Source organism: Suncus etruscus, chromosome 1, assembly GCF_024139225.1.
Source record: "Suncus etruscus isolate mSunEtr1 chromosome 1, mSunEtr1.pri.cur, whole genome shotgun sequence".
Lineage (NCBI taxonomy): Eukaryota > Metazoa > Chordata > Mammalia > Eulipotyphla > Soricidae > Suncus > Suncus etruscus.
This window is the reverse complement of record NC_064848.1, coordinates 59269244-59341332: the sequence shown is the minus strand read 5'-3', so window position 1 is coordinate 59341332 and position 72089 is coordinate 59269244. Positions and strand designations below refer to the sequence as shown.

Below are 72089 nucleotides of genomic sequence, written 5' to 3'. Positions count from 1 at the left end.
CTCTGTGTATATGTATCACTTTAGCCACTCATCTGTTGTTGGGCGCCTGGGTTGCTTCCAGATTCTGGCTATTATAAATAGCACTGCAATAAACTCAGGCATGCAAAGGGGATTTTGTATTGTGTTTTTGTGTTCCTAGGTTATATCCCTAGGATATATATCTGAATCCAGCTGGATCACATGGGAGCTCAATTTCGTGTTTGTTTGTTTGTTTGTTTTAGGAATCTCCATATTGTTTTCCAGAAAACCTGGACTAGACGGCATTCCCACCAGCAGTGAATAAGAGTTCCTTTCTTCCCACATCTTCACCAGCACTGATTGTTCTTGTTCTTTGTGATGTGTGCCAGTCTCTGTGGCATGAGATACTTCATTGCTTTTGATTTGCATCTCCCTGATGATTAGTGATGTGGAACATTTTTTCATGTGCCTTTTGGCCATCTGTATTTCTTTCTTTTCTTTTTTCTTTCTTTTCTTTTCTTTTTTTTTTTTTTTTTTTTTTTTTGTTATTTGTGGGGTTTTTTTGGTCACACCCGGTGGTGCTCAGGGGTTACTCCTGGCTTTGTGTTCAAAAGTCGCTCCTGGAAGGCTCGGGGGGACCATATGGGATGCTGAGATTTGAACCGGAGTCTGTTCTGTGTTGGCCACTTGCAAGGTAAATGCCTTACAGCTGTGCTATTGCTCTGCCCCCCTCCCATCTGTATTTCTTCTTTGAGAAAATATTCATTTCTCCCCATTTTTGGATGGGGTTAGATTTCTTTTCTTGTTAAGTTCTGTCACTACCTTGTATTGCTTTGATATTAGCCCCTTATTTGATGGGTATTGAGTGAATAATTTCTCCCATTCTGTGGGTGGCCATTGTATTCTAATCACTATTTCCTTTGAGGTGCAGAAGCTTCTCAGTTTAATGTAGCCCCGTTTGTTTATCTCTGCTTCCACTTGTTTGGACAGTGGTGTTTTCTCAATGAAGATGCTGTTAGTCTCAATGTCCTGAAGTATTTTACCTACGTTTTCTTCTATATATATCTTATGGTTTTGGGTTTGATTTCAAGGTCTTTAAATCATTTTAATTTGATCTTTACATGGTAGTCTTTCAGTTTAATGTAGTTTCATTTGTTTATTTTAGCTTTTATTTGCTTGAACAGTGGTGCTTTATTCTTAAAGATGTCTTTAGTTTCAATGTCATGAAGTGTTCTACCTGTTTTTCTTCTATGTACTTTATGATTTCAGGTCTGATTTCAAAGTCTTTAATCCACTTTGATTTAACCTTTGTGCAGTGTTAAAGAGAGGTCTGAGTTCACTTTTTTTTTTTTTTTTGCATATAGCTGATCAGTTTTCCCTACATCACTTCTTGAAAAGGCTTTCTTTGCTCCATTTTGTATTTCTTGCCTCTTTATCAAAGATTATTGTTTGTTTGTTTATTTATTTATTTATTTATTTTTTGGTCACACCTGGCAGCACTCAGGGGTGACTCCTGGCTCTATGCTCAGAAATCGCTTCCAGGGCCCGAAGAGATAGCACAGCGGTGTTTGCCTTGCAAGCAGCCGATCCGGGACCTAAGGTGCTTGGTTCGAATCCCCTATTCCCATATCGTCCCCCTCCCCCATGCCTGCCAGGAGCTATTTCTGAGCAGACAGCCAGGAGTAACCCCTGAGCACTGCTGGGTGTGGCCCAAAAACCAAAAAAAAAAAGAAGAAGAAAAGAAATCGCTTCCAGTAGGCTCAGAGGACCATATGGGATACCGGGATTCAAATCACCGTCCTCTTGCATGCAAGGCAAATGCCTTACCTCCATGCTATCTTTCTGGCCCTATCAAAGATTACTTGATCGAGACTGACCTGGGCTCAGTCTCAGAATACTCAAGTCTATTCCATTGATCTAAAGGTCCATCTTTATTCCAATACTACACTTTTTATGTTGTTTGTTTTTGGGTCACACCGGCACCGCTCAGGGGTTACTCCTGGCTTTGCTCTCAGAAATCGCTCCTGGCTTGGGGACCATATGGGACTCTGGGGGATTGAACCGTGATCTGTCCTAAGTTAGTGCGTGTAAGGTAAATGCCCTACTGCTGTGCCACTGCTCTGGCCCCAACTCTTTACTTAAGATTACTTTTCTTCTTTGTATCTTTGTAAAGATCCAGGCAAATAAACTTAATGCAGTCTTGCTCTGGTTGTATAAATTGTTGAGTGGATTGTTATAATTTAGTTATTTTCCAGTTTTAATTTCCATAAACCACTGAGGCACATTCCCAATGTCATTATTGGTGAAAACAACAACTACTGAAATAGTTTTTGTTTGTTTTGGGTTTTTTGGGGGGGCCACACCCGGTTACTCCCAGAGGTTACTCCTGGCTATGTGCTCAGAAATTGCTCTTAACTTGGGGGACCATATGGGATGCCGGGGGATCGAACTGCAGTCCATCCTAGGCTAGCACATGCAAGGCAGATGCCTTTATGCCCTGCACCATCGCTCTGGCCCCCAACTATTGAAATCTTACTGTGTGACAGACAGTAGATTGAAGACTTTTTGGACATTCACACTAAATCATAATGGAAGTCCTACAAAGAGAATATCTTTTTATCCACAGTCTAAAGGGTAAAAACTTGAGGCTCAAGGAGTAATTGTCAAGCTTTGACAAACTACTATGAACAGAATCCAAATTCTTTTTTTTAATTTTTTTTAATTTTTGATTTTGGGTCACATCTGGTTGTGCTCAGGTATTACTCCTGGCTCTGCACTCAGAAATCATTCCTGGAAGGCTCAGGAGACCATATGGAATGTCAGGGATCAAATCTGGGTCCTTCTGGGATTGGCTATGTGCTAGGCAAACGCCCTGCTGCTGTGCTATCGCTTCGGCCCAAAACCTAAAATCTAAAGATCAGTCTGTGTGACTCAATTACACATGCAAACACACTTATGGGTCTTCAGCAAGGATCTGCCAATTTTAAAGCTAAGTAACTTAAGTATCTGTTGTCTCTTGGTCTCTTAGTGCCTGGTTTGTGCACCAGTTCTTTGCCTATGTGCCAAGAATAGAAAGTATTTGTTGTGTATGTAAATATTTTGGGGGATTACTATGTTACTCACCCTAAGCTGATTGGTGATTGTGCCCTACCCTAGGATGTGACCTGGCATTCTGCCCCCACCCTAGGGTAGGACCTGATTCTGCTTCCACCATTGGTTGGTATCTGATCCCACCACTGGGTGGTACCTGACTCTGGAGTATAAAAACAGGGTTCTGTGGAAGGCCGGGGCTTTTGCTGGCTGGAACTGAAGCTGAGTCTTTGGACTTCAGTTTTGTCCTCCGAATAAAGCTAATATTTCCACGAGCCTGACTGTCTGCGAGCTGTTTACCCGCCGTTTCACCTCAGAACCGTGGGCTAGACAGGGTGGCAGACGCGTGCTCCGAGCTGGAAGAAAAAGGCCTCATTCTCCATCCCACCATCAGTCAACCTCTTCAGGGGCTGACTTGCTACAGTATTCAAGGCAGTGTGACATTTAGAAATACTAACCCCTGATAGTGTGCAAAATTGTTTCTAGAATAAGCTGAGGATATAAAGAACTTAAAGGCAAATGGGTCTTCTGAGCACACAGCATTTTCTAACTAGAGCCTAAATATGTGTTATAAGCAGAGATGGACACTTGCACTTTTTCTCCTTAATTTATCTGTCTTTTTTTTTTTTTTTTTTTTTTTACTAAGGCATATGCATTTATTTGAAAACTCTTTGCTGTTTTTTGTTAATCAGAGGACTATTGAATGGAAATTTCTCTCTTGGCCATTTGGCTCTTCTGGATCTATAACGGTTTTTTTTCTTGTTACCAGAAAATCTTTCAATTTAGACACAGGACTTGGAAGTTGGTGTGTTTTTGTTATTTGATTTCTTAGAGCTTAGAATTAAATGTGAATCACAGTACTTAGAGAAAAAGACTGCAAGACCTCCCTTGGGAGCCCAGCAGAATATCTGAATCCCAGTTCTTCACACATTCTTAGTTCATTAGGTTAAAAGCTACTGCTTCACAAGCCAGTTATTACATTGGACTATGGGGGGGGGGGCAATGGTCACTGTTGAGGAGCTCTTACTGCTATGTGACTGTTTTGGAAGTGAGTCCAGTGAAGCACTTTGGGGGAAAAATGTTTTTTTTTTTTTAACATAATTGCTTTATTTAAGCACCATGGATACAAAATTGTTCATAGTTGGGTTTCAATCATAGAATGTACACCACTTTTCACCAGCTCACTTTTCTGCCACCAGTGTCCCTCATATCCCTCCCATCCCAGCCCCCACCTTTCTGGGGCAGGCATTTTTCTTTGCTCTCTCTCTCTCTCTCTCTCTCTCTCTCTCTCTCTCTCTCTCTCTCTCTCTCACTCCTTTTTGACACTGTGGCTATCATTATTGCTATTGAAGGGATATGCATGTTATAATATCCCTTTGTTCTTGTCTACAGTGATCACTTCCAACTCTAATTGCACTTACTGCTCTTTGTGGCAAGCTTCCTACCATAGACTGGTCTTCCTGATCCTCATCTTTATTGTCACTGGATATTACCATACTGTTTTATCTTATATTCCAAAAATGAGTAAGATTATTCTATGTCTATCCCATTCTCTTCTGCTTCATTTTACTCAGCATAATACTCTCCATTTCCATTCATATGTATAAGTAAGCTTATGACTTCATTTTCTTAATGGCTGCATAGTATTCCATTGTATAGATGTACCACAGTTCCTTTAGCCACTCATCTGTTTTTGAATACCTGGGTTGTTTCCAAATTCTGGATATTGTAAATAATACTGCAACAAACATAGGAGTGTTGAGGAAATTTTGTATTGTGTTTTTGTGGTCCTAGGGTATATCCCTAGGAGTGGTACTGCTGGATCATATGGGAGTTTAATTTCCAGAGTTTGTTTGTTTGTTTGTTTTTAGGAATATCTGTAGGGAATCTGTGCTGTTAAATCCTTTGTTAGGTGTTTGTGAATCCACAAATAGTCCCCAGAATGAGAAATTACTTCCCATTCCCTTGTCCCCTTTCGGGGGGAGAGATCTTGGTAATATTTATCCGCAGCAAATAATAATCCACACAGACAAGAAGGTTAGGGTGTAAAAGATCGGGCAAAGAGAGAGTCCTCTGCAGCCTGCAACCAGCTCTCTCAAGAAGACCCCATCAAGCTATTTATTGCCAACTCCACAGCACCCCCACCTGGAAGGTCTAGGTGGGGCAATAGTCACAGAACAATCCTATGGAAACTTTTTCATATACTACAGTCCCCCCTTTTTTTGTAAAGAAACAATAATAATGTACAGAAGTAAGTAATATTTTTTACCATTGTAAAAAGAACAACTAAGCAATGGTAAAAGAGTGGCTGTTTGCATAAGTGCATCACTAGAAAAAGTATAGAAAAAATTTTAACCTAACACAGGGTGTTCAAAACCAGAAACAGATGTAAAAGAATCAACTACAAGCTCCAGAGCAGAAAAAATCTACAACGTCCAAGATGAACAATCTCGAGTAAGTTTTTTCCTTGGAAAAGCAGAAGTCGAATTTGAAATTCCAAGATTCAGGACCTAATAGGCCATGCGGAGCTCCCGGGGCAATCACAAAGCCCAAAAGTAATTTGGAGACAGAGATCCTTAGATGAGATGCTCACAAGGCAGGCGAGATGAAACACATTTTCCATTCCAGTCCAGATTGAGCAGAAGAAAGCCCATCTTTGGAGGCAGTGAATTAGGCCCCTATTTTGAAGGAAGAGGCACACACACCCCTGCACAATGGGAGCCATAGTAAAGAAGAGTATTTGAACTCAATCCAAGAGGAGTTCTAGTTCAGTCGGAAGTTTGAGAAAATTTGGGCCTGGAGAGATAACACAGCGGTGTTTGCCTTGCAAGCAGCTGATCCAGGACCAAAGGTGGTTGGTTCGAATCCCGGTGTCCCACATGGTCCCCGTGCCTGCCAGGAGCTACACACCGCCGGGTGTGGCCCAAAAACCAAAAACCGAAAAAAAAAGTTCATAAGAGGTCCGAGATTGAAGAACCACGTACGACTGATTATTTAGATGGGAGCTTAAGTTAAAAACCAAAACAAAATGCTTAAGGCAGAGAACCTCCCTGTGTAAATGAATAAATTGAGGGTCCATCCAAAATGGATAAAACCTCCTTTTGCACCTGCTATTTTTCCCAATGATGCGACCACGCAAAAGGCCAAAATACCAGACAGAATTACAATCTAGTAATTTATTTATGACAGTATCTAACCCCTAACCCAAAGTAACAAAAGTAAAACCTTAATGAAATACCACATCAGTTTCTAGAATTAAAAACTAAAATGTGGGCCCGGATAGATAGCACAGTGGCGTTTGCCTTGCAAGCAGCCCATCCAGGACCAAAGGTGGTTGGTTCGAATCCCGGTGTCCCATATGGTCCCCTGTGCCTGCCAGGAGCTATTTATGAGTAGATAGCCAGGAGTAACCCCTGAGCACCACAGGGTGTAACCCAAAAAACAAACAAACAAAAAAAAAAACCCTAAAATGTAAAAACATTAATTACAGATCTCAGGCTTGTCATTGTGGGTAACAGAGATGATTTGCACATATGAAGGGATTCCTGAAAATAGAATGTTAGGGACTAAGGGAGAAAGAGGGAAGGATAAGGAAGAATAAATTGGGGAAGATAAAGTCAGGAAAAGAGAACTATATACAAAACATGTAAGACATACGGACACACAAGACATACATATATTTTTAAGACATAGTCGAGTAAATCTGAAAGGGAATTTCATGTACAATATGACCAAGGAAACCAATAATACAAGTATAGACCAGTAGTTCTATCATAATCATAGATAATGAGCACTGTAAAGAGAGTCCACCTAAAAGGTATTGCTATGTCAAAATTATGAATTCGTCTCCATCTTGAAGCCTAAATTGAGGAAAATAAAACAATGATGTTAGAGTGAAAGAGTGAAAGTTGTCAAATGAGTATATCTCAATATATTGCTATATAATACCCTTAATATGATGAGGAAACTTTCTCTTGAGTGAGCCTGAATCAATAGTGGCATTAAGACATAAATACATCATACAAGCAACCACAATGGGGATTCATCATATTCAATCCTATTCAGCGGTAATACCTGTAAAATGAATCATAAAGCATTAATGATAACTGGCAAGTGAAAGAAATTATTATTAGTCATTTATAGTAGATCTCTGAGAAGTATAAAACAGAATGTATGCTGCTATAGATTTTACCAATGCAATAGGAATTTTCTTGATCTTCTTGTCATCAAAATTGATCCAGTGTTGGGCCCGGAGAGATAGCACAGCAGTGTTTGCCTTGCAAGCAGCTGATCCAGGACCTAAGGTGGTTGGTTCAAATCCCGGTGTCCCATATGGTTCCCCTGTGCCTGCCAGGAGTTATTTCTGAGCAGACATCCAGGAGTAACCCCTGAGCACTGCCAGGTGTGGCCCAAAAATCAAAAATCAAAAAAAAAATTGATCCAGTGTTGTCTTGAGTCAATATTACAGTATTACAGTATGATGTACAGTGTCCAAAATGAAGTTTACCAAAATGGTTAGACACTGATGTATTTTTCAGTTTTGTAATTTTTTTCCTGAGTGAATTTTGCTAAGTTGAGGTCTTGTAAAGGAAAATCCACATAAGTGTGTAGTTTTTCAATTTGCTTGCCATCAAAAGCAAAACATTTCAAATGAATTATTAATACTGAAGGTAATTTCTATAAGTATGTCCTCTTTAAAAAATCCCTTTTAGTGTGCAAAGGGAAGTCAACAACTAGTTACATCAGCCTCCACTGCTGTAGCTCATGGAACTTAAAGGTCAGGTTTTGTAACCAGAATTCTGTAATTTTCTATGCTTATACCTGCTTTTTGTATCCAACCCTTTTTGTCCTAAAAAGGAAGTTTATACCAACCCTAAGCTCATGTGATAATTTGTACTACTTCAGTGGATGTTATGCCCTTATAAGGAACTTGTACTACCTTAGAATGTCTCAGCGGATGTTATTCCCTTATAGGAAATCATCTCTACCCCCACTCCCCCTCTCCCCTTCTTATGGTATATAAGGATGAACAAAGAAAGCCACGTGGTCCTTTTGCTTCTGTTCAATTCTGAACGGGCACTGGACCCTGGCTGGCTAGAATAAAGAACTCACTTGAGCTTTTGCCTGAGTGACTGTCTCTTCATTTCTCTGCATCAGAGCAGCATCTGGACTACCGAGCCTTTTCAGTGTTGCAGCTGTTACAATGAATACTATTGTTATCTCTCAAATCTTATTCTTTAAAAAATTCAACGAGGCATTCCTCTAATGTACATTTATCTGTAGGCTTGACTGTCAGGGACAACTGAACAAATGCCTCATAAACCTCAGACTTTTGGTGACATGTGAGACACTGTAGTATAGATTTGAGCTGTCCTTGAAAGAGGTCATATATAAAAGATTTGTGGGCCTTTTGGTGTTTAGGCCTAGATTGTCCATATTTTTCATTGTCTATCAGGTATATAGTTTTATCTGCCATTAAATTTTCAGTAAGCAAATCCTGATGTGGTCCCTCTATCAGAAACATCAATAATTCGTGAGGATCCTGTTGGTTGTGTCCAGCAAATTGGTCATTAAGTAAACCATTATTGCTTTGAAGTTCTCTGGATTGACATTCCTATGACATCCATTTCCTATGATTTTGATGAAGTGACCAAATTGTTCTGCTAATTTACCTTTATGCCCGCTTGGATTTTCTTTGTTAATGTCTTTTTTATAATGATCTTGATAAAAAATACTGAGTTAGGTCTGAAATATTATACAAGCATTACAATATTGAGTTCATATAGCATGAGTTACCTAAATTTTGTAATCCAGTAAAGGCAGGTTTCTGTTTCTCTATTTGCATTCTGGAATGTAAGTGTTTTTACTCTTGTCCATCTCATTCAGGGTGTGAAAGTTAATTCCTTGTTTACTTTCCCGGAGGCCTCAGCAGTGTTACAATTGTCAGTGTTTTGAGCATTTTGTATTTGATGTGGGGGCAAGCTTGTCGTTCCAACAACCTGATGCTGGTGGTTCGTGCTAATTCGATTTTTGACGAGGCATAAAGGGACCCAAAATTTCTTGGGGGGGTTGTCATTTGTACCAACATATGCATACCCCCTTCCTCTCAGAAGAAGATATCCAGCAATCCATTTTCATCCTCTTTGATCCAAACCGATGTATGTGATGCTTCTTGTCTCTGAATATGTTCTTTAAAATGTCTTTCCCCTGCAGTGTAACTTTCCCCTTGGGGTAAGTTTAGGTAATTTAGTGTGAAAAGAGTCGAAGATAACAGCTCAGTAGGTGCTAAACCTCTTTTTCTATTCTTTTGTAATTGAGTTTTTAGCGTCCTGTGGGCCCTTTCCACAATGGCCTGTCCTTGGCAATTGTAGAGGATTCCTTTCAGATGTTTTATCTGCCATTCTTTACAAAAAAAATTCAAAAGTTTTGCTGATATAGGTGGGCCCATTATCAGTTTTAATGGAATACGGAACACCCATAACTGAAAAACATTGTAAAAGAAAACTGTAAACCGCCTTAGACTTTTGGGAAGACATGGGGATTGCCCAAATAAAACGAGAATAAGTGTTCACCACCACATGAAGATAAGGTTTCTTTGGAAATAAATCTGTTTGAGTTACATTCATTTGCCACAATTCATTAGACTGTAAGCCTCTTGGGTTTGCTCCTGCTATGTGAGTCGTTTTTGCTAATGGGGCACATATACTGCACCTTTCTATAATTTCTCTAGCTTGCCTCCAGAGAATTTGGTAATTTACATGTAAGCGGCGAGCATTCATGTGTAGTGCTGTATGTTCCTCTGTAGGTGATTTGAATATAGGCATTGCCAATAAATCCGAAGTTTTATTTCCTTGAGCCATTGGCCCTGGAAGACCTGAGTGGGCTCTATATGCATGATGAAGATGAGTTCAGCTCGTTTTTGAATAAGCTGTTGTAATTTTTTTTAAGTAAATTCTGTATAATTGGGCTATGAGCATTGAGAGAGGCTATCACCGGATATAAGTTTACTACATACAAAGAATAAGAAATGACATTCATGGGGCCGGAGAGATAGCATGGAGGTAAGGCGTTTGCCTTTCATGCAGAAGGAAGGTGGTTCGAATCCCGGCATCCCATATGGTCCGCTGTGCCTGCCAGGGGCGATTTCTGAGCATAGAGCCAGGAGTAACCCCTGAGCACTGCCAGGTGTGACCCAAAAACTAAAAAAAAAAAAAAAAAAAAAAAAGAAATGACATTCATGGCTTCAGATACATTTTATAATAGGTAAATTAACGTTGCTAATTCAACTTTCTGTGCGGACTTATACTTGGTATCTATAGTTATTTTCATTTTTTTCCTCTGGTTATTCCTCGCCTTCCCCTGCTAGACCCATCGATGTAAAAAACCTTTGCATTGGGGATAGGAGAGTCCTGAACGATCGAAGAAATAACAAACTGAGTCTTTTTCAAAAAGTCCCATGAGCTCTCCCTCTTGGGAGCCGGGAGTCTAGCAGGAGGGGGTTTTGGCAGGCTCCCGCCATGCCGGAGGCCTTCCTAACCAGGCCTAGTGGGGGTGCAGGACTTGGGTAACCCCAGCACCCCTCTACCACCTTGCTCCAGATCTCCAGGGCTTCCCCGGGCCACATGCCTGGGCAAGCCGGTGAGTTGGGCCCCTTGGTGGAGCTCGAAGGTACCCTAGGCTTTCCCCCATTATCCATTCAGCTCCTTAGGGAGGGTTTGGGTGGGGCCCTGAACTTCTGGCCTTCCAGCTTCTTGAAGTCAGTGGTAATCTCCTGTCCAGTCTATATTTTCAAAAATCGCTATTGCCCCCCGCGCGCACAAGAAACATTAATAGTACTCACTATCATTGAATTATGTTTTTATATGCAGAATGTCCAGTTTGTACTCTGCCTTTTGCATACCCTTTATAAGATCATATTTCTCTATTAACTTCTTAAACTCTATCCATCCATCTACTCCTCATTTACTCCTTTCTTAACTTAAGTACTGGTAGAGTCCTAAGTCACAGACCAAAGTGGTGCCCTGGAGTTAAGCCACCCACCCACACTATTTTAACAAGGCATAAAAAGGGCAACTTATGTTCTACTTCATCATTTTATGGGAGTTTTCTTTGATCGCTATAACTTTTGCTGAATATTTTCTTATACAGTGATGATTCCCCCCCCCCCCCATGTTTTTTATCTTCTTTTGTGAACTGCTCAATATGAAATTTGGTAGTGAAAGAATCCCTCAGTTTTAATGCTTATGTTTGAACCAAGTCATGGGTATTATTGGAAATGTTCCTTACGCCCCCATATATCTGATAGCATCACGTGGCTTTATTTCTTGTTTGCTTAGCACACTATAAATGGGAAAATACTATACATACACAATAAGCTTCTTATCTAATAGAGATGGGAACACACAAATCTTGTAGTGCAATGAGACCTTACACCCTGAACATTGACATAAAGACCTGGTACAGGCCTCAGAAGAATGGGCATTCTCCATTCACCCCTGATCTAGAGAAGACATCTACAAAACATCCAAGGTTGTATATAACATCACCTGGAGGCATTCCTCTACCAGCTGCTCTGACATCGATCTACTCAAAAAAGACTTCCCTTAACACTAAGAAGACTTAACAAAAACAATGACCTGCTTACTGGGACAGGGCCTTGCTGTATTGCCCCTTAATTGTGAGGTTTGTCTATATATAACATCACCCGGAAGCAATCCTCTACCACGGAAGACCCTACCACTGCTCAGACATCGTCCTGCTGAAAAGAGACTTCCCTTAACAATGAGAAGACTTAACAACGACCTGCTTACAGGACAGGGCTTCCTGCATTGCCCTTTCATGGTGAGGTGAAACGAGAAGACACTCCACATCATGACTTCAATTTAGAATATGCAGATTCCAGAATCTTTTTTTTTTTTTTTTTTTTTTTGGTTTTTGGGCCACACCCATTTGACGCTCAGGGGTTACTCCTAGCTATGCGCTCAGAAGTCGCTCCTGGCTTGAGGGACCATATGGGACGCCGGGGGATCGAACCGCGGTCCGTCCTAGGCTAGCACAGGCAAGGCAGGCACCTTACCTCTAGTGCCACCGCTCGGCCCCGTGATTCCAGAATCTTTAATACAGAAACATGATACCAACAACAGAGACTGTGTGAAAAGTGTGTTGGCACTACAGACAATATCTTGGATCGGATGATAACTTGCCTGAAGCCTAGAGTTGGTCTTATGCCAGGAAACTTCAGGGGTAGGATCTCTTTGTATTTAGGCCAAGGTTATTCCTTTCCATGCCTCTCATATTTTGGTGGGCCTATGCAAACAACAATTGCCACTCTAACACCGTTTTTACTGTGCTCCTTTGACTCTAATCCTCAAAATGCACCCACTTAAAATTTGAGGTTAAATGCACCCACTTAAAATTTGAGGTTAACTTAAGCTAATATGCATGTACATGGAAATGTAAAAAATACTATGCCTCTAATGTTTAAGGAGTTACATAAGTTTTATGGCTTTAGATTGCCTTGTGTGCTGTTAAGAAATATTATAATGTGCTACAATCTGGGGACTTGAGGGACAAAGTAATTGTACATGGATTCTGTTTTATTTATCTTAACGTTCTTTGGCTGAAAGTTCAAAGTTAAGATATCAGCAAGGGAACTTCTGAGAATTATGTTATGGCTGATTGTCCTTCCACTGTAACTTTACCTTGTCCTCTTTCTTTGCATCTTTTGTTTTCATAATTCAAAATAAAAAAAATTAATAAAAAAAAAGTCCCATGAGAGGAAATTTCTCCCGTGAAATCTTAAAGGGCCCTTTGTAGAGATTAAGAGGCAATATTGACTCAAATTTCTTTTTTGGTATTGGCAATACTATTATATCAGGGTCAAATCCTAATAAAGATATAGATCTGAGTCTTGCTTTGATAATGAGTTCTGAAATTAATTCCAAATAAGATATCACAGACAGAGGCTGTTTGTTATATAAATACACCCATTCCAGAGGGCCTGCCTGTTGCATCAATGCTGCCTTAGGGGTTTCTTTTGTAGGGAAGATTAACAAAGAAACCTTCTCTCCTGGGATGAATCTTGAGAGAAATGATTTTTGCAACCTGTTCAAGAAGATGTCCAATTAATTTTTGGCCACTGTAGTTAAATTTCTCAGACTGTCTAAGGCAGGATCACCCTCCAAAGTTTTAAACAGATTAGACAGTTCTGCATTTGGGATTCTTAGCACAGGCCAGCGCCAATTCACATAACCTAAAAGTCTCTGAAAATCATTAAGTGTTTTGAGGTTTTCTTTTTGTTTGTTTGTTTTTGGGTCACACCCGGCCATGCTCAGGGGTTACTCCCGGCTGTCTGCTCAGAAATAGCTCCTGGCAGGCACGGGGGACCATATGGGACACCGGGATTCGAACCAACCACCTTTGGTCCTGGATCGGCTGCTTGCAAAGCAAATGCCGCTGTGCTATCTCTCCGGGCCCGAGGTTTTCTTTTTTGATGAAAATTTTTTGTGGACATATCAACATTTGGTCCAAAATAAAACCCAAGTATTGATATGATGGCATAGTCTGTATCTTTTCTAAAGCTATTTTCAGTCCTGCTGTTTGCAAACAGTCAATAACATAAGAATATACTTCCTGTAGATCTGTTTCATTGTTCATTGTGATAAGGATATCATCAGTATAATGAAAGATCATGGCTTGGGGATATCTTTCACAAGCAGGGCTCAAAATCTTATCTACAAAAAATTGACACATTTTTGGGGAATGCAGCATGTCCTGAGGGAGGACAGTCCATTGAAACCGCTGGCAGGGATGGGTATTATTGATAGAAGGAACTGAGAATGCAAAACGGTGTTTATCATCTGGGTGAATAGGAATAGGATAGAAGCAGTCTTTCAAATCAATTATAATTAGTGGCCATTCCTTTGGGATAACTACAGGTGATGGTAAGCCTGTTTGCAATTTTCCCATAGGTACCATAAATATGTCCACAGCTCTCAGATCCATCAACAGTCTCCATTTACCAGACTTCTTTTGTATGGTAAATATAGGTGAATTCCATTCAGAAAATGAAGGCTCAATATATCATAATTTTAGCTGTTCTTCCACTAATTCAGTTAGCACCTTTAATCTATCAAATTGACCTATCCAAATTGGTTCGTCAGATTTCCATTTTATTTTTATCGGTGCTGGGTTTTTTTCTGGCAGTGGCCCCTACCAAAAATTCTGAGTTTTTATTTCAGGAGAAGTGCCAGACTCTTCTGGAGCTAATGGGATGTGGAATTCTGCCTTCCACTGTTTGTGTAGGTCACGACCCCACAGGGATGGTGAGAATGGGCCCACATGAGGTCTAATTATAGTCTTTTGATTTTCTGGGCCATGAACTACCATAGTCCTTTTACTTAACAGACAGGAATTTAAGCCTCCTATTCCTTCGAGCGAGTATGAAATTTCTTGTAGAGGCCAATTTTCTGGCCATTCTTTATCAGAAATTATGGTAATTTGAGCCCCACCAGTAAAGGGTTGCCCTTGTAAGTGAAGTTTAATCATTGGGTTTTCATCTTTTTTTTTTGTTTGTTTTGTTTTTGTTTTTGTTTTTGGGCCACACCCGGGGTGCTCAGGGGTTACTCCTGGCTGTCCGCTCAGAAATAGCTCCTGGCAGGCACGGGGGACCATATGGGACACTGGGATTTGAACCAACCACCTTTGGTCCTGGATCGGCTGCTTGCAAGGCAAACACCGCTGTGCTATCTCTCCGGCCCGGGCTTTTCATCTTTAAATTTAATAACCAGAGCGATGAGTGGGTTGTGGGTGGCCCCTGGATCTGTGCTTCTGAAACCTCCACTTTTGACTTATCTGAAGTCCCAAAATTTGACATAAGGCATTATTACTATCTGGGCAATTACCTCTCCCTTTTTGAATGTCCAAGTAGCCGGTACAGTAATAACTACAATAATTTCTCCCTTTGAATTTGAATCAATGACACCTGTGGTTACTGATATACACTTTACATTGAGGGAACTTCTGCCCAGAATCAAACCCATTGTATCTGGGGGTGGCGGGCCCACAATGCCTGGGTAAATTGTAATATCCTCCGGGCAAGTTATGTCAAGCCCAGCACTTCCTGCAGTGGCATAAATTAATTCACTAATTGTGAGAAATCTTCTTGGGCTGGGCTGGGAAGAATTACAGTTTGAGGATTTTGCCCCTGATTTGTACGGGCCTGGGAATGGGCCCTGTAGGCGTTTCCCTGCATCAGAAATGTGGGTCCCGGAGGAGTTGGATTTTAAAAAAGATGGCAATTTCTTTTGATATGGCCCTGTTTTCCACAATGGTAACAGACGAATTGTCTCCTGGGTATAGTGTTAAAACCTCCACCTGTGTTATTTGGGAGATTTCCGGATCTGCAGTCTTTTGCCCAGTGGCAACCTCGTTTGCATTTTGGACAGAGACCTGGCTTTGGGGCGACGCTTTTTCCCCGGGGGTAGAAAGGCATTGTTCCCTTAGTAATTGGTTTGTACCAGATCCAGGTTTGCTGATAAATGGGGCATATCATAAACCAGGGGTCTCAAAATCGCAGCCCGTAGGCTGTTTGCGGCTCTCTGTACAACATTTTGTGGCCCGCGGCCGGCCTTCAAATATCACAGTATTTGCGATTATTCGCTTACTGAATAATCACAATGAAAATCGCATTAGTAAGAAAAAAAATCTCATTAAACATTCGCATACCCCGAGTAGTTCCATTCAGGGTATGCAAATGTTTAATGCAATTTTTTGCGATTTTTTTCCCTTACTAATGCGATTTTTTTATTGCAAATATTTGGTAAGCAAATAATCGTGAATACTTTGTGCCTAGCGCAGATGTCATTTCCACTGCTCCTGCCCGCTGTTCCTTTCATTATCAGAGGCCTAAGGGAGAGAAGTTTATTACAGAATTAGATTTTGTCATACCTTCATCAAAGCCTGACTTTGTCATGACTTCATCAAAGCCTGCAGAGAAGAGAAAGATTGATGATGAGCACAGACAATTTCAGAAAAAGTGGGAGATGCAGTATTTATTTGTTGAGCACAGGGGCATCCCCACATGTCTTATTTCCTCAGAGAAAGTTGCAGTGCACAAGGAATACAACATGAAATGCCATTATTCAACTAAATATGCTGAGGAATGTGCAAAATATCAAGGAAATGAGAGAGCCAAGCGGGTTGCCAGTCTTAAGGCATGTCTAATGAGGCAACAAGATTTCTTCAAGAAAACAACCAAAGAGAACATTGCATCAATTGAAGCTAGTTACATGGTTAGTGAGATGATTGCTAAGGCAAGAAAACCATTCACAGAAGGAGAGTTTGTTAAAAAATGCATGTTACAGGCTGCAAGTATTATCTGTCCGGAAAAAAAAGGTCAGTTTAGCAAAATCAGCCTTTCTGCCAACACTGTGGCAGAGCGCATTTCTGACATGTCAAGTGACATTTATCATCAGCTGTGTGAGAAAGCCAAATGTTTTGATGCATGCTCAGTTGCTGTTGATGAGGGCACAAATATAACAGACACTGCGCAGCTCACAATTTATGTCCATGGTGTTGATTGCAATTTTGAGTTGACAGAGGAGCTGCTCACAATAATTCCAATGCATGGCCAGACCACCACTAATGAGCTATTTCAGCATCTGTATGATGCCATTGAGAATGCAGGTTTGCCATGGAAGAGGTTTGTTGGAATAATAATCCATGGAGCGCCATCAATGATAGGGAAGAAAAATGGACTGGTGGCACTTGTTCAAAAAAAACTTGAAGAGGAGGGTGTAGAGAAGGCCATTGTTCTTCACTGCATTATCCATCAGCAGGCCCTTTGCAGTAAATGCCTGCCGTGTGACAATGTGATGTCTGTTGTTGTGAAATGTATCAACCAAATCAGATCCGGGGGCTTAAAGCACAGGTGGTTCCATGCTTTTTTTTTTTTTAGAGGAAATGGAGTCAGAATATGGAGATGTGCTCTATTTCATCAAGGTACATTGGCTCAGCAGGGGAAATGTCCTGAAAAGATTTTTTGAGTTGAGAGAAGTGAAAGCCTTCATGGAGAAGGATGGGAATGCTGTTTCTGAGTTGAGTGATCACAAATGGCTCATGGACTTAACTTTTCTTGTTGACATCACAAATAAGCTGAATGTACTAAACAAGATGTTACAAGGCCCGAGGCAGCTTATCAGTGTTGCCTATGACAACGTGAGAGCATTCTCCACAAAACTTGTGTTATGGAAATCCCAGCTCTCTCAGACAAACCTTTGCCATTTCCCAGCATGCAAGGAACTTGTGGATGCAGGCATACCATTCAGTGGTGAGAAATACGTTGATGCTATTTTTAAGATAGAGAAGGAATTTGGTCACAAACTTCAAAAAGCACAGAGCCACTTTCCAAATTTTTGTGAACCCCTTTTCCTTTGATGTGCAAGATGCCCCTCCTGTGCTACAAATGGAGCTCATTGACCTGCAACACAACTCTGATCTCAAAGCCAAATTCAGGGAGATTAGTGGAAAAGCAGACATGCATGGGCAGTTTTTGAGAGAATTGCCCTCCCCCCCCAGCTTCCCTGAGCTTTCCTGAATGTTCAAGCGCACCATGTGCCTTTTTGGGAGCACATATTTTTGTGAAAAGTTATCCTCCACATTGAACTTCAATAAGTCAAAGTAGGGCCCGGAGAGATAGCACAGTGGTGTTTGCCTTGCAAGCAGCCAATCCAGGACCAAAGGTGGTTGGTTCGAATCCTGGTGTCCCATATGGTCCCCCACGCCTGCCAGGAGCTATTTCTGAGCAGCCATCCAGGAGTAACCCCTGAGCACCACCGGGTATGTCCCAAAAACCCAAAAAAAAAAAAAAAAAAAAAAAAAAAAAAACAACCAAAAAAAAAAAAAAAAAACAACCAACAACAACAACAAAAAAAATCAAAGTACAGGTCTAGATAATGATGATCATCTTCAAGCCATACTGAGGGTCTCAACTGCAACCTCTCTAAAGCCAAATGTGGTTCAGATTTGTGAGAAGCACTGTCAAGTCTCTGGCAGCAAGGAATAGGCAAAAGATGCCATGTTCACAAGAACTGTTCATGATCTTCACTCAATGTTCTATTCATCTTCAGAAGAAATAATTAAAACTGTTAATAATGACATTTGAGGACTTTTATTTTTATTTTTTGTGAAATCCCTTATGCAGCCCTGCCTCACCCCGACTTTGCCTACTGCGACCCCCAGGTAAATTGAGTTTGAGACCCCTGTCATAAACTTTTTTTTTTTTTTTTGGTTTTTGGGCCATACCCGGCGGTGCTCAGGGGTTACTCCTGGCTGTATGCTCAGAAATAGTTCCTGGCAGGCATTGGGGGACCATATGGGACACCGGGATTCGAACCAACCACCTTTGGTCCTGAATCGGCTGCTTGCCAGGCAATCGCCACTGTGCTATCTCTCCGGGCCCTGTCATAAACATTTCTGCAGGCATATAAAAAGTTATTTTAGTCAGCTTTGTCCTGCAAAGGGGCCAATATCAATTTGCAGGCCAAATTCGCATTATGATAAGCCAAACATTTTTCTAGAAATTTTCTAACCTGCTTATCTTTGATTTGTGTTTTCAAAGCATCTTTTTTTTAATTTTTAATTTTTAATTATGAGAACAATGATGCAAAGAAGACAAGGTAAAGTTACAGTGAAAGAACAATCGCCTATAAACAGAGTTCTCAGAAGTAATCCCCTTGATGACACCTAAATATTGAACTTACAGTCAAAAAAACATTAAGAAAAGTAAGGCAGAACAATTACTTTGTCCACAAGTCCCCAGATTGTAGTACATTATAACATTTCTTAGCAGTACACAAAGCAACCTAAAGCCATGAGATTTATGTGACTCCTTAACTTTGAAGGCATAGTATTTTATATATTCATGCACATACATATTAGTTTAAGTTAACATCAAAAGTTTAAGAGGTTTTTTTTTAAGGATTAGTCAAAAGGGCACAGTAAAAACAGTGTTAGAGTGGCAAATATTGTTTGCATAGGCCCACCAAAATATGGGGGTTATAGAAAGGAATAGCCTTGGTCTAAATACAAGGAGACCACTACCCCTGAAGTTTCCTGGCATAAGACCAACTCTAGGCTCCAGGCAAACTAGTTTATTCAATCCAAGTCATTGTCTGTAGTGCCAATACAGTTTTATTTTTCACGCAGTCCTATTGTTGGCATCAGGTTTCTGTATTAAAGATCCTGGAATCTGCACATCCTACATTGAAGTCAGGCTGGTGTGGAGTACCCTCTAGTTTCACCTCACAATTAAGGGGCAATACAGCAAACCCTGTCCAGTAAGCAGGTCATTGTTCTTGGTAAGTCTTCTCAGTGTTAAGGGAAGTCTCTTTTGAGTAGATCAATGTCAGAGCAGCTGTAGGGTCTTCCCTGGTAGAGGATTGCCTCCAGGTGATCAAAGCATCTTTAAGCTTAGCTACAAACTCAACATATGGCTCATGGGGACCTTGGGTAATTCTTAAAAAGGTTCCTGCACCAGTGCTGTTTATATCAATTTTTTCCCATGAAGATACTGCAATATCTTTATCTTTAAGATTTCCTTAGGTAAAGCAGCCTTTATATATGCCTGAATATCTGCATATTGATTTTCTGCCATTAATAATTTATACGAGAGGGCCCGGAGAGACAGCGCAGTGGCGTTTGCCTTGCAAGCAGCTGATCCAGGACCAAAGGTGGTTGGTTCGAATCCCGGTGTCCCATATGGTCCCCCGTGCCTGCCAGGAGCTATTTCTGAGCAGACAGCCAGGAGTAACCCCTGAGCACCGCTAGGTGTGACCCAAAAACAAAAACAAAAACAAAATCCATATGAGAGATTGACCCCTGCCACTTGTTTTTTTGTTCCATCCAGGCTATATAATTTGGATTTCACACCCTCCACGTATAACATCTTCCATTCGGTTTGCTGTTTAGATGGCAGGCATATTTCAGCTAGTTTTTTAAATTCATGCAGGGTCCAAAGTGATTTTGACACCAAAGTCTTAGCATCTCCAGACAGTATGGAGAAACTGGCCCAAAGTCCTTACATGCTTTCTTAAACCGTTCTATGTCTTTTATTTCAAGGGGTTCATAGGTTGACACATATACTGTCTGTAATGGAGCTGAGGCCGGATTAGCAGAGTACTCTGCACCGGGCTCTGAGGCCTGACATGTGGAGCACTAGCCTGTGATTCGTCGGCTGAGTCAGCACTATTATGTGATTCCATTCTGTGTACAGAATCAGGACTCACTTGTGGACTTAGCAGCGGGGGTTGGTCATCAGTGTTAATATTTTGATTTGGGTCCTGAGTTTCTAAATTACATTTCTGAGTAGATTTTTTGCTGGGAAATATGCCTATATTTTTGATGGTGGTGCTAGATTCATCAGCCTACACTTTGGCCTGGATTTTCATCGGATAGATCTCCTTACTAACCATGCTGGTCTTAGCCTCACTTTTTCCACACTTTTTGCTTCCTAAACACCAGCCAATACCTATGTTCACCATAACAATATTAGCCAACACAAAGATTCCACAAACTATGACAAATGGAGACAACACAGGCGAGTCAAATATTTGAGTATAAATTTTTTTTTTTTTTTTGTGGTTTTTGGGTCACACCCGGCAGTGCTCAGGGGTTACTCCTGGCTCCATGCTCAGAAATTGCTCCTGGCAGGACGGGGACCATATGGGACGCTGGGATTCGAACCGATGACTTCTTGCATGAAAGGCAAACGCCTTACCTCCATGCTATCTCTCCAGCCCCGAGTATAAATTTTTGTTTGAACTATAGACCACAACCATCCAAAAGCAATGAATTTTCCTATCATCAAGCCTATTCATTTTAAATAATATGGAATAATCCACTTGACAAATGCAGAACCAAAGAATTTGTAACAAGGTGGCACAATCAATGTGGCTGACCATAGAAGCCATCCAAGGATCTCCAGAGGCAATTTCCAATAAAGCATTTCATATACAGTTATTGAGGGTCCAGGTTCACCATATTGTTTTCCAGAAAGACTGATTGGTCAGTATTCCCACCAGCACTTTACTCTCTGCATCCACATCAGCACTGCTTGTTCTTATTCTTTGTGATGTGTGCCAGCATCTATGGTTTGAGATGATACCTCATTACATCTCACTGATGATTAGTGATGTGGAGCATTTTTTTTCATATGCCTTTTGGCCATCTGTATTTCTTTTGGGGGGGGGGTTGGGTCACACCCAGTGGCACTTAGGGGTTACTCCTGACTCTGCACTCAGAAGTCGCTCCTGGCAGACTCAGGGGACCATATGGGATTCTGGGAATCGAACCAGAGTCTGTTAGGACTCTGGTGTGGAGCATTTTTTTTCATATGCCTTTTGGCCATCTGTATTTCTTTTGGGGGGGGGGTTGGGTCACACCCAGTGGCACTTAGGGGTTACTCCTGACTCTGCACTCAGAAGTCGCTCCTGGCAGACTCAGGGGACCATATGGGATTCTGGGAATCGAACCAGAGTCTGTTAGGGGTTGGTTGCATACAAGACAAATGCCCTACTGTGGTGCTATGGCTCTAGCCCCTGGCCATCTGTATTTCTTCTTTGTGTAAGTATCTGTTCATTTCTTCTCCCCATTTTTGGATGGGGTTAGATGTTTTGTATTGTTAAGTTCTGTCAGTATCTTGTATATCTTAGATATGAACCCCTTATTAGATGGGTATTGGGTGAATAGTTCTCCCATTCCATAGATAGCCTTTGTGTTTTAGTCACTATTTCCTTTAAAGTGAAGAAGCTTCTCAGTTTAATTTACCTTGCGCACAGCTGATCTGATCCAGGATGGACCATGATTTGAATCCTGGCATCCCATATGGTCCCCTGAGCCTGCCAGGAGCGATTTTTGAGTGCAGATCCAGGAGTAAGCCCTAAGTGCTACTGGATGTGACCCAAAAACAGGAAGAAAAAAAAAAAGTTAATATTCTCAGTACAAGAGCAGGGTTTATGTCTCCATTTCTTTGTATCCTCTTTTATTTCTTGAAGCAATGTTTTGTAATTTCTTTGTATAGGTCTTTCACCTCTTTAGTTACGTTGACTCCAAGGTACTTGATTTTCTGTGGCATAATTGTGAATGGGTTTTTTTAAACATCTATTTCTTCTCTCTTTTTTTTTTTTTAAACTTTATTTATTTATTTCTTGGTTGGTTTTTGGGCCACATCCAGTGGTGCTCATGAGTCACTCCTAGTTTCTGCACTCAGAAATTGCCCCTGGCAGGCTGGGGGACCACATGGGGTGCTGGGAATTAAACTGGGACCCTCCCGGGTAGGCTGCATACAGGACAAAAGCTCTACCGCTGTGCTATCTCTCTGCCCTCCCATCTATTTCTTCTTTTTTATTATTTGTATATAAAAAGCCATAGATTTTTGCATTTTAATTTTGTAGTCTGTCACTTTACACATCTATTGTTTCTATAAGTTTTTAGGGGCCCGGAGAGATAGCACAGTGGCGTTTGCCTTGCAAGCAGCTGATCCAAGACCAAAGGTGGTTGATTCAAATCCCGGTGTCCCATATGGTCCCCGTGCCTGCCAGGAGCTATTTCTGAGCAGACAGCCAGGAGTAACCCCTGAGCACCACCGGGTGTGGCCCAAAAACCAAAAACCAAAAAAAAAAAAAAAAAAGTTTTTAGATAGAGTCTTTAGGATTTTCTAAATGTGCAAATAGTGAGTTTGACTTCTTCCTTTCTTATCCCTTAATATCTTTTTTATTGCTATGGTAAGTACTTACAGTATAATGTTGAATAGAAGTGGTGAGAGGATACAAACTTGTCTTATGACAGATCATAGAGGAAAGGCTTTTAGTTTTTCCCCATTTAGTATAATATTTGCAATGGGCTTGTAGTAAATGGCCTTAACTATTTTGTGAAAAGTTTCTCCCATTTCTATCTTGTTGAGAGTTTTTATTATGAATAGATTTTGGACCTTCCTTGTCAAATGTTTTTCTGTATCTATTGATATGTGAGGTACTCCTTCCCTCAATGCCCTAAACTTTCTATTGAAATGTTAATATCTCCTGGATTGTGAGACCTGCTCACATCTGGGATGGGCAGAGGTATCTTGAATAAAGAATAATAGAGTTTGGCTGGGGGGGGGGGGAGAAGGGAAGAGAGATGAAGAAGCAGGATAGAGGAAGCTGCTTGGAATAAGCTGAACTTAGAAGCCATGTGAAGAAATACACATGACAGATAGGGCCATAGAATAAACTGAACTGTCTCCAATGAAACTTTGACTGCTTGTGATTATTTCTCCGCCATTATTCTGCAACCTTCAGAGCTGCAGACCAAGGGGCTACAGGCACTGTGCCGAGAAAGGCCTCACCCCAACCTAGGACTATATATTGCATATTAATACAACAGATACAATCATATAATTTTTATTTTTCCTTTTGTTGATATGGTGTATTATGTTGATTGACTTTTGTATGTTAAACCATCTTTGCATTTTTGCATCTTGGGAATGGTCATAGTTTATGACCTTCTTTTGGGGGGGGGGGTTGGGTCACACCAGGCAGTGCTCAGGGGTTACTCCTGGCTCCACACTCAGAAATCGCTCCTGGCAGGCTCAGGGGACCATATGGGATGTCGGGATTCAAACCACCGTCCTTCTGCATGAAAGGCAAAAGACCTACCTCCATGCTATCTCTCTGGCCCCCGGTGTATGACCTTCTTGATGAGCCATTGGATCCTATTTGGTAGAATTGTGTAGAAGTTCTATGCGTCTGTGTTCATAAAGATTATTGGCCTATAGTTCTCTCTCTCTCTCTCTCTCTCTCTCTCTCTCTCTCTCTCTCTTTCTCTCTCTCTCTCTCTCTCTCTCTCTCTCTCTGTGGTGTCTCTGTCTTCCTTTGGTATCTATAAAGTGTTTGCTTTATAGAAAATATTTGGGAATGTTTCTATTTCTTCAATTTTCTGGAAGAGCCTGAAAAAATTGGCAGTAATACTATTTAAAGATTTAAATAATTCACAATGAATTCATCTGGGCTTTTGTGTTCAGGAATTATTTTGATTACTATTTTAATTTCCTCACTAGTGATAGATCTGTTCAGATATTCCAACCTTGGGAGGTTATAGGAGTCCAAGAATTTCTCCATTTCTTTCAGGTTCTCTTGTTTTCCAGCATAAAGATTCTCAAAGAAGTCTTTTATTATCCTTTGAATTTCTGTAGTGTCTGTAGTGACCTTTCTCTTTTCATTTCTGATTCTGCTTATTAAGTTTCTCTCTCTTTTCTTTGTGAGTCTTTCTAATGGTTTATCAATCTTGCTCCTGACAGGCTCGGGGGACCATCTAGGACAGTGGTGGGCAATCTTTTTTTTCAACTGAGCCAAATCTCGCCAAAACCACAATAAAAATTTACTTTGAGAGCCACTTTTTTTTTTTTTTTTTGGTTTTTGCGTCACACCCGACAGCACTCAGGGGTTCCTCCTGGCTCCACACTCAGAAATCGCTCCTGGCAGGCTCGGGGGACCATATGGGATGCCGGGATTTGAACCGATGATCTCCTGCATGAAAGGCAAACGCCTTACCTCCATGCTATCTCTCCGGCCCCGAGAGCCACATTTTTAAAACCGAAAATACATAGGATGGTACACTGTTTTTAGTTTCAATAAGTTATTTTTAATTTTTTAATTTTTTTAATTATATGAACAATGATGCAAAGAAAGAGGACAAGGTAAAGATACAGTGAAAGGGCAATCACCTAAAAACAGAGTTCTCAGAAGAAATTCCCCTGCTGACACCTTAATTTTGATCTTACAGTCAAGGAACATTAAGAAAAATAAAACCGGACCCATGTACAATTACTTTGACCCTCAAGTCCCCAGATTGTGGTACATTATAACATTTCTTAGCAGTACACAGTTTATTGAGAATATTCTGCATGCAAGTATCCACATAGGTTGGAAGGATACAAATTACACAACTAATAAAACAAAAACATTAGAACGATATCATTTATCGGAAACGTTAAATTCCGTAAAATTTGCCTTACAATATTGTGCCGGCCAGCAGCTTCAGTTTATTCGTGGTCGTAGAAAGGGTCTGCACCTGAAAAGGAAATGGGTAGAAAAAAGGGGACCACCAAGGATTCTGATTATGGCGTCGATTTATTTTTGAAATGCCATGACTTGGGGCCGGGAAGGTGGCGCTGGAGATAAGGTGTCTGCCTTGTAAGCGCTACCAAGGAACGGACCGCGGTTCGATCCCCCGGCGTCCCATATGGTCCCCCCAAGCCAGGGGCGATTTCTGAGCACATAGCCAGGAGTAACCCCTGAGCGTCAAACGGGTGTGGCCCAAAAACCAAAAAAAAAAAAAAAAAAAAAAAGAAATGCCATGACTTATATAGTTTTTACACAAAGGGAGGAGGGCACAATGCAAACATTTGTCAAGCACACATTTGTCATCATTCAGTTCAAAAGGTTTGGCATGTGCCTGTTAATTTAATACAAGTTTCCTGAGAAATATCCTATTATCACACCAAATGCTCTATCTATAGGTCTGAGTTTCCTGAGCCAGAAGAGTGTGACCTTATGGTTCTTTTGATCTGCGTCAACTTATGGCCAGTTGGCAAGTACACAATTCAACTAAAGGACAGGCCTGTTAGAAAATGGCAGTTTGCTACAAGATGGCTGTGCTTATGCCAAGACTGTGAGGGAGAATCTGGCTCCCTACACAATGTAGAGAAAGTTACATCCTGACAATGACTGACAAAGTCACAAACACTAACGTGAACATTGACCATGGTTCTGATCAGAGCTGTGTGGAGCCGGCCTCCGGGGCTGCACACAGGGCAAGCACTGACAGAGGCTAGGAGCAGAGTCCTGACTCCTGGAGCGGCCCCCCCAGCACACAGAAGAGCCTCATTCAATAGTGGAAAGAGCTGCATGTGGCTCAAAAGTTGAGTCTACATCCACTGATGTAGGATGCCAGAAATTGAACCTAAGTCCATCTCAGGTCCACTGTGTGAAAGGCAAATGCCCTACCACTGTGTTATTGCTAATCTTGTTTTTTTTTTTTTTAAGAACCAATTATTGCTTTCATTGTTCTTTTGGATTTTGGGGTGTTTTCCAGTTCATTAATTTATGCTTTAAGCTTTATTATTTCCTTCTTCTTGCTCATTTTTAGTTAATTTTGTTGACTATTTTCCAAGTTTATTTTGTTTGTTTGTTTCTTTTCTTTTCTTTCTATTTTTCTTTGGGGGGTCACACCCAGTAGCGCTCAGGGGTTACTCCTGGCTCTACACACAGAAATCACCCCCTGGCAGGCTCAGGGGACCATATGAGACGCTGGGATTTGAACCACCGACCTTCTGCATGGAAGGCAAATGCCTTACTTACATGCTATCTCTGAAGCCCTTGTTTCTTTTCTTTTCTTTTCTTTTTTCTTTTCTTTTCTTTCTTTCTTTCTTTCTTTCTTTCTTTCTTTCTTTCTTTCTTTCTTTCTTTCTTTCTTTCTTTCTTTCTTTCTTTCTTTCTTTCTTTCTTTCTTTCTTTCTTTCTTTCTTTCTTTCTCTTTCTTCCTTCTTTCTTTCTTTCTTTCTTTCTTTCTTTCTTTCTTTCTTTCTTTCTTTCTTTCTTTCTTTCTTTCTTTCTTTCTTTCTTTCTTTCTTTCTCTCTCTCTCTTCCTTCCTTCCTTCCTTCCTTCCTTTCCTTCCTTCCTTCCTTCCTTCCTTCCTTCCTTCCTTCCTTCCTTCCTTCCTTCCTTCCTTCCTTCCTTCCTTTCTTTTTTTTTTTTGTGTGGTTTTTGGGTCACACCCGGCAGTGCTCAGGGGTTTTTCCTGGCTCCGTGCTCAGAAATTGCTCCTGGCATGCACAGGGGACCATATGGGACGCCGGGATTCGAACCGATGACCTTCTGCATGAAAGGTAAATGCCTTACCTCCAATCTATCTCTCCGGCCCCTCTTTCTTTCTTTTTCTTTCTTTCTTTCTTTCTTTCTTTCTTTCTTTCTTTCTTTCTTTCTTTCTTTCTTTCTTTCTTTCTTTCTTTCTTTCTTTCTTTCTTTCTTTCTTTCTTTCTTTCTTTCTTTCTTTCTTTCTTTCTCTCTCTCTCTCTCTCTTTCTCTCTCTCTCTCTCCCTCCCTCCCTCCCTCCCTCCCTCCCTCCCTCTCTTTCTTTCTTTCTTTCTTTCTTTCTTTCTTTCTTTCTTTCTTTCTTTCTTTCTTTCTTTCTTTCTTTCTTTCTTTCTTTCTTTCTTTCTTTCTTTCTTCTTTCTTTCTTTCTTTCTTTCTCTTTCCTCCACACTGGTGACACTCAGGGGTTACTCCTGGCTATGAGCTCAGAAATCGCTCCTGGCTTGGGGGACCATATGGGACACTGGGGGATTAAACCAAAGTATGTCCTAGGCTAGCATGAACAAGGCAGATGCCTTACCCCTTAACGCCACCGCTCCAGTTCCATTTTCCAAGTCTTTTTTTTTTTTTTTTTTTTTTGGTTTTTGGGTCACTCCCGGCAGTGCTCAGGGGTTATTCCTGGCTCCAGGCTCAGAAATTGCTCCTGGCAGGCACGGGGGACCATATGGGATGCTGGGATTCGAACCAATGACCTCCTGCATGAAAGGCGAACACCTTACCTCCATGCTATCTCTCCAGCCCCTTTTCCAAGTTTTTAAAGCTGTGCCATTAAGTTATATTTTTAGGCCCTTCCTTCCTTTCTGATGAATGCTTATAAAGTTATAAATTTCCCTCTTAATACCACTTTTGCTGTGTCCCACAAATTCTAATGATTTGTATTTTCATTCTAATTTGTTTCCAAGATAATTTTGATTTTCTCTTTGGTTTAATCTCTGACCCACTAGTTCCTCAGTAGTAAGCTGTTTAATTTCCAGCTGTTAAAATTATTTCTTCATATCTCTTTGACATTCATTTTATTTTCAGTGCATCCTGATCTGAGGAGATAGTCAATGGCCCAACATGTGATTTATCTTGGAGAATATTTTATGTACATTGGACAAAAATGTGTATTCAGCTTTCTGGGAATGAAAAAGGCTATGTATATATATTGGCTTAAGCCACTCTCTTTCATTTTTCTTTTTAAAACCAGTATAACCTTATTAAGTTTTAGCCTGGTTAATCTATCAAGAGGTGACAGGGTAGTGTTGAAGTCTCTCAATACTATTGTGTTGCTATTGATATCTTTCTTCGAGTCTATTAGTAGTTGTTTAAGTATTTTACTGGCCAAGATTTTAGTTTTAAAACATATGGTGATAATAGAAAGGTCAGGTTCAAGTGTTTTATTACAGAGGAAATCAGTGAGAAAGATTTTCAATTTCAGCAGCATTGACAATCAGAGCTTTAAAATGTCATACTTGGGGCAGGAGAGTTAGTATAGGGTTAAGGCTCTTGTCTTACCCTTCACTCATGGAAATCATAGCGCTGGAACAAATGCTCAGGTTTGATCTCATCACCCTGCCCACCTCCCAGAACTAAAAATGGCCCCAAAAAGAAGAAAAAAGAAAATGATAGAGAGAGCAAATGTTTAAGTTTTATTAAAAGGAGTCTCAAATTTACCTTTAGACATTTGTATTTGATTTAATTGTATTTCCACTAACCACAATATCTTCCTCTAAGTCCTTTTCAACTAAAGTGTTAGTGGGAAATGCCATATAGCTCATTCCCCCCCCCAAAAAAAAAAAAAAAAAGGTGTGTGTGTGTGTGCAGAACTCTCTGGATTCCAAATTTTTTATTTTGAGGAGGTAATTCATACCCGATGGTGCTCAGGGCTTACTCATAGCGGTGTGTTCACAGATCATTCCTCATGGGCTAACTAGAGAAATCATATGTGATGCCAGGAATGAACCCAGGTTGCCTAGGTGTAAGGTAAAGCATCCCCAAAGGCCCCAAACTTTTGATTTTTAGATTGAACAAACTTTCAGCTTCAGATTTTTTGCTTTTTTTACTATTCAATTAATCTGCAGCACTTGCAAGAAACACTAGCCATTGTTTATTGGTTTTGAATTCAGTCATCTACCAACCAGGAGCTGTAAAATCAATTCTATGTGTAAATTGCATTGCATCGGATCAGAGCACCCATTCTACACGGATGCTTCGAAACTGCAGAAGCTCCCCTTCTGGTCAAAACTAGGAACCGTTCCCGTATACGGGTGCTAATAAGATTCCGCTCTTCGGCGTCACACCCAGGCCCCTCCCCTCTCGCGCATGCGCCGTTTCCAGAGCCGGGCTGGTAGCCGGTGGCAGAAGTGACGCAAGACAGCCGCCGGAAGTGACGTCGGAGTGCGGCGCGTCGGGGCCTGGTCGTGGAGTGGGGCCTGCTTCGGGCGAGATTCCACTATGTCGATCGAAATCGAGTCCTCGGAGTGAGTGCTGCGGGGACGAATGTGGGCGAAGGAGCGGGTGGATCTTCCCTTCTCTTTTCAGCGGCGGGGTGACTCTCTTTGCTCCTGCAGCCTCTTGGCTTTGGCCCTGTGCGGGTCTGTGCAGCCTAGGGCTGTTGGCCCACCCTGCTGGCCTGGCCTGTGTATGGGAGCCCAGGCTATTCTGCTTTCCTGTACGCCCCGTCGTCTCCAGGGCAGCCCTTTGCAGCCCATGATATTGGGCCCTTTCACTGGGCGCCAGTCGGTGCTGAACTGTAGGGTGGCAGTTCTGGGTAGTCCAGAGGGACGCCAGGGACTGGAGACTGACTGGTTCAGAAGGTGGATGATTTATTGGGAGGAGAGAAGGGGTTTGGACTAAGGAACGAATTGAAGCTGCAGCTTATTTCTCCATGACTCCCGACTCTGCTGTCACTTGGGAAGAAACATGTCTGCGAGGGATGTTTGTATCCTGAGAGTCGGGGAGAGTTAACAGCTGCTCTGGAGGCTTGCCCTGGGAGGGAGGGTCATGTTCTCAGCGCACATTGAAGATTGCAGCGAGCTGTTCCAGGCTTGGATGGTACAGAGGAGAGCAGAGCAGACAAAATTTCTTGCCATCAGTGTGTGTGTGAGGCCAGCAGAGCAGACTAAATTTCTTGCCATCGTGTGTGTGTGTGTGTGTGTGTGTGTGTGTGTGTGTGTGTGTGTGTGTGTGTGTAGGAGGGGGACAGTAATCTGAAACTTAACGGGTGGTGGTATCATGAAGAAAAGCAAAGCCAAGGGAGGTGGGTAATGAACAATGAGTGTGGTTAAGAAAGGTACGCATCGGAGAGGGAGTAGAAGGCAAGGGCCCCATGGATAGTGGTGGAGGGTGGGTGGATAAGGTGTGCTAACTTGTAATCCCTAAAACGTAGAAGCACTAAAACTCTTGTAAAACCAATGGCATGTCAATACGTTTTACAGATACATCTTTCAGGGGCCGGAGTGGTGGCGCAAGCGGTAAGGCATCTGCCTTGCGCGCGCTAGCCTATGATGGACCAAGGTTCAATCACCCCGAGTCCCATATGGTTCCCCAAACCAGAGAGATTTCTGAGTTCATAGGCAGGAGTAACCCCTGAGCATCATCGAGTGTGCCTCCCCCCCAAAAAAAATCTTTAAAATAAAATAACACTTCAGAGTAGGAGTATAAAAGAATTTCTTGCTTCGGAGCCTAATAGCTGTTTCCAGCTTTTCCTCCAGATTTAGAATACTGCATATTTTTATTATTATTTTGGGCTTGGGGCCATACCCAGTGGATGCTCAGGGATTACTCCTGGCTCTTTTCCCAGAAATTACTCTCCGACAGATTCAGGGTATCAAACTTGAATCAGCTTCATACAAAGCAAATGATCTGCCCAGCGTTTATTGTTCCAGCCCCAATTATTAACCAGATCTTTTGTTTATGGAGATTTTTGTGTTAGGCATGTTAGAATCAGTTTAGTTGATCCTATCACCAATCCTGCTGAGTAGGTGTTTTTTTCTTTCCTGAGTGAGGGCCCTGGCATTGAGCTGTTGGCTGACTTACCCAAGGCTACAGTGAGTGATGGGACACTGATTTGAAATCATAGCCAACTCCGCCTGTGGCGACCCCAGTTCACTCTTCCTCACTAATTGCTGCCCTCCCAGTGGTGCTGACTGTGACCCAGGTAGCCTGAGAACTGACCTTTCAGGCCCAAACCACTGACTGGATATTATTGGGAGTGTCCCTAGAGAACTTCTTCAGGGGTCTCAAACTCGCAGCCCACGGGCTGTTTGCGGCCCTCCGTACAACATTTTGTGGCCCTGCCCTAGAGAAATCTTTTTTTGTTTCATTTTGTTTTAGTTGTTTGGGTCACACCCCCCAATGTTCAAGGCTTACTACTGACTTTGCACTCAAGGATCACCCCGACTTTGCCTCCTGTGGCCCCCAGGTAAATTGAGTTTGAGACCCCTGTTCTAGGTGGACCATCCATTGGTCCCCACCTAAAGTGTTTAGAGGAATTACACAGAAATAAATAAGAAACTTGGCATCATTAACTGTTCTTTAGCCTTGGAAGTAAGAGAGTTATCTTGTTCTGGTAACCAGAAAACTTTTCTCCTTTGTTCTAATTCTGCTTTTAGGAGACGGAATTAGAACTAGCTGAGTCTCTGGTTCCCTTAGATTCTGTGATTTTTTTTTTTTTTTACTTTATTTTTTGGGTTTTGGGTCATACCCAGTGGTGCTTAGTGGTTACTCCTGGTTTTGTTCTCAGAATTTACTTCAGACAGACTCAGGGGATCATATGGGGTGTTGGAAATTGAACCCAGGCAAGCCACATCCAAGGCATACACCTATCTGCTGCTGTGTTATCGATCTGGCTCCTGTGATTTTTTTTTTTTTTGAGAGTTTTACTCATGGTAAAGAAATGGAAAATAAAGGGCAGAAGCCATCTTTAGAGTTAAGGATCTACTTTGTAGTCTTTCATCTTTGTACATACCGCTTAAGAGTCACAGAGTATATAGCTCTGGAGAGCCCAGCATTGCCATGTATGACAGTGGTGCCCCCCACTCCCCACCTAAAGTGCTGCTTTAGGGATCATGGTGCTGTCTGGCACCGGAGGTCCCAAGTACCAGCCACTTCCATGGGTGTGTTCTGTCTCAGTCCTGCTGGTGAAGAATTTCTGGGAGTGGACTCCAGCCCCTCTGAGCACCACTTGGGAGGCCCCTACCCCTAGCCTAGAAAAGAAAAAGGACAATAGACTGGGGTGGGGGATCACTCAAACCCCTCTTGGGCCTCTGAAGGCACTGCTGGAGAGTCAGGATCCTTGACCTAGATGCCTTTCCTCTTTTCCAGTGTGATCCGCCTCATCATGCAGTACCTGAAGGAGAATAGTTTACATCGGGCATTAGCCACCTTGCAGGAGGAGACAACAGTCTCTCTCAACACCGTGGACAGTATCGAGAGTTTTGTGGCTGACATTAATAGTGGTCATTGGGATACCGTCTTACAAGCTATCCAGTCTCTGAAACTGCCAGACAAAACCCTCATTGACCTTTATGAGCAGGTAAGGATCGTAATGCTGTGATCTGTGGCACATTTAACTGTCAGGCCTCAAGCACTATAAAACTTGAGGAGTCCTTATTTTTTTCTCTCTCCTTGGATATGACCAAGATTTTCCCAAATTGGCATTCTGGGCGCCTAGAGCTAGCACATATCTCACAAGTCTTCAACTGGACTGCCTTTACTTCTGATCGCAATTGCCTTTCAGGGTCTCAGGCCACCACTTTTCTGACCAGTCAGCTGCAAATTAGCAGTCTCTTTCAGTCCTTTCTGAATTGAATTTGCTAGAATAGTTCACAGTGCTCAGGAAAAGACCCTACTTGGACTCTTATTGTCATGGGTCCCAGTCAAAATTAGCCAAATGAAGAGACGAATAAAGTGAGGGGCCTGGATACAGAGCTTCCTGTGCCTCTCCCCAAGAAATCATGGTTTCTCCCTGGCACATTAGCATTTTCTGATTCCCATCAGAAAGTTCCATTGAAGTCTTTATTTGGGTTTCATTTTGTGTCCAAATCTCCAAACTTCCTGGAGGCTAATGTAACTTTTTTTGTTTGTTTGTTTTTTTGGGTCACACCTGGCAGTGCTCAGGAGTTATTCCTGGCTCTACGCTCAGAAATCACTCCTGGCAGGCTTGGGGGACCATATGGGATGCCGGGATTCGAACTATCATCCTTCTGTGTCTAAGGCAAATGCCGTACCCCTGTACTATTTCTCCAGCCCCTAATGTAACTCTTAGAACTTTAGTCTTCAGGGGCCGGAGCGATAGCACAGTAGTAGGGCGATTGCCTTGTATGCAATCGACCCAGGACAGGTGGTGGTTCGATTTCCAAGTGCTTTCTGAGTGTAGATCAGTGCTTCTCAGTTATTTTCTGTCATGACCCCCTAGGAAGAAGAAAACATTTTTTGTGGGGCCCGGAGAGATAGCTCAGCGGCGTTTGCCTTGCAAGCAGCCGATCCAGGACCAAAGGTGGTTGGTTCGAATCCCGGTGTCCCATATGGTCCCCCGTGCCTGCCAGGAGCTATTTCTGAGCAGACAGCCAGGAGTAACCCCTGAGCACCGCCGGGTGTGGCCCAAAAACCAAAAAAAAAAAAAAAAAAAAAAAAGAAAACATTTTTTGTGCCCCCTCCGTGACTGTAAATAGTATCTCTATTTAAAAAAAACTTTAACCTGCAAAACAAAAATATATAAAATAATTTGAGCTGATTTTTTTTTTTGTTTGTTTATTTTGGGTCACACCCTGCAGCGCTCAGGGGTTACTCCTGGCTCTATGCTCAGAAATCGCTCCTGGCAGGCTCAGGGGACCGTATGGCCTTCTGCATTCAAGGCAAATGCTTTTACCTTCATGCTATCTCTCCAGCCCCTGAGCTGATTTTTTAATCAGAGGTGATGTCTGGATTAATGGCTCCAATGAGCACGTTTTGCAATGCATAGCTTTTTGAAGCGGGGTTTGAAGCAAGACACAGCAACACTCAGCTCCAGAGACATACAGAGACATAAACACAGGGCTTAGCTTGTTATGACAATGTTTGCTGAGGTCAAATGTGCCCCCCTTTACGGAGCCTCTTGCCCCTTCTGGGGGGGTGTGCCCCACTATTTGAGAACCACTGATGTAGAGCCAGGAATAATCCCTGAGTGCCACAGGGTGTGACCCAAAAACCAAAGTCACAGGTGAGGGACTGGAGTGGTAGGGCATTTGCTTTGCACGTGGCTGGGACACACCTGGGTTCAATCCCTGGAATCCCATATGATCCTCCGAGCCAGAAGCGATTTCTGAGCACTGAGCCAGAGTAACCCCTAACCAAGAACAAACAAACAAGCAAAGACAATAAAAACCCATCAAAGGGGGCCGGGCGGTGGCGCTGGAGGTAAGGTGCCTGCCTTGCCTGCGCTAGCCTAGGACGGACCGCGGTTCGATCCCCCGGCGTCCCATATGGTCCCCCAAGAAGCCAGGAGCAACTTCTGAGCGCATAGCCAGGAGTAACCCCTGAGCGTCACAGGGTGTGGCCCAAAAACAAAAACAAAAAACAAAACAAAAACCCATCAAAGTCATAGATGAATTCAATTCATGAGTTGGTCCTTCTGGTAACCAGTGAACTTTTTCCTTTGCACAAACAATGTGTGTGATGTCAGCACATGCTATGAATAACACACTCCTCTTACTAGAAAGATTACAAGGTTTTGGAAAGCTCCATGCCAGGAAGCCAGAACAAAAACTATATACATGATTTATTATGCAACAGAATAAAGCTACTTAGTGAAAAAAAGAATATGATGCTGGAGCTGAAGAGATAGCACAACAGCAGGGCATTTGCCTTGCATGCAGCCGATTAGGGAAGGACCCGGCTGGATTCCCGACATCCCATTTGGTCCCCCAGCCTGCCAAGGGTGATTTCTGAGACAGAGCCATGAGTAATCCCTCGAACGCTGCCAGGTGTGACCCCAAAACAAAAAACATGAGCTGTTTTAATTATAGGTCAGGAGATTGACTTGTTACTTTGTAGATTGTCAGAATTCAATAATTCTCCAAAGAAAATGTTGGTAACTGGAGAAAGGTTTCTCTGAAATTCATGGAGATCTTCCCAGCATTAGTTTTCTTCATCTATATTTTGAACAAAGAACTGGAGAGGAGATTGATAGATAAAAATGAAGGGCCGGAGAGAAAGCACAACAGTGGGGCATTTACCTTGCAAGCAGCCAATCGAGGATGGACGGTGGTTTGAATTCTAGCATCCCATATAGTCCCCTGAGCCTGCCAGGAGTGACTTCTGAGCACAGAGCCAGGAGTAACCCCTGAAAGCCATCAGGTGTGACCTAAAAAGCAACAACAACAAAAATTGAAGGAGAACTGGGGAGAAAATGGATATACACTGCAACAATTAACACACTTGCATGCTGCCTGATTTGATCGCTGGTACCTCATCTGGCCCCCTAAACATTTCCATAAATGATTCCTGAGCACAAACCCAGGAGTAAGCCTTGAGCACAAATGGTTGTGCCCCCACCAAAAAAACTCCCACAAAACCTTGTCAAACAAACAATATGAAGGGATGAAGCTCATGTGTGGCTTAGTGGTAGAGTACTTGCTATGTAAGGACCTGGGTTCAATTTCCAGCACCAACAAACAAAAAAAATGAGGAGTAGGACCGCAGTGATAGCACAATGGTATGGCATTTGTCTTGCATGTGGCCTACTCAGAACAGACGCGGGCTCCATCCCTGACATCCTGTATGGTCCCCTGAGCGCTGCTGGGTTTGTTCCCCTCCCCCCCAAATAAAGAGGGTGGCAATTGAAGGATTGAAGTTATGACTTGTTATTCTTTGTTTTGTATTTTATTTTATTTTATTTTTTGGTTTTTGGGTCACAATTGGCAGCGCTCAGGGGTTACTTCTGGCTCTACGCTCAGAAATTGCTCCTGGCAGGCTTGGTGGATCATATTGGATGTTGGGATTCGAACCATCATCCTTCTGCATGCAAGGCAAACACACTACCTCCATGCTATCTCTCCTGCCCCTTTGTTTTGTTTTGCTTTAGGCTATAACCTGGGCTCAGGACTTACCCCTTTCTCTGCACTTGGGATTATCTCTGGTGGAGCTCCTGTGGGACCATATAGGGGTGCCAGGGATTGAACCTGGTCAGTCATACATGCAAGGCAAAATGTCTTACCCACTGGGAGCTGGAGAGATAGCACAGCGGTGTTTGACTTGCAAGCAGCCGATCAAGACCTAAGGTGGTTGGTTCAAATCCCTGTGTCCCATATGGTCCCCTGTGCCTGTCAGGAGCTATTTCTGAGCAGATAGCCTGGAGTAACCCCTGAGCACTGCCAGGTGTGCCCCCCCCCCCCCGCAAAAAAAAAGTCTTACCCTCTGTACTATATCTTCTGTTCTAGTGCTTTTATTTGTCCACCTGAAATTTCTTGTGAAGAAAAGAAAGCACATTTCCTAATATTGGAAATCACTTTGGAAGCTATTTCTACATCAGAAATAGAACTGTAAAAGTAATATTAAGAGATATTGAAGTTTTGTTTTTTTTAACCCAGGTGGTTCTGGAATTGATAGAACTCCGTGAGTTGGGTGCTGCCAGGTCACTCTTGAGACAGACTGACCCCATGATCATGCTAAAACAGACACAACCGGAGCGCTACATTCACCTGGAGAACCTCTTGGCCAGGTCTTACTTTGATCCTCGTGAGGTATGATGGTGGCAATGGAAAATGTCTTGCTAGTCTCTGTGTTTCTTGGCTTGCTTACTTCCACACTGGAAAAGCCTGTGTTCTCCCTTAAACATGTATTCTTCCCTCACATTTTTCTAAACAAGTTTCAATAAAAATACCTAGCTTTTATAAAATGGGTTGGGGTAGGGTGGGGGAATATGCAATGTAATCTTTTTAAATCATCTTACTGGATATTTTTTTGTGGTTGTGTATTATTTTGTAATGATATTTTCCCATTTATATTGGTTGACATTTACTGTTAGAATAATTTTGTTCAGTATTTTTAGTATTTGAGGGTTTTCTTGTACTACACACCCCTTGGTTAGGGGGAGTATTAATAGTAAAGAAGTAGAAAGTATATTTTGTTATTATTTCTACAACAGGCCAAATACTTGTTCCTGAAGTGCTAACTGTCCTTTGGTGTATCATGCTTTATTTGTGTTCTGTGCCCCTGACAATAGCAGTTTTTCCTAGCTCATTGAGATTTCGGAACCTTGTTCTTTTCTTTTGCTTTGTAGCCAGTTATTCTTCTTGAATGTTACTATATGGGGGCTAGAGAGATGGCTCAGTGGGCTGAGTACATACTTTACATGCTAGAGGCCTGGGTTCCATTCCTGGCACCACATGTGGTCTTTCACACACTGTAGGGGAGCTCAGGACTGGAAGTAGCTTCTAAGTATCAGGTGTGGCCCCAAAGTAAAACAAAATTAAAAACACAAAATGTTATGTATCATTTAATTCTTTGTTAGCCAACCTTTTTTTGAGGCTTATCCAAAAAGGAGATGAAGAATTCAGCTGGTACTGGATATTGGAAAATCATTCACAGATATCAGGAGATAAAAGAAAGGAGCTTAGATTATTAGGACAAATTTAAGCTAGACTGAAAAGAACTTCTGACCCAGGAGTCATCTGCCCTAAACAGAACTATAGAATATAAAGAATCCTCTGCTCTGCCATTTTTAAGAAATTGGAAAGGTAACTCTGACCTTGACATGATTTATTTGAAACTCTTTAGAGCAGCATTTTTCAGCCCAGGGCTAAATGTTACCTGGTGGACCCTCAGGATATTCCAAGGGTACCCACAGGTAAAAATTAAAAAAATGGATATAGAGGAATGGTATTAGGCTGAGGCCAATCCATAGAACAGGGGAAGCCAAAGGGAAGAATTCTGCATAATGAGAATGGGGCCAAGATCTGAATGGTTGAGAAACATTGTTACAGCAATAACTAAAGTGGATTGACTAAAGTCAGTTCTGCCTAGATCCTACTAATGAAATTCAAGTGTAAATAGAAATGGAAGTCATAATTAATCCTCTGTTTAACTTCTTTTTGTGTTTTCTTCTTGAATTTTGATGATTGCTGCTGTTCTCACTTAGCAAACACAGACATAGCAAACCAAGCCATTTTATGGAAACAGGGTTTCCCCTTATCCCTTTTCAGGCATACCCAGATGGAAGCAGCAAAGAGAAGAGACGAGCAGCAATTGCCCAGGCCTTAGCTGGGGAAGTCAGTGTGGTACCTCCATCTCGTCTCATGGCTTTGCTGGGACAGGTAATGAAATTTCTAAGGAACTGCTATTACCTCAAACTCTCATAGATGAACTGTTTGTGCTAAAGAACATCTTAAAGAGTTGTGTACTGTCTGCTGAGCTACTTGAAACAGTAGCTTTACCATATTACTTCCTCTTTACTGGACGAGGCAGTAGAGATTTGTAGTTAAGAACTCAAATTTCGGGCCTGGAGAGATAGCACAGTGGCGTTTGCCTTGCAAGCAGCCGATCCAGGACCAAAGGTGGTTGGTTTGAATCCCGGTGTCCCATATGGTCCCCCGTGCCTGCCAGGACCTATTTCTGAGCAGACAGCCAGGAGTACCCGTGAGCACCGCCGGGTGTGATCCAAAAAAAAAAAAAAAAACTCAAATTTCAGGGGTTGGAGTCAGTACAGCAGGTAGGTATTTGCCTTGCATACAGCTGACCCTGGTTCAATCCCTGGCACTTGATATGGTCCCGTAGCACTGTCAAGTATAATTCCTGAGTGGCAGTGCTAGGAGTAATCCCTAAGCACCACTGGGTGTGCCTCCCACCCCCTCAAAAAAATAACTTGAGTTTTAAAGTTCATAAGTAAAGTTTTTTTTTTTTTTTCCATAAGTAAAGTTTTATTGAGACAAGGGGTCATTTCTCTTTTTGATTATTTAGGGCCCTTTGTTTTTCCTCTTTTCAGTGCTAGTAAAGGAAAATAATTAAAACCACTCCAGGACTTACAGTTTGTTTTCTTTTCTTTTTTTTTTTTTATAGTTTTTGGGCCACACCGGTGACGCTCATGGGTTAATACTGGCTATGTGCTCAGAAATCGCTCCTGGTTAGGGGGACCATATGGAACGCAAGGAGATCGAACCGCAGTCCATCGTAGGCTAGCGTGGGCAAGGCAAATGCCTTACTGCTTGCTCCACTGCTCCAGCCCCGGTTTTGTAAGCTTTTTTCCTAATATCTTGAGGCAGCCTACATTATGAATTCACTTTTTTTTTTTTATGAATTTACTTTTAAGGCTTAATAGTGCCTCCAGTTTAATCAGGATTTACATGGGTATATTTCTTGATGTCTTTTAAAAATGTTGTGAAGTTTTCATTAAGTAGGCCACATCTGTATATGCTTAGGGCTTACCTCTTCTCTGTTCAGTGATCTCTCTTGGTATTCAGGGAACCATATACGGCACCAAGGATCCTACATTGAATCCCTAACTTGGGTCAGCTGCATGCAAGCAAACACTTAACCTGCTCTTCAATAGTGAAACAGGAGTCTCTGAAACAGTAATCCCAGCTATTACACTTCACTCCTCCTCTTTTCTCACTGTTCTCTCCTCTTCTTCCCTTCTCTCCTTGTCTCCTCCTCTTCTTCCTGTATATTGATTTGTGTTTAAATTATTAACTATTCCAGGCCCTTTGCTATTTTAATGTAGCTATTTGATTGGAAAGATAAATCAGGGTCAGAGTGATAGTACAGCGGCTAAGATGCTTACCTTGATGAGGTTGAACTAGGTTTGATCCCCAGCATCCTATATGGTTCCCTGAACCCTATCAGGAGTAATTCTATGTGCAGAGCCAGGAGTAACCCCTAGTGTGCTGGGTATAGCTTCCAAACAAAGACCTATTAGAGTAAATATTTCTTTATAAGGGTTTGTAAGTTGAAAATCTATAACATCATGCTAATGACTCAATCTTATAAGATTAATGAGATACCATATGCTTATCCTTTATAAGAGTTAGTAAAATGTGATCAGAGTACAGCAGATGATACACTTGCCTTGTATGCAGCTAATTAGAGATCAATTCCCAGCATCCGATAGGATTCCCCAAGCCTCCCTGGAGTGATTCCTGAGTGCAGAGTGGAGTGATCCCTGAGCACTGCCGTGTGTGGGCCAAAAATATTCTTTTATTTTTTGGTTTTTGGGCCACACCCGGCGGTGCTCAGGGGTTACTCCTGGCTGTCTGCTCAGAAATAGCTCCTGGCAGGCACGGGGGACTATATGGGGCACCGGGATTCGAACCAACCACTTAGGTCCTGGATCGGCTACTTACAAGGTAAATACCGCTGTGCTATCTCTCCGGGCCCAAATATTCTTAACATTACAGTTAACCCATAGGCAAATTATTATGTGGGATATGGAGACACAGAACAAAAAAGGCCGACTGACAAAACTCTGACAAAGACTTGAGAACTGTTGTTATGGAGGGAGAGAAAAAGGATCGATGAAGAGAGGACAGGGCTTCGAGAGGCCAGGTGAAGTGAACTTAACCATCCTAAGATGTCTGGTGCATTCTGGGTTTTGTTTTGTTTTGTTTTTTTATTTTGGATTATGTGCCACACCCGGTGATACTCGGGGATTACTCCTGGCTATGCGTCCATAAATTGCTCCTGGCTTGGGGAACCATATGGGATGCCGGGAGATCGAACTGCAATTCATCCTGGGTCAGCCATGTGCAAAGCAAACACTGCCATTGTGCCATCACTCCAGCCCCATGCATTCTGTTTTTTTTTTTTTTTTTTTTTTTTTTTGGGCCACACCCGTTTGATGCTCAGGGGTTACTCCTGGCTATGTGCTCAGAAATCGCCCCTGGCTTGGGGGAACCATATGGGACGCCGGGGGATTGAACCGCGGTCCTTCCTTGGCTAGCGCTTGCAAGGCAGACACCTTACCTCCAGCGCCACCTACCCGGCCCCATGCATTCTGTTTTTGATTCACATTTTCTTGATTAAAAAACTCAGGGAAGGATGGTGGTGGAGGGGAAAAAAACCTCAGGGCCAGAGCAGTGCTGCAAGGGTGTTTGGTTGGGGCTGTGGTTATGAACTTTGAACAGTTAGGACCAGATCTTCAAAGTTCCCAACCAACCTTTCTTTCTTATAGGCACTGAAGTGGCAGCAGCACCAAGGATTGCTTCCTCCTGGCATGACCATTGATTTGTTCCGAGGCAAAGCAGCTGTCAAAGATGTGGAAGAAGAAAAGTTTCCTACACAGCTGAGCAGGCATATTAAGGTAGAATCCTTAGATGCTTGGCGGATAGCAGTTGTTTGTTGAGGATTGAACATACAGCCAAGCCCTGTGCTAAAGATGTGGGTTGGGGGACAGAACATAGTGTTCAGTTTCCACAGCATTCAGGTTACTACCGTTAACCTGGTAGTTATCGGTTCTTCAGTGGCCTGATTCCCATACCACAAATTTGTAACCAAGTGCCCTATGTTGTATGTCTATTTCTATGATCTGCCTTGTACTTCTACCTAGGATGCCTGCCTATTTAAGAATGGTTATCTTGGGCCCGGAGAGATAGCACAGTGGTGTTTGCCTTGCAAACAGCCGATCCAGGACCTAAGGTGGTTGGTTCAAATCCCGGTGTCCCATATGGTCCCCCGTGCCTGCCAGGAGCTATTTCTGAGCAGACAGCCAGGAGGAACCCCTGAGCAACACCGGGTGTGGCCCAAAAACAAAACAAAACAAAAAACAAAACAAGAATGGTTATCTTGGGGCTGCAGTGATAGTACAGTGAGTAGGGTGTTTGCTTGCCTTGCACATAGCAGACCTGGGTTCAGGCCTTTGCATCCCATAAGGTCCCTGAGCCCCACTAGGAGTGATTCCTAAATACCACACCAGGAATAAGCCCCGAGCACTGCCAGGTATGGCCCCAAAACAGAAATCAAAAAGCCTGTATAGTTTTTTTTTGTTTGTTTTTGGGTCATACCTGGTGGTATTCAGGGGTTACTCCTGGCTATCTGCTCAGAAATGCTCCTGGCAGGCACGGGGGACCATATGGGTTGGCAGCTTGCAAGGCAAATGCCCTACTGCTGTGCTATCTCTTCGGCCCCAAAAAGCCTGTGTATTTTTAATTACTTTTTGAAAATTTGTCACTGACTAATTTGATTAATTAAGAAAAACATTTAGTGAATCGCATAAGAAAATATTTTGGTTTTGTGAGGAAGGGAAAGAATGTTTTCCTTAGATGTACAACTATATATAATGCCATATTATGTGTGAAAATTATGCTACTGGGCTGTTTCCAGTGCAAATTTACTATTTAACAGGATTATTTGTTTTAAGATCCTTGTTAAAATTTTCATATATATTTATTTTTGCATTACTTTGGAAATGACAGTTTTCATATTAAAAAGTTTCAACTGAGCAGCCTTGACCTAAAACTAACCAGAGAACTACAGCCGCAACTTCTACGGTGCCCCTAGACAGCAGTGTCCTTCCAGTATTGGTGTGGAACCAGTTCACACTCTACTTAAGGCAGCATTTCTCAGAAGATTAAGATGGAATTGTTTTAAGATCTCTCCATAAAAATACATCTATTTCATTGTTTTGTTTGAAACAGTTTGGTCAGAAATCACATGTGGAGTGTGCTCGATTTTCTCCAGATGGTCAGTATCTAGTCACGGGGTCTGTTGATGGATTCATTGAAGTATGGAACTTTACAACAGGAAAAATTAGGAAGGTAAAGTATCTCTTACTATATTATCTTCTTTAATGGGAGAATGATCTCTTGTTTATGTCTTTTTAATTGTGACTCCACGATTCTGCCTATCTGGTGGAGTGACTATTGTTTCCTATTTGTAGATTTAAACATTGTTTTATATTATTTTATTTTTATATTTACTTTTTTTTGTTTGCTTGTTTCTACCTCACATTTGGTGGTGTTCAGAGATTACTCCTGACTCTCCACTCAGGAATTACTCCTGGTGGTACTCAGGAGACCATATGGGATACTGAGGATTGAACTCAGGTTGACTGTGTGCAAGAAAAATGACCTACGTACTGCTATTTGCTCTGGCTTTTATATTGCTTTTTTTGGGCTGGGGGTGGGTGGATGCCACACCCAGCTGTGCGCTGTGCTCAGGAGTTATTCCTAACTTTGCACTCAGTGGCCATTCCTAGTGGTATTAAGGGAACCACATAGGATTCCAGGGATTAAACTCATATCAGTTGTGTGCAAAGAAAATGCCCTCTCTGTGCTATTGCTTCAGTCCCTATATATTGCTATTTGGGGGTGGGGGATTGGGCCACACCCTGTGACGCTCAGGGGTTACTCCTGGCTATGTACTCAGAAATCGCTCCTGGCTTTGGGGACCAAATGGGACCCCAGGGATCAAACCATGGTCCTTCCTAGGTCAGACACATGCAAGACAAATGCCTTACCGCTGCACCACCACGCCGGCCCCTATATTACTATTTTTATCTACTTTTTCTGTCACAGATTTATCTTATATTTGTATGTTTATTTTTAATCTTATCTATAGTTTTAGGGGGACAAAATTGCTAAAGATTCAATTTATTTATTTAAGATACTTTAGTCATAGAATACTAAATTCCATGTCATTGTTAATGGATTTCTTTTTTGGGGGGCCAGGGTTTGGTTCACACCTGATGGCACTCAGGGGTTATTTCTGGCTCTGTGCTCAGAAATCGTTCCTAGCAGGCTCAGGGGACCATATAGAATGCTGGGACTCAAACCACTGTCCATCTTGGCTCTGCCACTTGCAAGGCAAATGCCCTTTCTCTGTGCTATCTCTCTGGCCCCCTGTTAATGGATTTCTGAGTTAATTTTTACTTTCCACTTAATATATTTACTTAGTTATTTTGTTTTATTTGTTTGTTTGCTTGATTTATTTTTGGGTCACAATGGTGATACTCAGCGATTACTCCTGGCTCTGCACTTAGTACTTACTCCTGATGGTATTTAGGAGACCACAGGGAATCCTGGGGGATTAAGCCCAGGTAACTGTACTATCTCTTCTACCCAAGAAGTCTCATAATTACAAAAATACTTATTGGAACCAGAGTGATGGTACAGCCCTGCATATGGATGAGCTGGGTTTGATCCTCAGTATCTCATGTGTTTCCCCGAGCTCACCAGGAGTGATTCTTGGGCGTAGAACCAGGAGTAACCCTTGAGCACTGCTGGATATGGCTCAAAACAAAAATACTTGTTTGAATAGTGGGTGATGAAAAAAAATCACAAATATATTAGTTAGTACATGGTTTTAGGAAAAGTAGATGCTAGTTTGAGAAAACACCTGTTTCTTACAGGCCCACAAATATATTTAGATTTAAAGATACTGCAGCGAGGGTGGGGGACACAACTGTGAGAGATATTACAATCCATAAAGTGTGTGCCTTGCATGTGGTGGGCCTGGGTTTGATTCCTAGTACCTTATATGTTCCCCTAAACTCTGCCAGGAGTAAGCCTTTAGTACCACGAGTTATGACCCAGAAATAAAAATAAAGATGGACAGTATGAACCTATAGGAGTAATTTTGCCTAGAAAATATAAGATAATATAATGTTGGCATTTTTATACTATTAATTTCTTTAAATTTTATTTTATTGAAACAATTGTGATCTACAGTGACCTACATAGTTGAATTTCAGATATGCAAAATGAGTCAGGGTCCTTCCCACCACCAGTGTCAATCTCCCTCTACCATTGAACCCAGAGTGCATCCTATACTACCAACCTTTGCCCTTGGCCTGCCAGTATAACAGGCCTTTTTTAGTTTAGATTGTTAAAGTTTAGTTTGTTGACTTTGGCTTGGATATTTAGTTCTGTCTTTATTTATTTCCCTGCCAATGCACTTTTTTTTTTTTTGCCAATGCATTTTGAGACTACTTACTTTTGAATTTTATAAAAATATGTATGTCTAGGGTGCCGGAGAGATAGCATGGAGGTAGGGCATTTGCCTTGCATGCAGAAGGACCGTGGTTCAAATTCCGGCATCCCATATGGTCCCCTGAGCCTGCCAGGAGCAATTTCTGAGCATAGAGCCAGGAGTAACCCCTGATCGCTGCCGGGTGTGACCCAAAAATAAACAAACAAAAAATATGTATGTCTAGCATTACCAGTTCTTTAAGAATGTGTGCTTAGTACTACTGTTAATGTTAGGGATTCAGAGTAAATACCATCCATTGTTCTGATTTTAGTGAGTTTGTAGATACCTGGGATAATTGGTACCTTGACTTTTGTTTGTTTTCTGCTTGTTGTTGTTTTCTTTAGGATCTTAAGTACCAGGCCCAGGATAACTTTATGATGATGGATGATGCAGTTCTCTGCATGTGTTTCAGCAGAGACACAGAAATGTTGGCAACTGGGGCTCAAGATGGAAAAATCAAGGTATTGTATTATTGGCACAAACTAATGTTCTGCTGATCCAGTAATAACCCCCCTAAACTGGAGTTTGGGGGTAGGAACTAATAATTTATGACCAATAGTTGACAAGGGACCTGGGAATTCAGTTCAGATCTTTTCATATCATTCCTGCTGTGCTCCCCTAACTCACTTTACATGATGTATTATGTTTTCTGTCTTTTTGTAGTAGTGGTCCAAAACCAGTTATCAGTGACCTGAATTTAATTGCTAGGTAAAATACCAGAATGGTTTGTGGAGTCTGAAATTTTGCTTTAATAATTTACAAGGGAAGAAGTTTTACGTTTCAGAGGATTCTGTTCATGGTACTGTGTGATCCAGACATACCATCTTCAGCTCTTTGCATGCATTTTTAATGCTTTAGTGTGCTAATCAGTACTGTTTGACCCTGCTTACTGTAATGGGATGCTCTTAGGTACAAGTTTTCACTATGTTTTTTTTTTAATGTAGGTATGGAAGATTCAGAGTGGACAGTGTTTAAGAAGGTTTGAAAGAGCACACAGTAAAGGTGTCACCTGCTTGAGTTTTTCTAAGGATAGCAGTCAGATTCTTAGTGCCTCTTTTGATCAGACAATTAGGTAAGTAGCACCCCTATCCTGCCCTAACTTGGGTTTGCTATGATGAACCCCAGTTATTTCTTTTGCTTTCATTGAGATTGTTTTGTTTTTGTTTTTGGGTCACATCTAGCAGCGCTCAGGGATTACTTCTGGTTCTGTGCTCAGAAATTGCTCCTGGCAGGCTTGGAGGATGGGATGCTGGGGATCAAACCTGGGTTGGCCATGTGCAAGGCAAATGCCCTGTCTGCTGTTATCACTCTGGCCCCACATCAAGATATTCTTAGATGGCTTGAGACCCTGGTACCCCAAAGTACTATTGACAGCAGTGCTATTCTTTTTTCACTTTTCTATTTTCATTGTCATTTAGGCAGCCTATTACAGTAGCAGGAATGTTAGCAGTGCTATTCTTTTTACACTTAAGTATTGCCCATAAAAAAAGAGTAGAAACACAGAGTAGCTCTGTGTCTTGTTTCTCAGCATATTGTCTGTGGATACACTTGTCTCCAAATCAATTATTTTTTAATTTGTGGGTCACATGCTGTGGTGCTAAGGGTTTACCCCTGGATTCATGCTTAGAGATTATTCCTGATGGGGCTTGAGGGACCGTATGTGGTGTTGGGGGTTTAATTCAGGTCATATGTGTGTAAGGCAAGTGCTCCCTGACCTCATTTCAGAGGATGTTTTATATACAGAGATTGTATGTAGATCTGCAGGTCTGCCTATTAACAGAAGCTTGTGTTATTAATGATGTGTGATATTTTTCATCCTGTCAGTTTGATTTGGTTTTGGGGCCATGTCCAACAATGCTCAGGGTTCATTCCTGGCTTGGCTTGGGAGACCTATAGGGTACCAATGATTGAACCTGGTTGGCTGTGTGCAAGGCACTGTTTTGGCCCCAATCCTTTCTTGTTTTATATAAAAAAAAGCTTTTGTTTGGGCCCGGAGAGATAGCACAGCGGCGTTTGCCTTGCAAGCAGCCAATCCAGGACCAAAGGTGGTCAGTTCGAATCCCGGTGTCCCATATGGTCCCCCATGCCTGCCAGGAGCTATTTCTGAGCAGACAGCCAGGAGTAACCCCTGAGCACCGCCGGATGTGACCGAAAAACCAAAAACCAAAAAAAAAAAAAAAAAAGCTTTTGTTTGATTTTGTTCAACATAATGAAAATGATACAGCATACATAATTTCATAGCCTTCTTTCTTTACTAAGTATTATATAAGCTCTATGACTAATTTTAGGTGTACTATCACTAAGTCCCAATGATAACTTCTAGGAAATTAGAGGCCGGGGGCCCTAATTTGAATCCCAGTATCCCTTATCCCCCAGACCACCAGGAGGAATTCTTGAGTGCAGAGGCAGGAGTTTACCCCTGAGCATTGCTGGGTATGGCCCAAATACCAGAAAAATGAGGAAAATTAATCATGTTTATTTTTTTATTTACTTTTATTTGCAATAGAATTCATGGTTTAAAATCTGGGAAAACCTTGAAAGAATTCCGTGGCCATTCCTCCTTTGTAAATGAAGCAACATTTACACAAGATGGACATTATATCATCAGTGCATCCTCTGATGGCACAGTGAAGGTTAAGTATTTGCTGCTGGTTTATTGTGCGGTGTCTCTTCCATTATTGTTCTGTGAAGAATTTCAGTTATGGGTGGAGTGAACCCTTCTAATAAAGGGTTAGATATGATTGAGATGAGTCTAAGACTGTGTGGGTGATTTCTGTTGGCCCAGGGACCTCACATTTTAAATTTAAATCCAAGTAAATTGTCATTTAGTGGAAGAGGAGGATGTAAAGTCCTGTTACCTTCATTTGCAAATACTAACTTCTCTTTTACCATAGTTATAGTTAGTTTCCCTGAGCTGTGGACTCTATCCGAATCAAGTTTATCAAAGGTTCACCTCCCCTAGCAATATTTCATCCTCTTGCTTAATGTTGAGCCTTTCTCTCATCTAGAAAGGAGCAGTTGCAGTAAAGCTTTTTCTCAGATATTCATTTACTGACCTCAGATCTTAGTGGGAAACCAATGGGTCTCTCTATACCTTGAAAGATAAAGTTATTTTCAGCAAGGGCTTCATTTCCTAGAAAAGAAGAGAAACCCAAATAGAAAGTTGCCGTAGATATGACACACTCCATTTATTTCCTGAACCTGCTTTTAACTTGTCAAATGAAAGCAAATGCTTTCTGGTAGAAGATGTAAAGGGTTTTATTTGAGGGGGCGGCGTCACACCCAGCAGCGCTAAGGGGTTACTCCTGGCTTTATGCTCAGAAATCACTCCTGGCAGGCTCAGGGGATGACCATATGGGATGCTGGGATTCGAACCACTGACCTTCTGATTGCATGGCAAATGCCTTACCTTCATGCTATCTTTCCAGCCCGCTTGTTTGTTTTTTGGGGGTCACACCCGGCAGTGCTCAGGGCTGTTTGTTTAGTTTTTTTGGGGTCACACTCAGCAGCGCTCGGGGGTCATTTCTGACTCTACGCGCAGAAATCGCTCCTGTCAGGTTCGGAGGACTAAATGGGATGCCAGGATTCAAACCACCCTCCTTCCTCATGCAAGGCAAATGCTGTACCTCCATGCTATGCTATCTCTCCGGCCCAAGACATAAACAATTTTTTTTTTGGTTTTTGGGTCACACCTGGCAGCGCTCAGTGGTTACTCCTGGCTCTATGCTCAGAAATTGCTCCTGGCAGGCTCGGGGGACCAGATGGGATGCCGGGATTCAAACCATCGTCCTTCTGCATGCAAGGCAAACACCTTACTTTCATGCTATCTCTCCGGCCCCCAGACATAAACTTTTTTTTTTTGGGGGGGGGGCCACACCCGTTTGATGCTCAGGGGTTACTCCTGCCTATGTGCTCAGAAATCGCTCCTGGCTTGTGGGGACCAAATGGGAAGCCGGGGGATCGAACCGCGGTCCAGTCCGTCCTATGCTAGCGCTTGCAAGGCAGACACCTTACCTCTAGCGCCACTTTCCCAGCCCCAGACATAAACATTTTTTTTTTTTTTTTGGTTTTTGGGCCACACCCGGCAGTGCTCAGGGGTCACTCCTGGCTGTCTGCTCAGAAATAGCTCCTGGCAGGCACGGGGGACCATATGGGACACCGGGATTCGAACCAACCACCTTTGGTCCTGGATCGGCTGCTTGCAAGGCAAACACCGCTGTGCTATCTCTCCGGGCCCAGACATAAACATTTTTAACACTTAAAAATTCTGCCCTGGGGCCGGAGAGATAGCACAGCGGCCATTTGCCTTGCAAGCAGCTGACCCAGGACCTAAGGTGGTTGGTTCGAATCCTGGTGTCCCATATGGTCCCCCAAGCCTGCCTGGAGCAACTTTTGAGTGCAGAGTCAGGAGTAACTGCTGAGCACTGCTGGGTATACCCCCCCCCCCAAAATAAAATAAAAAATGAAAATGAAAAGAGAATGGTGTCCAGAAAATGCCATGTAGAATTTGGTGTGTCATTTCTTTAAGCACATCTCAGATTTTAGTTACTATGGTTTTGTTTTAGCCCTGCTAATTTATAATAGCCCAGAAGAGCAAGGAAAGAAGTAGTGTGGTTGGAGCCATAGTTTTACTACAATGGTTAAGGAGCTTTGTGATTTATTTTACTGTACCAATTCATCTGCATATAAATATAGGCCATGCATAGAGCAGTGTTAATAATTTGATTAGGCTGAAAATGAAACAAGTAGCTGTTTTCTTTTTTCTTTTTAGTAATTTTATCTTGTGTTTGTTTTTAATTCCCTACCCCCCAAAATATTTATGCTATCAATACTTCTATTGTAGATCTGGAATATGAAAACCACAGAATGTTCAAATACCTTTAAGTCCCTGGGCAGCACTGCTGGAACAGACATCACTGTGAACAGTGTCATCCTGCTCCCTAAAAACCCTGAGCACTTTGTGGTGTGCAACAGGTCCAACACAGTGGTCATCATGAACATGCAGGGCCAGGTGAGTGTGTGTGTCTGCTGTGAGTATTTCTCAAACAGTCATCATGGCTGCATAACATCTCTAGGACTGCGCCTCCTTCCCCAGGTGACTGTGGTTCCACCTTTGGGTGTGAGCCACAGATGATGTGTACTGGTCGCAGTATGTTAAATCTATTTTAATGGTTCCTCGGGACGTGGCTGAAAAATTCAGTTTTCCCCTTCCCTTTGCTGTTGTTGCCATGAACAGGTTCACTTACATGCTTTAATGTAGTTACTATGTAGATACCAAACCTACATACATGCTCTCTGGGATTGTTTATGTTGACCAATGCTCTCTGGTGGCCTGAAGGTGATTCACTGTTGGGAATTCATGATATGATAGATTCTAAATGTTGATTAGCTTCTGACTTCATGCATCTAATCCATTGAGTATTTCCCAGTCAAGCAAATTTAGCACAATGATTAATAGAGCTAATCACAATAATATGTCAGTGTTTGGTAACAAGGTAAAGGTGTTAATTTAAATAATTGCATTAGAACTCTTACTAATCCAGATGCTTTCTTCTTCTTCTTCTTTTTTTGTCTTGGACTGTGGTGTGATCTAGATTGTCAGAAGCTTCAGCTCTGGTAAGAGAGAAGGCGGTGACTTTGTCTGCTGTGCACTCTCTCCTCGCGGCGAGTGGATCTACTGTGTGGGGGAGGACTTTGTGCTTTACTGTTTCAGCACAGTCACTGGCAAACTAGAGAGAACACTGACAGTGAGTATGAGCGACTTAGTGAAACAGGAGCCTGTCTAGCCAGTCAAATCTGATCTTTCCCAGGGCCATTGAAAGGGATTAGTACTGCCAGTTCTGTGTCTTGTCAAAGGCTCATAACTTGCATTTTGTTTGCATTTTCTAAACATCAGTACACAAAGTAATTGATACCAGCTTTCTCCAACCAACAGACCGCAATTCCCTATGACTCATTACAATGAAATTATATTTCAAACTATGGCAAGATCGGTGTTGTTTAGTCACCTCCATCATTTACTGGCCCCTTGAAATCATGCGGTATCTAATCTGTCAAGAGGAGACAGATAAGTTAGGAATCATACTGACTGATGGGAGTGGAGGGGTGAGGGTGACAGGCGTGCATGGCGGTGCTGCTACTAAGCTCCACCTTCAACTCTGTACTGACTTGTATTTTTCATACTCACACCTGGAAGTGGCTTATATGACTTAGTTCCTTCCTATTATTTTTTGGTATAATTCAGTCACAGGACCACATCCCAAATCCAAGGGGGAAAGTAAAGATGTAATTTTTTGTTAAGGAAAATGCATGGTGAAGATAAGAAAAGGGCTACAGGGGCCGGAGTGTTAGCACAGCAGTAAGCCATTTGCCTTGCACGCTCTGACCCTGGATGGACCTGGGTTCGAGCCCCGGCGTCCCATATGGTCCCCCGAGCCAGGTGCGATTTCTGAACGCATAGCCAGGAGTAACCCCTGAGCTTCACTGGGTGTGCCCCCCACCCCCAAAAAAAGAAAAAGTCTACAGTACGAAGTTTACTAAGGCAGTGGAGTTGGAGATAGGGAGAAGTTGGGGACCACTAGGACAGTAGTGGGCAGAAGCAGATACTATGGGGGAAGGGTGGTGAATGTTCTATGCACAAAACCTTCCATGAACAGTATTGTAAACCACAATACCTAAAAGGATTATTTGTTTTTGTTTTTTGGGCCACACTTGGTGATGCTCGGGTTACTTCTGGCTATGTGCTCAGAAATAGCTCCTGGCTTGGGGGACCATATGGGACACTAGGAGAACTAAGTTCCATCCTAGGCTAGTGCAGGCAAGGCAAATGCCTTACCCCTGCGCCACCTCACCAGCCCCAGGATTATTTCTTTAAATGTTGGGCCACATTCAGGAGTGTTGAGGACTCTTTTTTTTTTTTTTTTTTGGTTTTTGGGCCACACCCGATGCGCAAGCAGGCACACACAAACACATTCTCCATCATTTCTTTTTTTTTTTTTTTTTTTTGGTTTTTGGGTCACACCCGGCAGTGCTCAGGGGTTACTCCTGGCTGTCTGCTCAGAAATAGCTCCTGGCAGGCCTGGGGGACCATATGGGACACCGGAATATGAACCAACCACCTTTGGTCCTGGATCGGCTGCTTGCAAGGCAGACACCGCTGTGCTATCTCTCCGGGGCCCGAGGACTGACTCTTGGCTCTCTGCTCAGGGACATTTCTGGCAAGCTTGTGGGACCATTTGGGGTACTAGGGATCTAACCGAGCTCAGCCACATGCAAGATAAATTACCCTATCTGCAGTACTATTGCTCCAGCCTCCAAATTTAAAAAAACTTAAAATGTCAAAATATGAGGCCAGAGCAGTAGTACAGAGGGCAGGGCACTTGTTTTGCTCGTGGCCAACCTGGATTCAATCCCTGGCATTTCATATGGTCTTTTGAGCACTGCCAGGAGTTATTCCTCAGCACAGAGTTAGGAGTAACCTCAGCATTGCTGTGTGTAGCCCAACAAACAAACAGAAAATATACATATTAGACCATTTTCTGCTTTGTCTTTTTTGGTGTTTGGGCCACATCTGGCAGTGGTCTGGAACTAGTATGCCCTCTGCTTGGGGGGTTTGAGGTGCTGTAGAGCTAATGCATGACTCCTGAGTGTAAAGCATGTAGTCACCCCATTAAAATACCTCTCGAGCCAGAGAAAATTTTTCATTTAGGTTTGGGATCATACCTGATTATAGTCAAGAGCTACTCCTGGCTCTGCTCTCTGCTTCAGGTATCCTTTCTAGCAGTGCTTGGGGGATTGAACTACATCAGCTGACTGCAAGGCTATATAACCTTAGGCCGTGTATGACTTATTCTAGACTCTGGAGAATAATTTCTTATTTTGAATTACTCTAGATCAACTCCTCTAAATTAGCCTAGAAAGTACAAATTTAGCATGTTGAAATCATTTGGTCTCAGCCTTTGTTTTGGCCAGCAGTTTTAAAAATGATAATGAATAGGATCAGCAATGGACATAATTAGTAGGGCTAGAGACATAGTACAGTGGGTAACTCAATTGTCTTACATGCAGTTAACTCAGGTTCAATCCCTAGTACTGCATACAATTCCCATGAGCCCAACCAGTTGTGATCCTTGGGCACAGAGCCAAGAATAAGCCCTGAGCACTGCCAGGTCTGGCACCCCTCCCCCAAATAAAAGTGATTTGGGACATATAATATGAAAATTAGTACACACATTGGGAATAGTGGGGAGATAGGTGTTTTTGGTTTTGTGTATGTTCAGCCCTCTTTTGAGGTCTTCTCAAAAATGAATTCCCTTTCTCTCTACTGAATTCTGAAGCCTGTACAGAGGAACTTGTGAGGGGCTGGTGTGACAGCATAGTGGTAGGGCATTTGCCTTGCACTCTGCTGACCCGGGACGGACCCAGGCTTGATCTCTGGCACCCCTTATCGTCTCCCAAGACTGCCAGGAACAATTTCTGAGTGCAGGGCCAGGAATAACCTGCGCACTGCTGGGTGTGGCACAAAAACAAAAACTGAGGAGCATGTGTCTTGGAGCCCTAACTGCTTTGTTTCCTCCAGGTCCATGAGAAGGATGTGATTGGCATTGCTCATCACCCCCATCAGAACCTGATCGCCACCTACAGTGAAGACGGCCTCCTCAAGCTGTGGAAACCTTGATTTGACTTGTTTTTCAAGAGGCTTTAGCATGTGCTTAAATGAAGCACACATCTTGCTTTTCTTTCCTTTAGGCGAGCCTTTAAAAGCAAATTGTCTATTAGGCAGAAGAGTATTTTGTGAAAATTCATTTTTAGGTAGCAAATACCCTTTTTTGTTTCTTGTGACTATTTCTTTTATACTTATTTTTATGTCTCTTAATTGGGACAGCCACTTGATGTTTGCAATAATATTCTACCTAGACAGTACAGTGGTCAATCTAAGTGTGAAAAATTGTATTCCTGTGATGATTTGAAGCGTGCCTGTTGCAGTAAAACTTGTAAATAAGAACAATCCCATTCAGTAGCAATTTTCTCTCCCATTTTTTAAAAGATGTTAATAAACTTTACCTTTCTGGAGGCTTTGTTTTCAAGTGTAAATTTCCTGTTACATATTACATAGAACCAAGTAGAGAAGTGTGAGACCACTATATTATCCTGAATCTTAGATTCAGCAGGATGTTACTTCCTGGGCTAGAATTATAGTGTATATAAAGGTATGGTGGAGGTTAGCAATTAGTTCAATGGTAGTAAATATTCTTTGTATGTATAGAGTTCTGGGTTTGATCCCGGCACCCAGTAAATAAGTAAATGAATGAATAAAAAGTCAGGTGTTGACATAGGATCTCATTTCTCTGCCCTTTGCCATTCATTTACAGTCTTAGCTGTCCTCGAATGCTCTGGCCCACTCTGGTGGGTAGAACTAGTTGAAAGATCCGTTCCAAGAGTAGTTCTAGTGTCTCTCCTTACATGTGAAGGGGAGTTAGGTGAATGAAAATTGACAATATCAAAAAGTTCAGAAATTACCACTGTTGCTGGCAGTAAAGGAACCCATGGTCATGTTAGTGGGTTTAGTCACGCTTTATGAAAAACAGTATGAAAATGCCTGAAAAAATAGAGAATAGGGGAGCTAGAGAGTGAGTACAGGGGTTAAAATGCTTGCCTTGCATACAGCCACACGTGTTGATGCTCAGGAGTCACTTCTAGTGAGTTACACAAACCTTATGGGATGCTAAGGATCAAATCCAGGTCAGCCCCATGCAAGGCAAGTGCCATAGCCACTGTACTAGCACTGTGGCCCGTAGTTGTTTTTGTTCTTGGGTCATACCCGGCAGCACTCAGTGGTTACTCCTGGCTCTACGTTCAGAAATGACTCCTGGCAGGCTCAGGAAACCATATGGGATGCCGAGATTCAAACCACCGTTCTTCTGCATGCAAGGCAAACACCCTACCTCCATGCTATCTCTCCGGCTCCACTGGCCCCTGATTTTATTTTTAAAAATGTTTGGTTACACACAGTGGTGCTGGGGGAGGGGACTGTTCTTGACTGCTCAGATGTTCCTGACACTGCTTAGGAAATCATGCAATGTTGGGATTGAATTCAGTACCACAACAAAAAGCATCAACAGGTGTGACCCAAACATTAAATTTTATTTTTTAAATTATTTTTGTTTCTAGGCCACACCTGGTGGTGCTCATTGGTTTTACACCTATTTCTGTGCTCATAAATCACTCCTGGCAGGCTCAGGGATGCTGGGGATTGAATCCAAATTGACCACGTGCAAGGCAATCCCCTACCCACTCTGGCCCCAATTTTTTTTTAAATAGAGCTGTCACGATTCAGTATTTCAACGTTTTTATAGCTACCGTATTTGCTGGCGTATAAGACGACCCTTCAACCCATGAAAAACTTCCAAAAAGTCTTAAAAGTAAAAGGGGTTAAAAAAAAAAAAAAAGAATTTAATGGGCCTGGAGAAATAGCACAGCGGTGTTTGCCTTGCAAGCAGCCGATCCAGGACCAAAGGTGGTTGGTTCAAATCCCGGTGTCCCACATGGTCCCCCGTGCCTGCCAGGCGCTATTTCTGAGCACACAGCCAGGAGTAACTCCTGAGCACTGCCGGGTGTGACCCAAAAAAACAAAACAAAAAAGTAAGGGGTGCGGATCACTCGTCCCTGAAGCTGGAACAAGTTTCAGCATGCCGTATACCAGCATATAATATGACTCCTGAGTTTTAGGAAGTTTTTCATGGGTTGAAGGGTCGTTCTTATATGCCGGCAAATACGGTATACCTAGAGTACACATGCAGTAATTGGAAATGATTCTTCATTTTAGAGCTATTTACAATAGCTAAATGCCCAACAGCAGATAACTAAAAATTTTTTGTTTTGGGGCCACACCCGGTGATACTCAGAGCTTACTTCTGGCTCTGTGCTCAGAAATTGCTCCTGGCTTGGGGGGACCATATGGCACGGGGATCGAACCGTGGTCCATCCTACGTTAGCGCACTCAAAGCAAATGCCCTACCGCTTGTACCACTGCTGTGGCCCAGATGAGTAAAAATTGTATTTATACAAATAGAATGCTACTCAGTTGAGAAATTTTAAACTTTTTGGGGGGTGAGGGGCACACAATGCTGAGGTTACTCCTGAAGGTGCTCGGGGATCACATGGGATGCCTAGAATTGAACTTGGATTGGCCATGTGCAAACAGAACACCTAACCCACTGTACTATTACTCCAGTCCTAGAGATAAATCTTGTGATTTGTTACAACATGGATATAATTATAGTGTCAGTGAAGTGAAATAAGAGGAAAAATAACGGGCAATTCCATTCACCTGTGGTATACAAATGCAAAAAGAGCATGGGCTATGATGAAAAGCCCTTAGACTGCAACAGACAGAACAGAGCTGGGGAGTGGTGGTAGAGGTAACAACAGGCAGAAAGGACTTAATCTTGAGACAAGAATCTAGTCAGAAAATCTTCATTTATTTCTTTAGGAACTATAAAAAAATAATTCTGGGGGGCTGGAGTGGTGGTCTAGCAGGTAAGGTGCTCACCTTGCAGGTGCCAACCAAGGTTCAATCCTCAGCATCCTTATGGTACCAAACCTGTCAGAAATAATTGTTGGGGGAGAAGCAGTAGGGCATTTTGCCTTGCATGAGACAGACCTAGGATGGATGGTTTGAATACCAGCATCCCGAATGGTCCTGAGCCTGCCAGGGACGATTTCTATTTTTTTGGGGGGGGGGGGGCACACCTGGCGGTGCTCAGGGGCCACACCTGGCTGTCTGCTCAGAAGTAGCTCCTGGCAGGCACGGGGGTGGGGGGGAGTGGGGAGGGCATATGGGACACCGGGATTCGAACCAACCACCTTTGGTCCTGCATCAGCTGCTTGCAAGGCAAACATCGCTGTGCTATCTCTCCGGGCCCCAGGGACGATTTCTTTATAAAAAACAAAAACAAAACCCCTTCACCAGTGCAACATTCCCATTACCAATGTCCCAAGTGTCCCTCCTCCCCACCCCACACAGGCCTGTTCTCTAGATAGGCTTTCTACTTCCCTCATTGTCACATTTTGCTATGATGGTTCTCAGTATAATTCTCTTAAACTGCACCCATCGCTGTGGGTCTTGAGCTGGACCTTCCAGCCCTCCTCTCTTTTGTCTCTAAGAATCATTGCACACAATAGCTAAAGTGTGAAAAAGTTTCACCGGGACCACGGAGAATGACTCGGGTTGGACAGACTGGTATGCCTGGAACCCAGAGTCAGTCTTTTGCCAATAAACTTCTGGGGTGAGGCCTTTTTGTAATTAGGTCAAGGATTTTTTTCCATTTTCCCCATTTTTCTGGACCTATGCAAATAACGGCGATTGCCACTATTACACCTTTACTATATTTTTTTACTTCTTATCCTTTAAGGGAAAAAATATACAATTTACTGAACTTAAAGACAAATAACTGTAGTAGAATGCCTGCCTCGAATACAGGCAGGGGATGGGTAGGGGGCAGGGGGGAATGTTACACTGGTGAAGGGGGTTGTGTGTTCTGTTTGTGACTGTAACCCAACTATGATGTTACTTAAATAAAAAATATATTTAAAAAAATCATTGCACAAATGTTTTTTCTCAAAACCCATAGATAAGCGAGACCATTCTGTGTCTCCCTTTTATTTCACTCAGCATAGTAGATTCCATGTACATCCATGTATAGGAAAATTTCATGACTTCATCTCTTCTGACAGCTGCATAATATTCCATTGTATATATGTACCAGTTTCTTTAGCCATTCATCTGTTGAAGGGCATCTTGGTTGTTTCCAGAGTCTTGCTATGGTAAATAGTGCTGCAATGAATATAGGTTTAAGAAAGGGATTTTTGTATTTAATTTTTGTATTCCTAGGGTATATCCCTAGGAGTGGTATAGCTGGATCATATGGGAGCTCAACTTCTAGCTTTTGGAGGAATCTCCATACTGCTCTCCATAAAGGTTGGATTAGACAGCATTCCCACCAGCAGTGAATAAGAGTTCCTTTCTCTCCACATCCTCGCCAGCACTGCTTGTTCTCATTCTTTGTGATGCGTGCCAATCTCTGTGGTGTGAGATGGTACCTCATAGTTGTTTTGATTTGCATCTCCCTGATGATTAGTGATGTGGAGCATTGTTTTATGTGCCTTTTAGCCATTTGTATTTTTTTTTTTTTGTGATTTCTGAGCACAGAGCCAGGAGAAACCTGAGCCTCTCCCAAAGAAAAAGGGTGTAATTAGTGTTACAAGGGGAAAATACCTTTTTTTTTTTTTTTTTGTGGTTTTTGGGTCACACCCAGCAGTGCTCAGGGGTTTTTCCTGGCTCCATGCTCAGAAATTGCTCCTGGCGGGCACAGGGGACCATATGGGACACCGGGATTCGAACTGATGACCTTCTGCATGAAAGGTAACTCCGGCCCCAACAAGTGAGTGCTGTAGTTTTGCTTTTAATTTTCTATTTTTTTTTGTTAGTTTTTTTCGGGCCACACCCATTTGATGCTCCGGGGTTACTCCTGGCTAAGCGCTCAGAAATTGCCCCTGGCTTGGGGGGACCATATGGGATGCCGGGGGATCGAACCGTGGTCCTTCTTTGGCTAGCGCTTTCAAGGCAGACACCTTACCTCTAGCGCCACCTCGCCAGCCCCGGAAAATACCCTTTCTGATGAAAGGATGGGAACCAAATACAGGTTATTAGGAGAGGAGTTCCATGAAGAGCAAGAGGAGCCAGCTCTAAAGAGGAGGGGATTGAGTCTTTCCAAGCAGGGCCTTGTAGCAGGGCCAAATTCTGCATTGGACAAATACATAAACTGTGTGCCATCTAGTTGTCCATATTTATTAACATTAGCATAATAGTTAAGTGCAAAACAAAATGAACCACACGAACCTTCTATCTATTATGGCTTCACTCATTTTGTAGTTTGTACCTGCTTTTGATCAAGTGAAAAATAAGCTCTTCCCCTTGTGCCATGCACAACAGGCGGCTATAGGAGCGAGGCCAGCGGGTGGCCTAGCCGGGATTGGGACTAGCCACCTGTGCCTGAGCCATAGCCACAAAGCTGACCATTTTGAGGGGGCCACACTGCACTGCATCTCATCTTACAAGTTGACAATCAGATCCTAACACTAGGATAAGTAGGCCACTAGCAATCAATTCATGCTGGGCTCCATCTAACTACCCAGTTTTAGAGAGCTGCCCACTGTGATGAAATAAAGCAAATACCAGACATTCAAGTTAACCAGGGTCATGAGATGTTACCGTGTTGGTGCTTGCCTTGGATGTGGCCCTGTCAGAAGTGATCCATGCAGAGCTAGGAGTAAGCCTGAGCTGAGTGCTGCAGTGTAGGTGTGGCCTCTACCCCAAAGTCATTGAAAGGTTGGTGTTGGTGGGGTGAGGGAAGAAATCAACCTGAGAAGCTAGAGACAGTACAGCAAGTAAGGCCCTGCATGTTCAATTAGCTGCATCTCTCTGTTTTTAATAGTGTCTATAACCCAGTTTGACCAAACATACCACATAAGGTCCCCCAAGCACTACATACTGTGAGTGATTCCTGAATTTAGAGCCAGGAGTTAAATCTAGAGCACTTTGGCTCCAACCACTACTCTCCCCTCCTCCCTCCTGAAGTGGACTACAATCTTTGCTGTAATTTGGATTCTTTTTTTTTTTTTTTTTTTTGTTTGTTTGTTTTGTTTTTGGGCCACACCCAGTAACGCTCAGGGGTTACTCCTGGCTATGTGCTCAGAAGTTGCTCCTGGCTTGGGGGACCATATGGGACACCGGGGGATCGAACCGCAGTCCGTCCAAGGCTAGCGCAGGCAAGGCAGGCACCTTACCTTTAGCGCCACCGCCCGGCCCTGTAATTTGGATTCTAAGTGTCACTGATAACTGAAAGACAAAGTATCAGGTCTTACTACAGATCTACAAAAAGGCTAGAACACACACTTCCTATTACTAGGAAATCTCAACATACATTCAAACTTGATAACAAATATTAGAGGGCACAACAAGTTTTTTATAATTCTTGTTCCGACAGTCCTTGGAGAAAACCTTAATCCCGTAATTTGTGCGCATTTTTGCTTATGAAGTCTTTTTGAGAGAAGAAATGGAGGCGAAATGTTTGGGGTCTTTGTGGTCCTGTTGCTTCATCTTCCCCACATTATTTCAAAAAAAGAAATGGCAACGATTTGGCTAGAAAGCTGCCTTGATTTTACACTAGCAATGGCTGGCATTGAGTAATTTGTGACAGATTTTCTAATTTTTGGCCAAAAAAAAAAAAAAAGCGTTAATTATTGATACTTAAAAGGGGGTTAAACTGTGCCAGTACTAACAAGATCTGGAATTACCTTTTACAGAAAGCCAAGGTAAGTGCTTTATACTAGCTGTACTATTTCTGTGGCTCCCCAGTTTTCTTTCCCAGCTCAAATTTTGAGAGTAACTTAAGGTGTAGCCCATTTCCGAATTGGAAATGTTGAGATTTCAAAGTTTCAGGAAATGCTGCAGTCCAGAGACACGGCCAGTGGGCAGGAAAATCTTGCATTTCAGCATTTGCTAAAATGACTTTTTTGGGAGGAGTGGGGAAGGGGGTGAAAGCAGCACACCACTGAATGCACCATTATTTAATATTACTCACTACCCCTTTATACTAATGGCTAATCATAGTCAAGTCATAATTTCTGTATTTTTCTATCATTTTAACTAAGTGAACTGCCTATCAGAGTAGAAGTCAACTGTTTCAATCTGGGAGGAAAAAATAAGCCTGTAGTGACACACATTGGAAATACTTTGTAATCAGTATATTAAGGAGACGTAAATACATTTCAATTGCTTAAATTCTGATCTCCAGATTTAAGCTTGTGAACATGACTTAAACATACAATTAAAGCTACTCAATCATAATTTGCTATATGTACTACCAACATTACAGTAGTTATTTTGGAGCACATTTAAATGGTTTAAAGTAAGCCTGTAACAAATCTGAAAAATACCTTCCTATCTCATACATGCAATTACTTCTCCATATAAAGATCTTGTCACTCCAAGTTAATCCTGCACAAGTCACAAATGAGTCTTATCATGTAATAGAGGGGAAATGGAATGAGGTCTGCATTATATTGAAGAAAATAAAATGGCACAGCACAAGGGAATGCAATTCTACAAGTGCAGCCCTTAAGAAGCAGCACAGATGATAACCTCCTTCTTTAGAAAGGTATCTCTTCTGTCACTGATACCACAGGCTTAATTATGTATCATGCCATCAATTAACAGCTGAGGCAACAGGATAAATGCAGAGGCATCACAAGAATCCCACTTAACACAACTATACAATCCAACACTTTTCTACAAATTCTTTGTCTGATTGCCAGTTAAATACAGATTTTTTTTTTTAAGTTTCATAGCTTAAACAAAAGGGTCATTATAGTGAGTCAATACATATACCCAGCTTTTCAATCTAAGCTACTCAATTTACACGGCTGAAATCATTACAATGTATGGCTGAACAAACTGCTTGGGCCATTTTTTTCTTTAGTTTTTACAGGTCTTAAACTTCATCTTGCACATTTAAGTCATCATACATACAGGGCAAAGTCAGAGCTTTCATATTTGAGTTTATTCTTCATTTAACTTTTAAAACACTACTATAGTTGAATTTGAAAACAAAACAATTGCAAGTAGTGAGTATATCAGATAGTCCTTCACTCATTCACTACTGCACATAAAATGCCAGCAGTGTAACTCACTGGCCCCATTAAGAGGTCTGACACTGAACACCACCTCTGGGATGATGCTCATCATCTTCGTATGCTTCTCCATTGTAATGGCGCCGTCTTTCCTGATTTGGATCAAAGTCCACCAGTTCTACTTGGTCCATTTCATCAGTTTCTTCTACTTCCTTCCTTTCAGGAAGGAGTTTTTCCAGCAGAGAGAGTTTATCGGGAGAGAGAAAGCCATTCTCAGGAAAGTTTACCTATAAAAACAAATTTCTATTGTAAGTTCAATTTGCTTTATGTCATTAAATCCTTAAGACAGATTACCATCAATTCACTCATCCTCCTCAAATAATATACAATGTCCAGATAACTAACTAGCAATCTACTAACCCCAAGTTAAAAGGTTTTCTACAAAGTGGGTGAGTGGGGGGACAGAATGATAGTTGAGCTGTTAAACAAGCACCCAATTCCCAGCATCTCATATGGTTCCCAGAGCACTGTCAGAAGTATTTCCTGAGGAGAGTCAGGAATAACCTGAGCACTGGCAGGTGTGGCCAAAACCAAAAAACGAAACAAAACCCAACACACACACCCCAAAGTGGGCTGGGGGATAGCTCAAGAGTGATTTCCATTTCCCTGCATAGATGTGTCCCTGGGATTGCTCCCCAGCACAGCAAAAACTAAGGGACACAGTATACCTAATATAAGCTGAAGTTCAATGCATACAATACCTATCAGATATATATATATATATATATTTTGGTTTTTGGGCCACACCCGGTAACGCTCAGGGGTTACTCCTGGCTATGTGCTCAGAAGTTGCTCCTGGCTTGGGGGACCATATGGGACACCGGGGGATCGAACTGCGGTCCGTCCAGCTAGCGCAGGCAAGGCAGGCACCTTACCTTTAGCGCCACCGCCCGGCCCCACCTATCAGATATTTAATAACATTTATAGTACTGCTTTTATTTTAGCAATTTAATCGTAAATCTAATCCTTTTTTTTTTTTTCCTTTTTTAGCCACACCTGGTGACGCTCAGAAATTGCTCCTGGCCTGGGGGGAACCATATGAGATGCCGGGGGATAGAACCACAGTCTGTCCTAGGTTAGTAAGAACAAGGCAGATGCCTTACCGCTTGCGCCACTGCTCCAGCCCCTAATCGAAAAGTTTACTCAAAGGTTTATTAAGCCAAGCTTTATGGTATTTTTATAAAAACTATACAATAGTTACTAAGTTTTTGAACTGTGCATCGACGTGCTTGTGGAGAGCTGGGAATCAGAATAAAGGACCAGAGAGACAGCACAGCAGTAGGGCGTTTGCCTTGCACACAGCTGACCCAGTATGGGTAATGGTTCAAATCCTGGCATCCCAGATGGTCCTCCATGGCTACCAGGAGCAACTTCTGAGTAGAGCTAGGCGTAACCCCTGAGCACCACCAGGTGTGACCCAAAAACCAAAAAAAAAGATAAGGGGCTAATATTGAAGATATACAAGGTACTGACAGAACTTAAGAAAAGAAACATCTAACGCCATCAAAAAATGGGAAGAAATGAATAGACACTTCCTCAAAGAAGAAATACAAATGGCTAAAAGGCACATGAGAAAATTCACATCACTAACCAGGGAGATGCAAATCAAAACACCATTGAGGCACCTCCTCACACCAGAGACTGGCACACATCACAAAGAACAAGAACAATCAGTGCTGGTGGGGATGTATAGAGAAAGATCTCATTCACTGCTGGGGGAATGCCATCTAGACCAGCTTTTATAGAAAACAATATGAAGATTCCTCAAAAAACTGGAAATTGAGCTCCCATATGATCCAACTAAACCACTCCTAGGAAAATACCCTAGGAACACAAAAAGTCAATACAAAAAATCCCTTCCCCATACCAATATTCATTGCAGTGCTAATTACAATAGCCAGACTCTGGAAAAAACCAAGATGCCCTTCAACAGGTGAGTGGCTAAAGAAACCGTAGTACATCTACACAAACGAATATTATGCAGCCTGCCAGGAGAGATGAAGTCATGAAATTTTCCTATACATGGAATCTATTATGCTGAGTGAAATGAGTCAAAGGGAGAGAGATAGACACAGAATACTGTAACTCATCTATGGGTTTTAAGATTAAAGACATTAGTGTAATAATGCCCAGAGATAAGAGATGAGGACCAGAAGGACCCGCTCACAATTTGAAGCTCACCACAAAAAATGGTGAATGCTTTTAGGGAAATAACTACACTAACAGCTAGCATGACAATATTAAAGAACAAGAAAAGTAGAATGCCTGTCTCAAATACAGGCAAGGGGTGGAGGAGAAAAAGGGGCATCGGTGATGGAAATGTTGCACTGGTGGGGGGGGGCTTTCTTATGACTGAAACCCAAATATAATCATGTTTGTAAAAATCAGAATTAGTGGGTCTGGAATGAGATCACAGCTATAGGGCGCTTGCTTTGCATGCGGAACCATCCCCAGCATTCCCTATGGTCCCCTGAGCCTGCCAGGAGCGATTTCTGAGCACTGAGCCAGGAATAAACTGAGAGCCACTGGGTGTGAGTGATCCAAAAATATAAAAGAATCATAAATAAATAAAAAAAAAAAAGGGCCCGGAGAGATAGCACAACGGTGTTTGCCTTGCAAGCAGCCGATCCAGGACCAAAGGTGGTTGATTCGAATCCCGGTGTCCCATATGGTCCCCCGTGCCTGCCAGGAGCTATTTCTGAGCAGACAGCCAGGAGTAACCCCTGAGCACCGCCGGGTGTGGCCCAAAAACGAAAAAAAAAAAGAATCAGGAGCATGTAAGGCAAACCACAAAACCTTAACCCCTCTACTGCCTCCCTGGGCCTCACCAATCACTTTAATTGCTTCTGCCTCCTTTCAAGTAATCACTCAGAGCCAAAGATGTTACAGTGGGAAAACACCTGCCTTACAGCTGACACAAGTTCAATCCCTAGAATCCCATATGGTCCCAAGCCTATCATGATAATTAATTCCTGACCTCAGAGACCTTAAGCTCCATCAGGTGTAAAAATCATGGCTCACGGGCCCAGAGAGATAGCACAGCGGCGTTTGCCTTGCAAGCTGCCGATCCAGGACCAAAGGTGGTTGGTTCGAATCCCGGTGTCCCATATGGTCCCCCGTGCCTGCCAGGAGCTATTTTTGAGCAGACAGCCAGGAGTGACCCCTGAGCACTGCCGGGTGTGCCCCCCCCCCCCCCAAAAAAAAAAAGACTCACTGACTACTAACCTGTCACAAACCCTTTACTCTACTTTTATTTTTGTGCCAAGAGCACAAAAACTGATCCCCACTACCAGAACACGCAGTCTATAGGGTTTTAACCACATTTGAGGGCACTTCAGGGGCCAGCATATCATGAGTACCTCAACCTAGGAAAACCAACTCTGTTCAAGTATCTCCTTGCAACCTATCTCCTCACCCATCTTAAGTGACTAATAAGGATGGAAACAAAACACCAATTTGTTAAAGGTCAACAAAAGTATTTGTTCACTTCCCAGACAACAGAGAATACAAATGTAATGTTCTTGTTCCTAGAATATAAAATTTGTACTAGATTCTAAGAAATTAAATTACTCTCAGAAAACTCTTGAATAATTTACAACTCACCTTAAACTCAATGATTAGGCGACCCTTTTCATATGGTCTACGGTAAATTGGCATGCCTTCATTTAGCACACACTTGATATCTCCATGCTTCACAATCTGACCTACAATATTAAAGCCAAATTAATTCTTCATCACTTTTTTAAAGTGCTTTATTTTGCTGCAGTCCTGAAATAACGGAGTATATTATTCTTAATTTTTACTTAAAAACATTGTGATTTTACAAAGTTGTTCATAGTTGGGTTTTAGATATGTAATATTTCAGGGATCAATCCTAGCATCAGTGTCAACCTCTCCACCAATGTTCCTAGAGTGCAACCCATGTCACACCCCACTCTTTTTTTTTTTTTTTTTTTGGTTTCTGGGCCGCACCCGGCGGTGCTCAGGGGTTATTCCTGGCTGTCTGCTCAGAAATAGCTCCTGGCAGACACGGGGGACCATATGGGACACCGGGATTCGAACCAACCACCTTTGGTCCTGGATCGGCTGCTTGCAAGGCAAACGCCGCTGTGCTATCTCTCCGGGCCCACACCCCACTCTTATGTCACATTTGTGAAGCAAGAAAATAAAAGGGGAGGGCCCGGAGAGATAGCACAGCGGCATTTGCCTTGCAAGCAGCCGATCCAGGACCAAAGGTGGTTGGTTCGAATCCCGGTGTCCCATATGGTCCCCTGTGCCTGCCAGGAGCTATTTCTGAGCAGACAGCCAAGAGTAACCCCTGAGCAACGCCGAGTGTGGGCCCCCCCCCAAAAAGAAAAGGGGAATATTTCTAACTCATCAAATGAGAAAATTTATGTGATACCTATTCACTTAAGGCTTTTTCTAGGACCCTCCAAAAGAGCCAACACCGTAAGTTTCAACACAGCCCACATGAAAGGATATTGATTAGCATTGGTTTTCTATCATACAACTGAAAGAAAATATTAGAATAAAAAAGGCAGCACATCTCATTAGTTATCATACCTGGATGAGAGGTGATTACTATAGTTCGGTTGTCAAGAGTAGATATTGGCTTCTGGAAGCCACACAATGCTTCAACCAACTGTATGTCCATGCACATGAAAAGGTCTTCTCCTCGCCTGTAACAATGTGAATATGTAATTACTTTCTTACAGCAAAGTTTATCCTTTTTTGGTTTAGTTTTTGGGCCATAGCCAGTGGTACTCAGGGACCATATACAGAGGATTGTATATGGATTGGCCACATGCTAAGCAATGAACAGTAACTGCTATACTCTCTCTGCCTCCTCAAAGATTATCTTTTAAAGACATCCCTTGGAAATAAGTTAGAACTGGATTATGAAATATAGGGAGCCTCACAAACCTCAGACAAGGTTTCAAAATCTACACGTGCGCGCGCACGCGCACGCACACACACACACACAATGTAGCATCTACCACTGACCATCTCTGAGCAGTTTCATTATATAATTTTAAAATCTAGCCTTTAACAATTTTGTGAAAAGGAAAGAAATCCCACAAGGGAGAGCGCAAATATACATATATTCAGTTTAAGCCAGGTACATAGGGATTGAATTCAAATCATTTAGAGTCTATGAAGGTTAATAGAATAAGGTGGGCTGGAGTGAAAATACAGTTTGTAAGGCATTTGCCAGACTCATAGCTGACCAAGATCTGCACTGGAGTGCAGAGCCAAGAGCAAATCCTGGACATTGCCGAATATAGCTAGCTGCCTTGAGTATGAATATAAAGCATTTAATTCTAACACAACAGTCCCTTCAATGTTTACTATTGGAGCTGGAGTACAGGGGACTTGTATCAGGCTCACCAGGGTTAGGGTTGTCCGTGTGGTGCCAGTAATCATCCCTGAGCACAGAGCCAGAAATAAAGCCTGAGCACAGGTAGGTGTGGTCCAAACACAAAACAAAATGTTAAATTTACTATTGTCATTCATCTTTCATGTGCTTCATTTGAAGTGCACATACAGAATTCCCCGGGACAAAATTCATACAGCTTTAGTTTCTCCTAATTTTTTGTAGATTTAATTTACAATTTGGGGCTGCAACGATAGCCAAAAGTTTGCCTTGTATGCGGCTGACCTGAGTTTTGACTCCTAAGCTAGGAGTGATTTCTGAGCAGAGCCAGGAGAAACCCAAGTGCTGCAAGGTGTAGCCCAACTTCCCCAATGTAATTCACAATTAAAAACATGCCATCAGCATGACAGGAACACTTGACACTCCTGTCAGTGCTTCATATTAAGAGTTGGGATTTGATTATACAAAGCAGATGGCATTATCTGTGTATGTTTTTCCAGCCCCTAAAATATACTTTTATAATTAATTCAAACAATTTTAATAATCTTACAAAAGACTTTACATAGTCTATTTTGCACCTACTATTCTAGACTATTTCCAAGAAATGTTTTAAGAGTAAAGAGAAGCTCATTTAAAAAAGAAAACACGCACACCAATAGCTTGAATAGCTGATAAAATTAACTTACCTAGTAAAAACAGCATGATCCTTCTGATCTAAAACGATAATAATGTCTCCTGGCTCCAGTCCTGGTTCTTGGTCTCCTTCACCGTGGAATGTTATCTTCTGGCCATCTTTCATGCCTGAAAACAGCTAATTTTATACTCAACATCCAACTAAGGTCATCATCTTTCTTATTCTCTTAGATACATGTTTTAAAAGTTGACATTTTTAGGAGCTGGGGAGGTGGTGCAAGCGGTGAGGCATCTGCCTTGCCCTAGCTAGCCTAGGATAGACCAGGGTTTGATCCCCTGAAGTTCCATATGGTCCCACAGTTTACATTTTTAGAAATTTATTTTTTTTTTGGGTCACACCCAGCAGCTCCTGGCTCTATGCTCAGAAATCGCCCCTGGCAGGCTTGGGGGACCATATGGGATGCCAGCAAGGCAACCACCTTACCTCTATGCTATCTTTCCAGCCCCAGAAAAATATTTTTTTTGGGGGGGGGTCTTTGGGCCACACCCTGGATCAAATTCAGGTCCATCCCACTTCTTCTGCATGCAAGGCAAATGCCCTACCACTGTGCTTTCACTCGCTCTCTCCCCATTTTTAGAGATTTTTTTTTTTTTATTTTTGGGTCAGTCGGCAGTGCTCAGGGGCTACTCCAGGCTCTACACTCAGAAATCACTCCTGGCAGGCTCGGGGGACATGGGATGCCGGGATTCGAACCACCGTTCTTCTGCATGCAAGGCAAACGCCTTACCTCCATGCTATCTCTCCAGCCCCCTTTTAGAGATTCTTATGACCAAGAACTGGCAGCTGTGCAAGGCAAGTGCCTTACTTAATATACTATCTCTTCCCCCCTTAATTAAAAAATTTTTCTTTTGGATTTTGTGCCCCCTCTGTTGGTTCTCAGAACTTACTCCCTGATAGCACTTAAGGATCATGTCCTGGCAGGCCTGAGGGGCTGTATAGGATATGTCAGGAATAAAACACAGTCAGCCACAAGCAAGGTAAGCACTCTACATGTTGTACATATTATATTACTGCTCTGGTCCCTTAATCAGATTTTAAAAATCTGATCTTCCCCAGACTGACAAGTTTTGGGGGGAGCCTCAACAGTGTTCAGGAAATCATGTCCTCCCAGAACGAAAGAACCCAGGACCCTAAAGATGCCATGTGTGTGCTCATCTCAAAATCTCAGAGTGGAGAAAACAAAATCAAGGCAAACAGATCAGGTTTCCAAATCAGTGCTTTACCACTGGGATTATCCTTTGGAGCAAGTTGTGCAGCTTTTTTGGTTATTTCTGGTTCACACCTGGTAATACTCAGGACTCAACTTCTGGCTCTCAGGTCATCACTCCTGGTGGGACTCAGGAGACCACGTCTCCTGGATATCAATCCCAAACTAGCCATGTGAATGTCAAATGCCCCACCCACTATACTATCATATCATTATAGCCCCTGCATAACACCTTTTAAAACTCATCTTCCCCAAAACTTTACCTCATCAAGGCTTTTTTTTCCCTTTCTGAGCCACACCCAAGTGATGCTCAGAGATCACTCCTGGCTCGGCACTCAGGAATCACTTCTGAAGGTGTGCTCAGATGGGATATCATTTGAACCCAGGTGCAAGGCAAAAAAAATCCATACCCACTGCAGTATTGCTCCAGCCCCAGCTCATTAAAGCTATTTTAAGAATCAAAGAAAAAAGCCCACGCAGTGACTCACAAAGACTATAATCATCAATGTTAGCCATCAACTTTATCGCTCACATAAAAAACTATTCCAACAGCAGCACAAATCGACTTTCTTCTACTATATTAGCAATCATTTATACATAAGGAAAAGACAGGACACAAAGCCTAAGAAGATTTAACAGTTCCCTTATATTCCAAACTGGTAGACATTCCTTCTGCCTACATGGTCAATGCCCAAAATACAGAGAGGAGGTGCTGGAGCATAGCAGATGAGACATTAGTAATAAGCCCTGAGCACTCTTGAAATCAATGCATAGTTACACTAGTAAAACTCATATCAGCTTTGTGGTACTTATTACTGTAAGAACACGGATACTCACAGCATAGAAGGCTTCACTGGCAGATAAAGCCCTTTCGCATCTTACCCACAGATAGGCAGCAAGAAAACAGCAGATTAGGAGGGAAAAATCCCAAGCCCAAATAAAAATGAGTTAAGGAAGAGTGAACACTAAGCAAAGGTGCAAAAGGAAGGGAGACCATTACACCACACCTATGTGAGCTCCTGAAGACATGGATTAATGAGCTACCTGTACAGTAATAACTTCAGTTCATACTGAAATATTCCGTTCATGTATACATCGGTGTGTAGAGAACACTGACCTGTTTTAAATTGCTGCCTGTATTCATCGGAGGTGAACTGCATGGGGAGTGTGTTGTGTTCATCGGAGGGGAACATAATAAGGAGGCCCTAAATTCAGGGCCAGAGTGATAGCACCATGGTAGGGCATTTGCCTTGCACGCAGCCAGCCAGGATGGACTGGGTTTGATCCCCAACATCCCATTTGGTCCCCAGAGCGACAGAGTGCAGAGCCAGGAGTAACCTGAGTGCCAGTTTGTGCTCCAAAAACAAAACAAAACAAAATAAAAACAAAAAAAGGAGGGCCTAGTTCAACTACAGCTACTATACAAAAATAATAATGTAAAGTATGAGAAGACAGTATCATGTTACTCAGAGAAACATTTAAATATTAATTTTGTGTGGGAGCAATAACAAAGCAGGAAGGTGAGCCCACCAGGAGAGATTTATGAGCACAGAGCCGACAGTAACCCTTGAGTGTGCCCGTTGTGGCCCCAAGCTCCCACACAAAAGTAATTTTTTCTCTGGGATTATACACACTTCTACAATTTTTTAACTTGAGGGGATGAAGTGATGGTACAGTGGAGAAAGGCACTTGCCTTACACTAGGCTGCCCAGCATCCCATATGGGTCCCAGGGAAAATTGCCAGGAATAATTCCTGAGCATAGCCAGGTATAGTGCCCCCCCCAATACATAATTCTTCATAGCTTAAAAATTACTATTGGCCAAAAAACCAAAACATCCATGGATTTATGAATTTTCCTTGTATGCAGTGTAAAGTTGGTGGGTATGGCCCCAAAACAAATTTGTAGTTAATATATAGTTAACTAAAAAAAAACAAAAATGTTGGGGCAGGAGAGATAGAACAGCAGTAGCGCATTTGCCTCGCAAGCAGCCAATCCAGGACAGATGGTGGTTCAAATCCCGACATCCCAGGAGCAATTTCTGAGCACAGAGCTAGAAGTAACCCTTGAGTGCAGCCGGGTGTGGCCCCTAAAAATTCTTCACTCTCTATAGCCTAAGTGTCTGAACTGATAAATAGGAATCAGGTTATATATAAGCACAGCAACAAGACAGAACTACATATACTTCAGAATTTTTCTTAAATCACAAAAAAGATGAATGTGGTTGGACCAGAAAGACAGATAGTAAAGATTCCTGGGCAGAGCTGGGAATAATGTTCTAAGTACCGCTGAGTGTTACCCAGCTTCCCCATTCTCACCCAAAATTAGCAAAATAAAAATTAACTAACTACTGGGGCTGGAGAGACAAAATCAAGGTCGGGCGTTGCATGCAGAAGGACAGTCAGGAGCCGTAGATAGCATGGAGGTATGCAAAAAGTCATTGGTTCAAATCCTGGCATCCCACTTGGTCCCCTGAGCCTGCCAGGAGTGATTTCTGAGCGTGGAGCCAGGAGTAACCCCTGACCACTGCCGAGTGTGACCGCCCCCCCCCAAAAAAACCAACAACAACAAAGGACGGTGGTTCAAATCCCGGCATCCCATATGGTCCCCGAGCCTGCCAGGAGCGATTTCTGACCCTGAGCTCGGCCGGGTGTGACCCAAAATAAAACTAAAACCAACCAAACAAATAAAAACTAATGGGCTAGAGCACTAGCACAAGGGTAGGGTGTTTGCCTTGCATGCGGCAGATCCAAGACAAACCTTGGTTCGATCCCTGGCGTCCCATGTGGTCCCTCCTCCTCTAAGCCAGGAACGATTTCTAAGTGCCTAGCTAGGAGTAACCCCAGAGTGTCACAGGGTATGGCCCCAAAAGCTAAATAAATACTAAAAGAGGAGAAATCTATAACTTGAAACCGAAGAAAAAAACTGACCAAGTAGGTTTACAGTCCTAAAAACAAACCAGGGCGGGAACATAGTACAGTGCCTGGTAGGGCATTTGCCTCACACATGTCCAACCTGAGTTCTATCCTCAGCATTGCATATGGTTCTTTGAGCCTGCCAGGAATGAATTCTCAGTGCAGAGCCAGGAATAACCCCAGAGTACAGCTGGGTGTGGCTACAAAAAAAAAAGGCACAGGGGTCAGAGAGGTAGCATAGTGGTAGGGCATTTGCTTTACATGCAGCAGG

The 72089-nt window shown here is 42.5% G+C and overlaps 2 protein-coding genes across 2 annotated transcripts in view; one reads left to right on the top strand and one right to left on the bottom strand.

The window, feature by feature from the left end:
- Nucleotides 1-29336: 29336 nt before the first annotated feature.
- On the top strand, nt 29337-53950 carry SMU1 (SMU1 DNA replication regulator and spliceosomal factor). Its single transcript, XM_049773438.1, has 12 exons — nt 29337-29420; nt 32266-32476; nt 36510-36662; nt 38124-38234; nt 41084-41212; nt 42546-42665; nt 45222-45338; nt 45822-45949; nt 47384-47510; nt 49721-49888; nt 50472-50624; nt 53456-53950. Exons 1-12 carry the CDS (start codon nt 29395-29397, stop codon nt 53552-53554), a joined length of 1542 nt encoding a protein of 513 aa, XP_049629395.1. The 5' UTR covers nt 29337-29394; the 3' UTR covers nt 53555-53950.
- A 7530-nt stretch (nt 53951-61480) lies between these two features.
- DNAJA1 (DnaJ heat shock protein family (Hsp40) member A1) overlaps nt 61481-72089 on the bottom strand; it is a 17494-nt gene continuing 6885 nt past the window's right edge. The window contains exons 6-9 of the mRNA XM_049773616.1: nt 67690-67804; nt 66193-66308; nt 65233-65333; nt 61481-61856 (exon numbers count right to left, since the gene is read on the bottom strand). Of these exons, the coding sequence (XP_049629573.1) occupies nt 61638-61856; nt 65233-65333; nt 66193-66308; nt 67690-67804 (551 nt within the window). The 3' untranslated portion in view covers nt 61481-61637. The remainder of the gene's footprint in view (nt 61857-65232; nt 65334-66192; nt 66309-67689; nt 67805-72089) is intronic.

Bases quoted from the DNA above. Each gene is read 5' to 3' on its own strand.
- SMU1 (XM_049773438.1), top strand. From the start codon at position 29,395: ATGTCGATCGAAATCGAGTCCTCGGA. The intron at 29,421-32,265 runs GTGAGTGCTGCG...CCTCTTTTCCAG, and splicing joins ATCGAAATCGAGTCCTCGGA to TGTGATCCGCCTCATCATGC. The intron at 36,663-38,123 runs GTATGATGGTGG...ATCCCTTTTCAG, and splicing joins CTTACTTTGATCCTCGTGAG to GCATACCCAGATGGAAGCAG.